Source organism: Oncorhynchus gorbuscha, unplaced genomic scaffold (genome assembly GCF_021184085.1).
Source record: "Oncorhynchus gorbuscha isolate QuinsamMale2020 ecotype Even-year unplaced genomic scaffold, OgorEven_v1.0 Un_scaffold_1115, whole genome shotgun sequence".
Classification (NCBI taxonomy): Eukaryota; Metazoa; Chordata; class Actinopteri; order Salmoniformes; family Salmonidae; genus Oncorhynchus; species Oncorhynchus gorbuscha.
In genome coordinates this window covers 1-52,284 of record NW_025745990.1, presented here as the reverse complement: position 1 = coordinate 52,284, position 52,284 = coordinate 1, and the positions used below count along the sequence as shown (strand labels likewise).

At 46.7% G+C, this 52,284-nt stretch overlaps 1 protein-coding gene across 2 annotated transcripts; it reads right to left on the bottom strand.

Moving 5' to 3' along the window:
- Positions 1-482: 482 nt before the first annotated feature.
- LOC124021440 (regulator of G-protein signaling 9-like) lies at positions 483-33,562 on the bottom strand. Of its 2 annotated transcripts, none has more exons than XM_046336629.1 (17): positions 33,364-33,562; positions 32,357-32,453; positions 27,961-28,011; positions 27,597-27,703; positions 24,040-24,091; positions 20,929-20,987; positions 19,864-19,940; positions 18,559-18,640; positions 15,162-15,224; positions 8,606-8,635; positions 5,765-5,826; positions 5,353-5,466; positions 4,234-4,349; positions 3,159-3,246; positions 2,365-2,503; positions 1,731-1,813; positions 483-885 (listed from the first exon to the last, which is right to left on the bottom strand). In XM_046336629.1, the coding sequence occupies exons 1-17, from the start codon at positions 33,427-33,429 to the stop codon at positions 726-728; spliced, it is 1,446 nt and encodes a 481-aa protein (XP_046192585.1). In that variant the 5' UTR covers positions 33,430-33,562; the 3' UTR covers positions 483-725. The 2 variants fall into 2 exon arrangements, with proteins under 2 accessions (XP_046192585.1, XP_046192586.1); XM_046336630.1 differs by having other exon boundaries at positions 19,864-19,937.
- Positions 33,563-52,284: the final 18,722 nt, after the last annotated feature.

Here is a 52,284-nt window from a genome sequence, read left to right as displayed (position 1 = left end):
AGTCCCTGTTCTCTGTGTGTTGTGTAGTAGTATGTTGTGTAGTAGTGTGTTGTGTAGCAGAGGGCCCCTACAGACAGTCTCTGTTCTCTGTGTGTTGTGTAGTAGTGTGTTGTGTAGTAGAGGGCCCCGACAGACAGTCCCTGTTCTCTGTGTGTTGTGTAGTAGTATGTTGTGTAGCAGAGGGCCCCTACAGACAGTCCCTGTTCTCTGTGTGTTGTGTAGTAGTATGTTGTGTAGTAGTGTGTTGTGTAGCAGAGGGCCCCTACAGACAGTCTCTGTTCTCTGTGTGTTGTGTAGTAGTGTGTTGTGTAGTAGAGGGCCCCGACAGACAGTCCCTGTTCTCTGTGTGTTGTGTAGTAGTGTGTTGTGTAGCAGAGGGCCCCTACAGACAGTCCCTGTTCTCTGTCCATCTGAACTGAAGTAGATTTTAATCATCAGCAGATTCATTCTCAGTTCAGTAAATGGCCTTAACACAACACAGGTACTCGACAGACAGTAGTTTATTTCCCTCATTCAACCAATCCGTACTGGCTTGACATCAGTGGTCGAGGACATAAATGATTCTATAAAATACCAATATCTCCATTAAAACAGTAGCTAATAAGTCCAATATTTAGGACATAAAGTACTCCTATGTAACACCATCTCCATGGAAACCAAATATATATTAGATGAACAACCGCATGTATATTAAACTCCATTTCCCATGATGCCCTGGGCTCTCTCTACTTCCTGTCCAGCTTGTTGGTGGCCACCATGGCTTTGACGTCAATGGGCCTGGCAGCAACAGCTGCTGCTGCCTTCTCCTCCTCCTCCTGCTGCCACTGCAGGATGGGGCTGATGCCTGGGTTACGATTCCTCACATTGGCCTCCAACTGGGCATCACTGGAGAGGAGGGAGAGGGAAGAGAAAGAGAAGGGGTGAGAGAGAGACAGAGAGGGGAGAGAGAGACAGAGGGGGGGGAAGAGAGACAGAGAGGGGGAAGAGAGAGAGAGGGGGAAGAGAGAGACCGAGAGGGGGAAGAGAGAGACAGAGGGGGAAGAGAGAGACAGAGGGGAGAGAGAGAGAGACACAGAGGGGAGAGAGAGAGACACAGAGGGGAGAGAGAGAGACACAGAGGGGAGAGAGAGAGACAGGGGGAAGAGAGAGACAGGGGGAAGAGAGAGACAGAGGGGGAAGAGAGAGACAGGGGGAAGAGAGAGACAGAGGGGGAAGAGAGAGACAGAGGGGGAAGAGAGAGACAGAGGGGGAAGAGAGAGACAGAGGGGGAAGAGAGAGACAGAGGGGGAAGAGAGAGACAGAGGGGGAGAGAGAGACAGAGGGGGAGAGAGAGACAGAGGGGGGAGAGAGAGACAGAGGGGGAGAGGAGACAGAGGGGGAGAGAGAGACAGAGGGGGGAGAGAGAGACAGAGGGGGAAGAGAGAGACAGGGAAGGGGAAGGGGTGGTGAGAGAGGAGGAAGGAGAGGGGGAGAAAAGAGGTGAGTAGATGATCAGACTCATATTGCACATCAAGACCACTGCTGTTGTTTAATTTCCATGATCCCCCCCAAGACCAGCTGACTGTCTCTTGTAAAAGGAGAGTGATGCAACAACAACACATGACACCAGCTCTATAAACTGGAGACGGCTTGGTGGAGACGGCTTGGTGGAGACGGCTTGGTAGACAGGTGAATGTTTCAGTCCAATAAACAATGATATGGTGGAGGTGCAGAATATCCTGCAGTCTTACGTGAAGACGTGGGGCGCCGGGACCAGAGCCCTCTTCTGCATGTCTTTATGGACCGGAGACTTCAGGTACCGGTAGAACGTATCCTGGGACAGAGACAGAGGAGGGGACATTATAAAACATGTCTTTATGGACCAGAGACTTGAGGTACCGGTAGAAGGTATCCTGGGACAGAGACAGAGGAGGGGACATTATAAAACATGTCTTTATGGACCGGTAGAAGGTATCCTGGGACAGAGACCGAGGAGGGGACATTATAAAACATGTCTTTATGGACCGGTAGAAGGTATCCTGGGACAGAGACAGAGGAGGGGACATTGTAAAACATGTCTTTATGGACCGGTAGAACGTATCCTGGGACAGAGGAGGGGACGTTATAAAACCCTGTAGTTTTAATGTATTTTATCTGCAGAACCTCTGCAAGATATTTCCTTTGGAACCCGGCACACAAATACTTCTTAGTTACAAACTTTAGAGACAATTCCTCATTCTGACGGTCTGAAACGGACGTGCGTCACGACACATAACTTCATATTATCCTGCTCGGTGTACTGTGTGTTTAGTTGTGTTACAGAGGAACTGGTGTGACGAATAAGCCTGACCCCTCTGTTAGGGGGGACTAACTCTACACACACACCTTCTTCATGAGCAGGAAGATGTGTGTCTGGGCAGCGTCCAGCACGTAGCGGTGAGGAACAACCAGACCCTTCACTGTCAGCCCCATGGTACGACCATCGATGTTGATCCATCGAGGAGCTCCAGGCTTCAGGAAGGTGCTACACACACACACACACACACACACACACACACACACACACACACACACACACACACACACACACACACACACACACACACACACACACACACACACACACACACACACACACACACACACACACACACACACACACAGACACACAGAGACAGACACACGCACAGAGGCACACAGAGGCACACAGAGGCACACAGAGGCACACAGAGGCACACAGAGGCACACAGAGGCACACAGAGGCACACAGAGGCACACAGAGGCACACAGAGGCACCCGCACACACATAGACACCCGCACACACATAGACACCCGCACACACATAGACACCCGCACACACATAGACACCCGCACACACATAGACACACACACACACAGAGGTTAAGGTTCTCTCTGTCACACACACTGAGGTTAAGGTTCTCTCTGTCACACACACAGGTTAAGGTTCTCTCTGTCTCACACACTGAGGTTAAGGTTCTCTCTGTCTCACACACTGAGGTTAAGGTTCTCTCTGTCACACACACAGGTTAAGGTTCTCTCTGTCTCACACACAGAGGTTAAGGTTCTCTCTGTCTCACACACAGAGGTTAAGGTTCTCTCTGTCTCACACACAGAGGTTAAGGTTCTCTCTGTCTCACACATTCTCCAGTGTAACTCACTTGAAGATGAACTGGGATTTCTCTGGTATGGCAGACGCTGCTCCCCACCTCATCTCCTCAGCTGCCTCGTAGAACGCCATGTTCTCCGCTGCACGCACACACATAGATAGATACACACACACGCACATAGATACACACACACATAGATACACACACACACACACACACACACATAGATACACACGCACATAGATACACACACACATAGATACACGCACACACGCACACATAGATACACACACACACACACACCACACACACACACACACACACACACACACACACACACACACACACACACACACACACACACACACACACACACACACACACACACACACACACACACACACACACACACACACACACACACACACACACACACACACACACACACACACACACACACACACTTGAGCTGCATAGCATGCAAGGTAAACCGTAGGCTCCCTATTCCCTAGTGCACTACATAGGGTGCTTCCTAAATGAAATGGCTCCCTATTCCCTAGTGCACTACATAGGGTTCCATTTGGGATGAACCTTTCCTCCCTTGCGTCCTCTGTTGGAGGAGCTATTAATGCTTTGAGGAGGCAAGGAAATAGGACACAAGGAATCAAGGAAAAACAAATTGAGGAAACTGCGTTTAAAAAAATAAATATTGAAGCTTTATTTAACAAGGCAAGTCAGTTAAGAACACATTCTTATTTACAATGACGGCCAAACCCTAACCCGGCCAAACCCTAACCCTTTCAAACCCTAACCCTTTCAAACCCTAACCCTTTCAAACCCTAACCCTTTCAAACCCTAACCCTTTCAAACCCTAACCCTTTCAAACCCTAACCCGGCCAAACCCTACCCCCGCCAAACCCTACCCCGGCCAAACGCCCTAACCCGGCCAAACCCTGGGCCAATTGTGCGCCGCCCAACTCCCGATCACGGCCGGTAGTGATACAGCCCAGGATTGGACCAGGGTCTGTAGCGCCGCCTTTCGCACTGAGATGCAGTGCCTTAGACCGCTCTGCCACTCGGGAGCGATTTGACCTCTGACCTCATTAGGGCTTGTGTGTGTACTGACCACTGTGCTCCTTCTTGAGGAAGAGCTTGAAGTCGACTCTGCCTCGTGGGTCACTGATCAGCTCCCAGAAGCTCAAGACCCAACGCTCCACACTCAACTTAGTGGGGATGTCCACACTGATGAAGAGGGGGGCAGAGAGAGGGGAGAGGGGGCCGAGAGAGAGAGGGGGGCCGAGAGAGGGGGGAGAGGGGGAGGAGAGAGCGAGAGGGGAGGAGAGAGAAAGAGAGAGGAGGGAGAGGGGAGGATAGACAGAGAGGGGAGGAGAGAGAGAGAGGGGAGGTGAGGAGAGAGAAAGAGAAAGAGAGAGGGAGGAGAGGGTGAGAGAGAGGGGGGAGAAAGAGAGGGGGGAGAGAGAGAGAGAGGAGGTGAGGAGAGAGAAAGAGAGAGGGGAGGAGAGGGAGAGGTGGGGGAGGTGAGGAGAGAGAGAAAGAGAGAGGGGAGGAGAGGGAGAGGTGAGAGAGGGGGAGAAAGATAGGGGGAGGAGAGGGAGAGGTGAGAGAGGGGGAGAAAGAGAGGGGGAGGAGAGAGAGAGAGGGGGAGGAGAGAGAGGGGGGGGAGGAGAGAGAGAAAGAGAGGGGAGGAGAGGGAGAGGTGAGAGAGGGGGAGAAAGAGAGGGGGAGGGAGAGAGAGAGAGGGGGAGGGAGAGAGAGGGGGGGAGAAAGAGAGAGGGGAGGAGAGGGAGAGGTGAGAGAGGGGGAGAAAGAGAGAGGAGAGGGAGAGGTGAGAGAGGGGGGGGGAGAAAGAGAGGGGGAGAGGTGAGAGGGGGAGAGAAAGAGAGGGGAGGTGAGGAGAGAGAAAGAGAGAGGGGGAGGAGAGGGAGAGGTGAGAGAGGGGGAGAGAGGGGGAGGAGAGAGAGAGGGGGAGAGAAAGAGAGGGGGGGGGAGAGAGGGGGAGGAGAGAGAGAGGGGGAGAGAAAGAGAGGGGGAGGAGAGAGAGAGGGGGAGAGAAAGAGAGGGGGAGGAGAGAGAGGGGGGAGAGAGAGAGGGGGAGAGAGAGAGAGGGGGGAGAGATTCTAATTAAATCATCATGATCTTCAATCAAGACTTTGATCAGTAGAATCGTGTATTTCTACTGATCCGGAACAAAACTGTGCACCTGAGTTCAGTTGCCAGAAATTACCTTCTTGAGTTGAGTTGCCAGAACTCATCACTGTCCGTTATCCAGGGGTTGCTGGGGACAGGGGTTGTCAGGAACGGGTCGTGATTGTGGTGGGTTGTCACAAACTTGACAAAGCTGAGGAGAACAGAGGGGACATAAACGTTGTGAATCTTCATCATACGTTGTCATCCCAAAAATAATCATATATACAATATACAATAAAATAACTTCTCTCGTTATATTGTAACGTTGGGGTTTATTTTGGACGGGTTTTACATTTCTGAACATGTTGCTGGTCTCAGTCAGTCAGTCAATCAGTCAGTCAATCAATCAATCAATCAATCAATCAGTCAATCAATTCATCAAATGACCACACACAAACACAACCTATCAATCAATCAATGAATGTGTGAAGGACTTGAGAAGGACTTACGCTGTGAGGGACACAGACGATTTGACAGCTGACCTCATTAGGGCTTGTGTAAGGAAAATGTTCTGGGGAGCAGGAGAGAGGAGAGGATAGAGGGGGATAAATAAGGAGGAGGAGGAGAGGATAGAGGGGGATAAATAAGGAGGAGGAGAGGATAGAGGGGGATAAATAAGGAGGGTGAGGAGAGGATAGAGGGGGATAAATAAGGAGGGGGAGGAGAGGATAGAGGGGGATAAATAAGGAGAAGGAGAGAGGAGAGGATAGAGGGGGATAAATAAGGGGGGGGAGAGGACAGAGGGGGATAAATAAAGGGGAGGAGAGAGGAGAGGATAGAGGGGGATAAATAAGGGGGAGAGGATAGAGGGGGTAAATAAGGAGGAGGAGAGGAGAGGATAGAGGGGGATAAATAAGGAGGAGGAGAGGATAGAGGGGGATTAAGGAGGAGGGAGAGGATAGAGGGGGATAAACAAGGAGGAGGAGAGGATAGAGGGGGATAAATAAGGGGGAGAGAGGAGAGGATAGAGGGGGATAAATCAGGAGGATAGGAGAGGATAGAGGGGGATAAATAAGGAGGAGGAGAGGATAGAGGGGGATAAATAAGGAGGAGGAGAGGATAGAGGGGGATAAATAAGGAGGAGGAGAGGATAGAGGGGGATAAATAAGGAGGAGAGGATAGAGGGGGATAAATAAGGAGGAGGAGAGGAGAGGATAGAGGGGGATAAATAAGGAGGAGGAGAGGATAGAGGGGGATAAATAAGGAGGAGGAGAGGATAGAGGGGATAAATAAGGAGGAGAGGATAGAGGGGGATAAATAAGGAGGAGGAGAGGAGAGGATAGAGGGGGATAAATAAGGAGGAGGAGAGGATAGAGGGGGATAAATAAGGAGGAGAGGAGAGGATAGAGGGGGATAAATAAGGAGGAGAGGAGAGGATAGAGGGGGATAAATAAGGAGGAGGAGGAGAGGAGAGGATAGAGGGGGATAAATAAGGAGGAGGAGGAGGAGAGGATAGAGGGGGATAAATAAGGAGGAGGAGAGGATAGAGGGGGATAAATAAGGAGGAGGAGAGGATAGAGGGGGATAAATAAGGGGGACAGGAGAGGATAGAGGGGGATAAATAAGGAGGAGAGGAGAGGATAGAGGGGGATAAATAAGGAGGAGAGGAGAGGATAGAGGGGGATAAATAAGGAGGAGAGGTGGAAATAAGGAGGAGGAGGAGAGGAGAAGAAGGGGAGAAATGAGAGAAGGAAAGAGGAGAGAAGAGAGGAAGGGGAGAGGAGGAAGGATAGGAAGGGGAGAGGAGAGGAAGGGGAGAGGAGGAAGGATAGGAAGGGGAGAGGAGAGGAAGGGGAGAGGAGGAAGGATAGGAAAAGGAGAGGAAGGGGAGAGGAGGAAGGATAGGAAGGGGAGAGGAGAGGAAGGGGAGAGGAGGAAGGATAGGAAGGGGAGAGGAGAGGAAGGGGAGAGGAGGAAGGATAGGAAGGGGAGAGGAGAGGAAGGGGAGGGAGGAAGGATAGGAAGGGGAGAGGAGAGGAAGGGGAGAGGAGGAAGGATAGGAAGGGGAGAGGAGGAAGGATAGGAAGGGGAGAGGAGGAAGGATAGGAAGGGGAGAGGAGAGGAAGGGGAGAGGAGGAAGGATAGGAAGGGGAGAGGAGGAAGGATAGGAAGGAGGAGAGGAAGGGGAGAGGAGGAAGGATAGGAAGGGGAGAGGAGAGGAAGGGGAGAGGAGGAAGGATAGGAAGGGGATAGGAGAGGAAGGGGAGAGGAGGAAGGATAGGAAGGGGGAGAGGAGAGGAAGGGGAGAGGAGGAAGGAGAGGAAGGGGAGAGGAGGAAGGATAGGAAGGGGAGAGGAGGAAGGATAGGAAGGGGAGAGGAGGAAGGATAGGAAGGGGAGAGGAGAGGAAGGGGAGAGGAGGAAGGATAGGAAGGGGAGAGGAGGAAGGATAGGAAGGGAGAGGAGGAAGGATAGGAAGGGGAGAGGAGAGGAAGGGGAGAGGAGGAAGGATAGGAAGGGGAGAGGAGGAAGGATAGGAAGGGGAGAGGAGAGGAAGGGGAGAGGAGGAAGGATAGGAAGGGGAGAGGAGAGGAAGGGGAGAGGAGGAAGGATAGGAAGGGGAGAGGAGAGGAAGGGGAGAGGAGGAAGGATAGGAAGGGGAGAGGAGAGGAAGGGGAGAGGAGGAAGGATAGGGGGAGAGGAGAGGAAGGGGAGAGGAGGAAGGATAGGAAGGGGAGAGGAGGAAGGATAGGAAGGGGAGAGGAGAGGAAGGGGAGAGGATAGGAAGGGGAGAGGAGGAAGGATAGGAAGGGGAGAGGAGAGGAAGGGGAGAGGAGAGGAAGGGGAGGGAGGAAGGATAGGAAGGGGAGAGGATAGGAAGGGGAGAGGAGGAAGGATAGGAAGGGGAGAGGAGAGGAAGGGGAGAGGATAGGAAGGGGAGAGGAGAGGAAGGGGAGAGGAGGAAGGATAGGAAGGGGAGAGGATAGGAAGGGGAGAGGAGGAAGGATAGGAAGGGGAGAGGAGGAAGGATAGGAAGGGGAGAGGACAGGAAGGGGAGAGGAGGAAGGATAGGAAGGGGAGAGGACAGGAAGGGGAGAGGAGGAAGGATAGGAAGGGGAGAGGAGAGGAAGGGGAGAGGAGGAAGGATAGGAAGGGGAGAGGAGGAAGGATAGGAAGGGGAGAGGAGAGGAAGGGGAGAGGAGGAAGGATAGGAAGGGGAGAGGAGAGGAAGGGGAGATACATGATATGTCTGTAATTTCTGTACTTAATCTATTTTCTACACCAGCACATAAACGTGAGTGCATTGGGTTATTCAGGTATTCCAGTGCAGAATTATGTCTGATGTCTTACGGTTCTCCTGACCACGTCGAAGGTCAACACCTGAAAACCCAGGGGAGAAGAACAGCGTGTTATTACAGGCAGAGCTCTTCTGTTCCACTGCTATCTAGAGTCACAACTAACGCACTCTCACACACACAATCCCTCTCGAAGGCAGGCTACAGCACTCTCACACACACAATCCCTCTCGAAGGCAGGCTACAGCACTCTCACACACTCAATCCCTCTCGAAGGCAGGCTACAGCACTCTCACACACACAATCCCTCTCGAAGGCAGGCTACAGCACTCTCACAGGCTACAGCACAGTCACAGGCTACACCACAGTCACAGGCTACAGCACAGTCACAGGCTACACCACAGTCACAGGCTACAGCAGTCACAGACTACACCACAGTCACAGGCTACACCACAGTCACAGGCTACAGCAGTCACAGGCTACACCACAGTCACAGGCTACACCACAGTCACAGGCTACACCACAGTCACAGGCTACACCACAGTCACAGGCTACACCACAGTCACAGGCTACAGCACAGTCACAGACAACATACACCACAGTCACAGGCTACACCACAGTCACAACATACACCACAGTCACACTACACCACAGTCACACTACACCACAGTCACAGGCTACAGCAGTCACAGACTACACCACAGTCACAGGCTACACCACAGTCACAGGCTACAGCAGTCACAGACTACACCACAGTCACAGGCTACACCACAGTCACAGGCTACACCACAGTCACAACACATACCACAGTCACAGGCTACACCACAGTCACAGGCTACAGCACAGTCACAGACAACATACACCACAGTCACAGGCTACACCACAGTCACAACATACACCACAGTCACACTACACCACAGTCACACTACACCACAGTCACAGGCTACACCACAGTCACAACATATACCACAGTCACAGACTACACCACAGTCACAGGCTACACCACAGTCACAGGCTACACCACAGTCACAACACATACCACAGTCACAGGCTACACCACAGTCACAGGCTACAGCACAGTCAGACAACATACACCACAGTCACAGGCTACACCACAGTCACAACATATACCACAGTCACAGACTACACCACAGTCACAGGCTACACCACAGTCACAGGCTACACCACAGTCACAACACATACCACAGTCACAGGCTACACCACAGTCACAGGCTACAGCACAGTCACAGACAACATACACCACAGTCACAGACAACATACACCACAGTCACAACATATACCACAGTCACAGACTACACCACAGTCACAGGCTACACCACAGTCACAGGCTACACCACAGTCACAGGCTACACCACAGTCACAGGCTACACCACAGTCACAGGCTACACCACAGTCACAGGCTACACCACAGTCACAACACATACCACAGTCACAGGCTACACCACAGTCACAGGCTACACCACAGTCACAGGCTACACCACAGTCACAGGCTACACCACAGTCACAACATATACCACAGTCACAGACTATACCACAGTCACAGGCTACACCACAGTCACAGGCTACAGCACAGTCACAGGCTACACCACAGTCACAGGCTACAGCACAGTCACAGGCTACACCACAGTCACAGGCTACAGCAGTCACAGACTACACCACAGTCACAGGCTACACCACAGTCACAGGCTACAGCAGTCACAGGCTACACCACAGTCACAGGCTACACCACAGTCACAGGCTACACCACAGTCACAGGCTACACCACAGTCACAGGCTACACCACAGTCACAGGCTACAGCACAGTCACAGACAACATACACCACAGTCACAGGCTACACCACAGTCACAACATACACCACAGTCACACTACACCACAGTCACACTACACCACAGTCACAGGCTACAGCAGTCACAGACTACACCACAGTCACAGGCTACACCACAGTCACAGGCTACAGCAGTCACAGACTACACCACAGTCACAGGCTACACCACAGTCACAGGCTACACCACAGTCACAACACATACCACAGTCACAGGCTACACCACAGTCACAGGCTACAGCACAGTCACAGACAACATACACCACAGTCACAGGCTACACCACAGTCACAACATACACCACAGTCACACTACACCACAGTCACACTACACCACAGTCACAGGCTACACCACAGTCACAACATATACCACAGTCACAGACTACACCACAGTCACAGGCTACACCACAGTCACAGGCTACACCACAGTCACAACACATACCACAGTCACAGGCTACACCACAGTCACAGGCTACAGCACAGTCACAGACAACATACACCACAGTCACAGGCTACACCACAGTCACAACATATACCACAGTCACAGACTACACCACAGTCACAGGCTACACCACAGTCACAGGCTACACCACAGTCACAACACATACCACAGTCACAGGCTACACCACAGTCACAGGCTACAGCACAGTCACAGACAACATACACCACAGTCACAGACAACATACACCACAGTCACAACATATACCACAGTCACAGACTACACCACAGTCACAGGCTACACCACAGTCACAGGCTACACCACAGTCACAGGCTACACCACAGTCACAGGCTACACCACAGTCACAGGCTACACCACAGTCACAGGCTACACCACAGTCACAACACATACCACAGTCACAGGCTACACCACAGTCACAGGCTACACCACAGTCACAGGCTACACCACAGTCACAACATATACCACAGTCACAGACTATACCACAGTCACAGGCTACACCACAGTCACAGGCTACACCACAGTCACAGGCTACACCACAGTCACAGGCTACACCACAGTCACACTACACCACAGTCACACTACACCACAGTCACAACATATACCACAGTCACAGACTACACCACAGTCACAGGCTACACCACAGTCACAGGCTACACCACAGTCACAGGCTACACCACAGTCACAACACATACCACAGTCACAGGCTACACCACAGTCACAGGCTACACCACAGTCACAGGCTACACCACAGTCACAGGCTACACCACAGTCACACTACACCAGTCACACTACACCACAGTCACAACATATACCACAGTCACAGGCTACACCACAGTCACAGGCTACACCACAGTCACAGGCTACACCACAGTCACAGGCTACACCACAGTCACAGGCTACACCACAGTCACAACACATACCACAGTCACAGGCTACACCACAGTCACAGGCTACACCACAGTCACAGGCTACAGCACAGTCACAGACAACATACACCACAGTCACAGGCTACACCACAGTCACAACATATACCACAGTCACAACATATACCACAGTCACAACATATACCACAGTCACACTACACCACAGTCACAGGCTACACCACAGTCACACTACACCACAGTCACAACATACACCACAGTCACAACATACACCACAGTCACACATTACACCACAGTCACACATTACACCACAGTCACAACATACACCACAGTCACAACATACACCACAGTCACAACATACACCACAGTCACAGGCTACACCACGAAGATAAATCTGCATGGTAAGGCAGAAAGTGTGTGTGTGTGTGTGTGTGTGTGTGTGTGTGTGTGTGTGTGTGTGTGTGTGTGTGTGTGTGTGTGTGTGTGTGTGTGTGTGTGTGTGTGTGTGTGTGTGTGTGTGTGTGTGTGTGTGTGTGTGTAAACAATCCTCTCGACAACAGGTGAAGGATGTGATGGAATCTGAAGGAAGAGACAACAGAACAAACAGTCAAATGAAGAGCAGAGAAAGAGAGAAAATACAAAACCCTCCAACCAGAAAAGGCCTGTGGTGTTGAAATCTTTGACTATGTACAGACTCAGTGAGCATAGCCTTGCTATTGAGAAAGGCCGCCGTAGGCAGACATGGCTCTCAAGAGAAGACAGGCTATGTGCTCACTGCCCACAAAATGAGGTGGAAACTGAGCTGCACTTCCTAACCTCCTGCCTAATGTATGACCATATTAGAGAGACATATTTCCCTCAGATTACACAGATCCACAAAGAATTAGAAAACAAATCCAATTTTGATAAACTCCCATATCTACTGGGTGAAATACCACAGTGTGACATCACAGCAGCAAGATTTGTGACCTGTTGCCACGAGAAAAGGTTAACCAGTGAAGAACATTGTAAATACAACCCATATTTATGTTTATTTATTTTCCCTTGTGTACTTTAACAATTTGCACATAATATGCCATTTGAAATGTCTATATTATTTTGGAACTTTTGTGAGTGTAATGTTTACTGTTCATTTTCATTGTTTATTCCACTTCTGTTTATCATCTACTTCACTTGATTTGGCAATGTTAACACGTTTCCCCTGCCAATAAAGCCCCTTGAATATAATTGAGAGAGAGAGAGAGAGAGAAGTAGAGATAGACGAGGGAGAGAGAGAGAAGAGAGAGAGAACTGTAGTCTAGTAGAGAGAGACATTGCTTTGGCAATGTTAACATATGTTTCCCATGCCAATAAAGCCCCTTGAATTGAATTGAGAGAGAGGTTGAAAAAGAGAAGTAGAGAGAGAGAGAGAGAACTGTAGTCTAGTAGAGAGAACTGTAGTCTAGTAGAGAGAACTGTAGTCTAGTAGAGAGAACTGTAGTCTAGTAGAGAGAACTGTAGTCTAGTAGAGAGAACTGTAGTCTAGTAGAGAGAACTGTAGTCTAGTAGAGAGAACTGTAGTCTAGTAGAGAACTGTAGTCTAGTAGAGAGAACTGTAGTCTAGTAGAGAGAACTGTAGTCTAGTCGAGAGAACTGTAGTCTAGTCGAGAGAACTGTAGTCTAGTCGAGAGAACTGTAGTCTAGTCGAGAGAACTGTAGTCTAGTCGAGAGAACTGTAGTCTAGTAGAGAGAACTGTAGTCTAGTAGAGAGAACTGTAGTCTAGTCGAGAGAACTGTAGTCTAGTCGAGAGAACTGTAGTCTAGTCGAGAGAACTGTAGTCTAGTCGAGAGAACTGTAGTCTAGTAGAGAGAACTGTAGTCTAGTAGAGAGAACTGTAGTCTAGTAGAGAGAACTGTAGTCTAGTCGAGAGAACTGTAGTCTAGTCGAGAGAACTGTAGTCTATTAGAGAGAACTGTAGTCTAGTAGAGAGAACTGTAGTCTAATCGAGAGAACTGTAGTCTAATCGAGAGAACTGTAGTCTAGTAGAGAGAACTGTAGTCTAGTAGAGAGAACTGTAGTCTAGTAGAGAGAACTGTAGTCTAGTAGCCTCCCTGCTAATCCTCAGTAATGTTCTTAGAGCTCTGAGAAGCAGGTGGTTTTCACTCTCTCTCTCTCTCTCTCTCTCTCTCACTCTCCACTCTCCACTCTCCACTCTCCACTCTCCACTCTCCCACATCTCTTCATCTCAGACTGGTGGGGTGATGACGTATGAGGTGGCAGGTAGCCTATCGGTTAAGAGTGTTGGGCCAGTAACAGAAAGGTTTCTGGTTCAAATCCCGAGTCAACTAGGGGGAAAATCTGCCCTTGAGCAAGGCACTTAACCCTAATCGTGCCTGTAAGTCTCTCTGGATAAGAACATCTGGTAAATTACAAAAATGTCAAATTGAAATATGACAAGGGAAAGAATTTCAGCACATTACATCTAACTTCTGCAACACAGAAGTAGAATCTTGTGTAATTTGGTCAGCAGTGTGAATGTCTGTGTTCATGGTGTTAGAAACTGATGTATCCTCAAACACCCCCACCCCTCCCCCCATCCCCGATCTGCATGGGCACAACCCCCCCCCCCCCCTGTCAATTGTTAAATCCACTTCAATCAGTGTAGATGAAGGGGAGGAGACCTGGTTAAAGGAGGATTTTAAGCCTTGAGACGATAGAGACATGGATTGTGTCTGTGTTGCCATTCAGAGGGTGAATGAGAAGACAACATATTAGTGACTTTGAACGGGGTGTGGTAGTAGGTGCCAGGTGCACCGGTTTGTGACAAGAACTGCAACGCTGCTGGGTTTTTCACCCTCAACAGTTTCCTGTGTGTATCAAGAATGTTCCACCACCCAAAGGACATCCAGCCAACTGGACACAACTGTGGGAAGCATTGGAGTCAACATGGGCCAGCATCCCTGTGGAACGCTTTCAACACCTCGTAGAGTCAACATGGGCCAGCATCCCTGTGGAACGCTTTCAACACCTTGTAGAGTCAACATGGGCCAGCATCCCTGTGGAACGCTTTCAACACCTTGTAGAGTCAACATGGGCCAGCATTCCCTGTGGAACGCTTTCAACACCTTGTAGAGTCAACATGGGCCAGCATCCTTGTGGAACGCTTTCAACACCTTGTAGAGTCAACATGGGCCAGCATCCTTGTGGAACGCTTTCAACACCTTGTAGAGTCAACATGGGCCAGCATCCCTGTGAACCCTTTCAACACCTTGTAGAGTCCATGCCCTGACGAATTGAAGCTGTTCTGAGAGCAAAGGAAGGGGGGCAACTCAATATCAGGAGGTGTCCTTTATGTTTTGTACACTCAGTGTATAATGTACAGGGTGCATTTGGGACCCACTCTGTTTTCCAAGGGAAATGTCTCAGAGAGCACAGTACTCACCTGTTACCTCCTCTGCATTGGGGTCAATGAGGCGGTCCAGACCATAGTCCATGGCACTGTGTGTCCGACGCTGTGGACACAACAAGCACCTGTTTAGTCAGTATGATGTGCTGTAACTCAACATATTATCTGGAGCACAGACCCTGGGTAAGGAACTGGAGCACAGACCCCTGGGTAAGGAACTGGAGCACAGACCCCTGGGTAAGGAACTGGAGCACAGACCCCTGGGTAAGGAACTGGAGCTCAGACCCCTGGGTAAGGAACTGGAGCACAGACCCCTGGGTAAGGAACTGGAGCACAGACCCTGGGTAAGGAACTGGAGCACAGACCCCTGGGTAAGGAACTGGAGCTCAGACCCCTGGGTAAGGAACTGGAGCTCAGACCCCTGGGTAAGGAACTGGATGAGCATAACAATGTTTTCCAAACAGATCTGGCACCAACATCCTCAATCATTGTTCATTTTGAATGAGAACATTGTATTACTTGTATTTAATTGTTTTTTATTTAACCCTTAAGTTGACTGAGAACACATTCTCATTTACAGCAACGTCCTGGGGAATAGTTACAGGGGAGAGGAGGGGGGAAGAATGAACCAATAGGAAGCTACTTGAACATGCTCCTCTAATTAGTCCATTTGGGAAGTTTTTCCTAGTAAACCTTTTGTTGGATTTTCCTCAGTGTTGTCAAGCAGCTCTCCTAGTTTCCTGCTGCAGCGTGGAGGCCTACCTGAACTGAGTAACAGGTTTGATTTTCCTCAGTGTTGTCAAGCAGCCCTCCTAGTTTCCTGCTGCAGCGTGGAGGCCTACCTGAACTGAGTAACAGGTTTGATTTTCCTCAGTGATGTCAAGCAGCCCTCCTAGTTTCCTGCTGCAGCGTGGAGGCCTACCTGAACTGAGTAACAGGTTTGATTTTCCTCAGTGTTGTCAAGCAGCCCTCCTAGTTTCCTGCTGCAGCGTGGAGGCCTACCTGAACTGAGTAACAGGTTTGATTTTCCTCAGTGTTGTCAAGCAGCCCTCTTAGTTTCCTACTGCAGTGTGGAGGCCTACCTGAACTGAGTAACAGGTTTGATTTTTCCCCATGTCCTAAAAACACCTCGTATCACTTTCCCTGTGTTCTATTACATCACACATAGTCCTTGGCGATGTCTCCCCCCCTCCCAAAAAAAGATGTTTCGACCCACGACCCCTGTTAGTTCTCATGTAGTGGTTGACTGACAGCCGTGTGTAATACAGACTGGATCGATCCCAGTAGACCTCTAGTTCTGGATGAGGCTGTAGCTCTGCTGCTGTTGCTGTTCTGTCTGGACCACGGCCTCATGGAGACAGAGAGACACAATAACACTCAACATCTCTATGCAGGAAACTGGTAGTCCACCCAGCAGCCTTTAGTTCAAGTTGAAAGACTGAAAAGAATGAGACTGTTATGTTGAAAGAAAGAACAGGAACCGTTGATGGGGGGAAAAATGACTTTGTTATTGAAACGGAACGTAGTATTGTGTCATTGACAGACGAGAGAAACTTGTTATTATTGGTCATGTAATAACATTACAGATCTCATAGAGGTCTCAGAGGTGTCATAGAGGTGTCATAGAGGTCTCATAGGGATCTCCTAGAGGTCTCATAGGGATCTCCTAGGGATCTCCTAGGGTCTCCTAGAGGTCTCCTAGAGGTCTCCTAGAGGTCTCCTAGAGGTCTCCTAGAGGTCTCCTAGAGATCTCATAGAGGTCTCATAGAGGTCTCATAGAGGTCTCATTCAGGTCTCATTCAGGTATCTCATAGAGGTCTCATAGAGGTCTCATAGAGGTCTCATAGAGGTCTCATTCAGGTCTCATAGGGGTCAATAGAGGTCTCATTCAGGTCTCATTCAGGTCTCCTAGAGGTCAATAGGGGTCAAATTCAGGTCTCAGAGGTCTAATAGAGGTCAATAGAGGTCTCATTCAGGTCCCATAGAGGTCCCATAGAGGTCCCATAGAGGTCTCCTAGAGGTCTCCTAGAGGTCTCCTAGAGGTCTCCTAGAGGTCTCCTAGAGGTCTCATAGAGGTCTCATTCAGGTCTCATAGAGGTCTCAGAGGTCTCATAGAGGTCTCATTCAGGTCAATAGAGGTCAATAGAGGTCAATAGAGGTCAATAGAGGTCTCATAGAGGTCTCATAGAGGTCTCAGTCAGGTCTCATAGAGGTCTCATTCAGGTCTCATTCAGGTCTCATAGAGGTCTCATTCAGGTCTCATTCAGGTCTCATTCAGGTCCATAGAGGTCTTATAGGTCTCATAGGGGTCTCATAGGGGTCTCATAGAGGTGTCAAAGGTCTCACAGAGATCTCACAGAGGTCTCACAGAGGTCTCACAGAGGTCTCACAGAGGTCTCACAGAGGTCTCACAGAGGTCTCACAGGGGTCTCACAGAGGTCTCATAGAAGTCTCATAGAGGTCTCATAGAGGTCTCATAGAGGTCTCATAGAGGTCTCATAGAGGTCTCATAGAGGTCTCATAGAAGTCTCATAGAGGTCTCATAGGTCTAATTCCGGTCTAATTCCGGTCTCATTCAGGTCTCATTCAGGTCTCATTCAGGTCTCATTCAGGTCTCATAGTGGTCTCATTCAGGTCTCATAGGGGTCTCATAGGGGTGAAGTCTCATAGAAGTCTCATAGAAGTCTCATTCAGGTCTCATAGAGGTCTCATAGAGGTCTCATAGAGGTCTCATAGGGGTCTCATAGAGGTCTCATTCAGGTCTCATAGAGGTCTCATAGAGGTCTCATAGAGGTCTCATAGAGGTCTCATAGAGGTCTCATAGAAGTCTCATACAGGTCTCAGAGGTCTCATAGGTCTAATTCTGGTCTCATTCAGGTCTCAGAGGTCTCATTCAGGTCTCATTCAGGTCTCATTCAGGTCTCATTCAGGTATCATAGTGGTCTCATTCAGGTCTCATAGGGGTCTCATAGAGGTCTCTTTCAAGTCTCATTCAGGTCTCATTCAGGTCTCATTCAGGTCTCATAGAGGTCTCATTCAGATCGTATTGAGGTCTACAGACTTAGAGGAGGGAAGATGTGACCTGATATAGTTCCTATGTGATGCGTATTAACACTAGCGGGTGATACAACTATCACTGGAGTATTCTGCGTAGTGTTATGACCGTGAACTTAACTTGTCATTAGTCATGTGGCCGTTTAGCAGAGACGCCCCATTGTAGTCCCTAGTCAAGTGAGTTCCACAGTAAATAACATAAAAGGATACACTTGGCCTCCGAGCTGTTTACTACCACATCAGACTTTACGGAGGGGTCAGAGTCAATTCCATCACGAAACAGAGTCACGGTGAATGGAGAGAGAGCGGGACTAGTCGCTATGGAGCTCATGGGCTGACAGCAACAATATCCTGTCACACAAACACTTTGGTGGGTCTGTACTCACTGGTGGCCTGTGTACTATCCAGTAGGCTCTCTCCTGACAGTCCAACACCACTCTGTCTGGCTTCTTCCTCTCTTTATTAGCCCTGACAGACAGACAGACAGACAGACAGACAGACAGACAGACAGACAGACAGACAGACAGACAGACAGACAGACAGACAGACAGACAGACAGACAGACAGACAGACAGGCAGACAGAGGCAGAGAGGCAGACAGGAGACAGAAACAGACAGACATGGGAGAGACAGGCAGACGGGAGACAGAAACAGACAGACATGGGAGAGACAGGCAGACGGGAGACAGAAACAGACAGACATGGGAGAGACAGGCAGACGGGAGACAGAAACAGACAGACATGGGAGAGACAGGCAGACGGGGAGACAGAAACAGACAGACATGGGAGAGACAGGCAGACGGGAGACAGAAACAGACAGACATGGGAGAGACAGGCAGACGGGAGACAGAAACAGACAGACATGGGAGAGACAGGCAGACGGGAGACAGAAACAGACAGACATGGGAGAGACAGGCAGACGGGAGACAGAAACAGACAGACATGGGAGAGACAGGCAGACGGGAGACAGAAACAGACAGACATGGGAGAGACAGGCAGACGGGAGACAGAAACAGACAGACATGGGAGAGACAGGCAGACGGGAGACAGAAACAGACAGACAGGAGACAGAAACAGGGGAGACAGACAGACAGGAGACAGAAACAGACAGACAGGAGACAGAAACAGGGGAGACAGACAGACAGGAGAGACAGGAGAAAGAAACAGTCAGAACACAGACAGGAGACAGAAACAGTCAGAACACAGACAGGAGACAGAAACAGTCAGAACACAGAGAGGAGAGACAGGAGACAGAAACAGACAGACAGACAGGAGACAGAAACAGTCAGAACACAGACAGGAGAGACAGGAGACAGAAACAGACAGACAGACAGGAGACAGAAACAGTCAGAACACAGACAGGAGAGACAGGAGACAGAAACAGACAGACAGACAGGAGACAGAAACAGTCAGAACACAGACAGGAGAAACAGACAGAGGAAAGGAGGTAGATACCGGAGACAAAGAGAGACAGGTCACTATTGTATTACACCTGGTCTTGGGGACCCACAATGTGTGCAGGCTTTTATTCATCCAAGCACTAACACATCTGATTAAAATAATCACACAGCTCTTGATTAGGTCAATCAGACATGTTAATGCTGGTCTGGATCAAAAGCCTGCACAGTGTGTGGTCCCTACCGACACATAAACAGCGGTCAAATCCAGTCTTCAGACAACAGGGATACATACTTGTACTGCTCTGTAGCCTGCATCACGATGAAATCCCACTTGGGGTTCATCCATTTGTGGAGATTGTCGTAGTGTTGCTGTTGAAAACAACAGATGTTTGGCTAAAATAACTAAAAGTCAAATAGTTAGACGACAAAATCCCCCGACGCTGAAAGAACAGATACATGTGTAAAGAAATATATATCTCCTCAATCCTGCTTAAGAACCCCCAGAAAACAGAATATAACCAACACCAGCCCTTAAACCACCACTATAGCCCTGTGGGTGAGACAGCTACTGTACCTGACATTAACATGTCATTTAGCAGACGCTCTTATCCAGAGATAGCTAGCTGAGACAACAGCACTTCACTGTCATAGTACATGGGATTTATTTAAGATGTGCACCCCACCCGTAGTACCTGCTCATAGGGCTCCAGCATCCCCCCCACCCATAGTACCTGCTCATAGGGCTCCAGCATCCCCATCCCCCCCCAAACCCCACCCCACCCGTAGTACCTGCTCATAGGGCTCCAGCCCCCCCCACCCCACCCGTAGTACCTGCTCATAGGGCTCCAGCACCCCCCCCCACCCCACCCCACCCGTAGTACCTGCTCATAGGGCTCCAGCACCCCCCCACCCCACCCCACCCGTAGTACCTGCTCATAGGGCTCCAGCATCCCCCCACCCGTAGTACCTGCTCATAGGGCTCCAGCATCCCCATCCCCCCAAACCCCACCCCACCCGTAGTACCTGCTCATAGGGCTCCAGCACCCCCCCCACCCCACCCCACCCGTAGTACCTGCTCATAGGGCTCCAGCACCCCCCCCCCCCCCACCCCACCCGTAGTACCTGCTCATAGGGCTCCAGCATCCCCCCACCCGTAGTACCTGCTCATAGGGCTCCAGCACCCCCCCCTCCCCACCGGTAGTACCTGCTCATAGGGCTCCAGCATCCCCCCACCCCACCCATAGTACCTGCTCATAGGGCTCCAGCACCCCCCACCCCACCCGTAGTACCTGCTCATAGGGGCATCCCCCCCCACCCGTAGTACCTGCTCATAGGGCTCCCCCCCCACCCATAGTACCTGCTCATAGGGCTCCAGCATCCCCTTCTTCCGGATGTTTCTCCTGGCCAGGTAGACGGCTTTAGGGAGAGAGAGGGGAAGTATACCACATGTTATGTAACACATCTTTACCTCACATCCTGGTGCAGAAAACTGGGCCAATACATCATCAGCTTGTCTACGTGACTCGGAATGTTATTATGTCACTATCTGAACATGTGACTCGGAATGTTATTATGTCACTATCTGAACATGTGACTCGGAATGTTATTATGTCACTATCTGAACATGTGACTCGGAATGTTATTATGTCACTATCTGAACATGTGACTCGGAATGTTATTATGTCACTATCTGAACATGTGACTCGGAATGTTATTATGTCACTATCTGAACATGTGACTCGGAATGTTATTATGTCACTATCTGAACATGTGACTCGGAATGTTATTATGTCACTATCTGAACATGTGACTCGGAATGTTATTATGTCACTATCTGAACATGTGACTCGGAATGTTATTATGTCACTATCTGAACATGTGACTCGGAATGTTATTATGTCACTATCTGAACATGTGACTCTGAATGTTATTATGTCACTATCTGAACATGTGACTCGGAATGTTATTATGTCACTATCTGAACATGTGACTCGGAATGTTATTATGTCACTATCTGAACATGTGACTCGGAATGTTATTATGTCACTATCTGAACATGTGACTCGGAATGTTATTATGTCACTATCTGAACATGTGACTCGGAATGTTATTGTGTCACTATCTGAACATGTGACTCAGAATGTTATTATGTCACTATCTGAGTGAACATGTGACTCGGAATGTTATTGTGTCACTATCTGAACATGTGACTCAGAATGTTATTATGTCACTATCTGAGTGAACATGTGACTCGGAATGTTATTGTGTCACTATCTGAACATGTGACTCGGAATGTTATTATGTCACTATCTGAACATGTGACTCGGAATGTTATTATGTCACTATCTGAACATGTGACTCAGAATGTTTATTGTGTCACTATCTGAACATGTGACTCGGAATGTTTATTGTGTCACTATCTGAACATGTGACTCAGAATGTTTATTGTGTCACTATCTGAACATGTGACTCAGAATGTTTATTGTGTCACTATCTGAACATGTGACTCGGAATGTTATTATGTCACTATCTGAACATGTGACTCAGAATGTTTATTGTGTCACTATCTGAACATGTGACTCGGAATGTTTATTGTGTCACTATCTGAACATGTGACTCAGAATGTTTATTGTGTCACTATCTGAACATGTGACTCAGAATGTTTATTGTGTCACTATCTGAACATGTGACTCGGAATGTTTATTGTGTCACTATCTGAACATGTGACTCGGAATGTTTATTGTGTCACTATCTGAACATGTGACTCAGAATGTTTGTGTCACTATCTGAACATGTGACTCAGAATGTTTTGTGTCACTATCTGAACATGTGACTCAGAATGTTTATTGTGTCACTATCTGAACATGTGACTCAGAATGTTTATTGTGTCACTATCTGAACATGTGACTCAGAATGTTTATTGTGTCACTATCTGAACATGTGACTCAGAATGTTTGTGTCACTATCTGAACATGTGACTCAGAATGTTTGTGTCACTATCTGAACATGTGACTCAGAATGTTTATTGTGTCACTATCTGAACATGTGACTCGGAATGTTTATTGTGTCACTATCTGAACATGTGACTCAGAATGTTTATTGTGTCACTATCTGAACATGTGACTCAGAATGTTTATTGTGTCACTATCTGAACACAAAAATTATTACTTTTACATTACCGTGTAGTTTACCAATAAAATGGTCGGTCTGACTGAAGTTGACATACTCAGTATTCATATCCCGAAAGAAAGAAGTTATCTCACTACAATAATACATTTTAATAGAAAGTTAGCAAAAAATAGATAAGATGTTGCTACCATGGAAAGGAAAATACCTGTCTATTTGTGGAAAAAAATCACCCTGATCAACTCTTTAGTCATATCCCAGTTTTCCCTGATCAACTCTTTAGTCAGATCCCAGTTTTCCCTGATCAACTCTTTAGTCAGATCCCAGTTTGCCCTGATTAACTCCTTTAGTCATATCCCAGTTTACCCTGATTAACTCCTTTAGTCATATCCCAGTTTACCCTGATTAACTCCTTTAGTCATATCCCAGTTTACCCTGATTAACTCTAGTCAGATCCCAGTTTACCCTGATTAACTCCTTTAGTCATATCCCAGTTTACCCTGATTAACTCCTTTAGTCAGATCCCAGTTTACCCTGATTAACTCCTTTAGTCATATCCCAGTTTGCCCTGATTAACTCTTTAGTCATATCCCAGTTTACCCTGATTAACTCCTTTAGTCTTTATGAGGAGGAGATGCACTGCAGTACTTAATGCAGCTGGTGACCACACCAGATGATGGCTGTTACTTTTGATTTTGACCCCCCCTTTGTTCAGGGACACATTATTCCATTTCTGTTAGTCACATGTCTATGGAACTTGTTCAGTTTATGTCTCAGTTGTTGAATCTTGTTATGTTCATACAAATATTTACACGTTAAGTTTGCTGAAAATATTTTGGTTAGGCAAGGGTGTGACTAGAGTGGGCATACTATGTTCATTTTCTATGTTTTGCATTTCTTTGTTGTTTGGCCGGGTGTGGTTCTCAATCAGAGGCAGCTGTCTATCGTTGTCTCTGATTGAGAACCATACTTAGGTAGCTTTTTCCAACATGGGTTTTGTGGGTAGTTGTTTTGTGTTTTTGTTCATTCTTTTTGTTATTTTGGTTAATCAGTGTTCAGTTCTTTTAATAAAAAGCTGTTATGTCCTCAGACGGGCCACTACAGAAGATAAACCCACCATAGTCTATGTCCTCAGAGGGGCCACTACAGAAGATAAACCCACCATAGTCTATGTCCTCAGAGGGGCCACTACAGAAGATAGACTATGGTGGGTTTATGTCCTCAGAGGGGCCACTACAGAAGATAAACCCACCATAGTCTATGTCCTCAGATGGGCCACTACAGAAGATAAACCCACCATAGTCTATGTCCTCAGAGGGGCCACTACAGAAGATAAACCCACCATAGTCTATGTCCTCAGCGGGCCACTTCTGCACAGGCCAGAAATAAGGGGTCTGCAGAAAGGTTGGGACAGACGGTGACATGAAGATTAGTCATTTGCTCTGCCTCTGACACAGGTAGTTCCAGGGAGATACAGGGAGATAGACACAGGTAGTTACAGGTAGTTACAGGGAGATAGACACAGGTAGTTACAGGGAGATAGACACAGGTAAAGATAGACACAGGTAGTTACAGGGAGATAGACACAGGTAGTTACAGGGAGATAGACACAGGTAAAGATAGACACATGTAGTTACAGGGAGATAGACACAGGTAGTTACAGGGAGATAGACACAGGTAGTTACAGGGAGATAGACACAGGTAGTTACAGGGAGATAGACACAGGTAGTTACAGGGAGATACAGGGAGATAGACAAAGGTAGTTACAGGGAGATAGACACAGGTAGTTACAGGGAGATAGACACAGGTAGTTACAGGGAGATGGACACAGGTAAAGATAGACACATGTAGTTACAGGGAGATAGACACAGGTAGTTACAGGGAGATGGACACAGGTAAAGATAGACACAGGTAGTTACAGGGAGATGGACACAGGTAAAGATAGACACAGGTAGTTACAGGGAGATAGACACAGGTAAAGATAGACACAGGTAGTTACAGGGAGATAGACACAGGTAAAGATAGACACAGGTAGTTACAGGGAGATAGACACAGGGAGATAGACACAGGTAGTTACAGGGGGAGATAGACAAAGGTAGTTACAGGGAGATAGACACAGGTAAAGATAGACACAGGTAGTTACAGGGAGATAGACACAGGTAAAGATAGACACAGGTAGTTACAGGGAGATAGACACAGGTAGTTACAGGGAGATAGACACAGGTAGTTACAGGGATATACAGGTAGATAGACAAAGGTAGTTACAGGGAGATAGACACAGGTAAAGATAGACACAGGTAGTTACAGGGAGATAGACACAGGTAGTTACAGGGAGATAGACACAGGTAAAGATAGACACAGGTAGTTACAGGGAGATAGACACAGGTAGTTACAGGGAGATAGACACAGGTAGTTACAGAGGATATACAGGTAGATAGACAAAGGTAGTTACAGGGAGATAGACACAGGTAAAGATAGACACATGTAGTTACAGGGAGATAGACACAGGTAGTTACAGGGAGATGGACACAGGTAAAGATAGACACTGGTAGTTACAGGGAGATAGACACAGGTAAAGATAGACACAGGTAGTTACAGGGAGATAGACACAGGTAGTTACAGGGAGATAGACACCGGTAGTTACAGGGAGATAGACACAGGTAAAGATAGACACCGGTAGTTACAGGGAGATAGACACAGGTAAAGATAGACACCGGTAGTTACAGGGAGATAGACACAGGTAGTTACAGGGAGATAGACACAGGTAAAGATACATTTACATTACATTTAAGTCATTTAGCAGACGCTCTTATAGACACAGGTAGTTACAGGGAGATAGACACAGGTAAAGATAGACTCAGGTAGTTACAGGGAGATAGACACAGGTAGTTACAGGGAGATAGACTCAGGTAGTTACAGGGAGATAGACACAGGTAGTTACAGGGAGATAGACACAGGTAAAGATAGACACAGGTAGTTACAGGGAGATAGACACATGTAAAGATAGACACCGGTAGTTACAGGGAGATAGACACAGGTAAAGATAGACACAGGTAGTTACAGGGAGATAGACACAGGTAAAGATACATTTACATTACATTTAAGTCATTTAGCAGACGCTCTTATAGACACAGGTAGTTACAGGGAGATAGACTCAGGTAGTTACAGGGAGATAGACACAGGTAAAGATAGACACAGGTAGTTACAGGGAGATAGACACAGGTAAAGATAGACACAGGTAGTTACAGGGAGATAGACACAGGTAGTTACAGGGAGATAGACACAGGTAGTTACAGGGATATACAGGTAGATAGACAAAGGTAGTTACAGGGAGATAGACACAGGTAAAGATAGACACATGTAGTTACAGGGAGATAGACACAGGTAGTTACAGGGAGATGGACACAGGTAAAGATAGACACAGGTAGTTACAGGGAGATAGACACAGGTAAAGATAGACACAGGTAGTTACAGGGAGATAGACACAGGTAAAGATAGACACAGGTAGTTACAGGGAGATAGACACAGGTAGTTACAGGGAGATAGACACAGGTAGTTACAGGGAGATAGACACAGGTAAAGATAGACACCGGTAGTTACAGGGAGATAGACACAGGTAAAGATAGACACCGGTAGTTACAGGGAGATAGACACAGGTAGTTACAGGGAGATAGACACAGGTAAAGATACATTTACATTACATTTAAGTCATTTAGCAGACGCTCTTATAGACACAGGTAGTTACAAGGAGATAGACACAGGTAAAGATAGACTCAGGTAGTTACAGGGAGATAGACACAGGTAAAGATAGACACAGGTAGTTACAGGGAGATAGACACAGGTAGTTACAGGGAGATAGACACAGGTAGTTACAGGGAGATAGACACAGGTAAAGATAGACACAGGTAGTTACAGGGAGATAGACACATGTAAAGATAGACACAGGTAGTTACAGGGAGATAGACACAGGTAAAGATACATTTACATTACATTTAAGTCATTTAGCAGACGCTCTTATAGACACAGGTAGTTACAGGGAGATAGACACAGGTAAAGATAGACTCAGGTAGTTACAGGGAGATAGACACAGGTAGTTACAGGGAGATAGACTCAGGTAGTTACAGGGAGATAGACACAGGTAGTTACAGGGAGATAGACACAGGTAGTTACAGGGAGATAGACACAGGTAAAGATAGACACAGGTAGTTACAGGGAGATAGACACAGGTAAAGATAGACACAGGTAGTTACAGGGAGATAGACACATGTAAAGATAGACACAGGTAGTTACAGGGAGATAGACACAGGTAAAGATAGACACAGGTAGTTACAGGGAGATAGACACAGGTAAAGATAGACACAGGTAGTTACAGGGAGATAGACACAGGTAGTTATAGGGAGATAGACACAGGTAGTTACAGGGAGATAGACACAGGTAGTTACAGGGAAATAGACACAGGTAAAGATAGACACCGGTAGTTACAGGGAGATAGACACAGGTAAAGATAGACACAGGTAGTTACAGGGAGATAGACACAGGTAGTTATAGGGAGATAGACACAGGTAGTTACAGGGAGATAGACACAGGTAAAGATAGACACAGGTATTTACAGGGAGATAGACACAGGTAAAGATAGACACAGGTATTTACAGGAGATAGACACAGGTAGTTACAGGGAGATAGACACAGGTAGTTACAGGGAGATAGACACAGGTAAAGAGACACAGATAGTTACAGGGAGATAGACACAGGTAGTTACAGGGAGATAGACACAGGTAGTTACAGGGAGATAGACACAGGTAGTTACAGGGAGATAGACACAGGTAGTTACAGGGAGATAGACACAGGTATTTACAGGGAGATACAGGGAGATAGACACAGGTAGTTACAGGCAGGTACCTGGAAGCGGTAGAGGGTGCTGTCGGGGACCAGGACCAACTTCCTGTGGTTCTGGAGGGGGTAGATGTACCCGTAGGCCACCAGCATGGTCCCAAACGCCTGGGCCTCTGGTGGAGGGAGGGGAAGAGAAGAGGGGGTGAGAGGAGGGGGAGGAGAGGAAGGGGGAGGAGAGGAGAGAAGGTGAGTTCATATATTATCAAAGCTCTTGGTTATACTTTAGTTTACAGCCTTTAACTACTAGTGACTTGCTTGCATAATAACATGGTAATGAAGTAATAATTACATTAAAAAATATACCTTAATTGTGTTGGATTAATTGATATAATTACCCAGCAGAATCCATTCATAGAATCCAGTTGCTTACCTTCTGTGGTAACCTTCATTTTGGTGACAATCCATGCTAGAATGTCCTGCCCTGTGTGATGGATGACAAGTGAATATTGATCTTCACAGCATGAAATCTGTGAGCTGGCTCTCACAGGACTGGTCTACACACAGACTACCTGTTGAAGGCACTACCTGGCTCTCACAGGCCTGGTCTACACACAGACTACCTGTTGAAGGTACGACCTGGCTCAGACACAGGCCTGGTCTACACACAGACTACCTGTTGAAGGTACGACCTGGCTCAGACACAGGCCTGGTCTACACACAGACTACCTGTTGAAGGTACTACCTGGCTCTCACAGGCCTGGTCTACACACAGACTACCTGTTGAAGGTACGACCTGGCTCAGACACAGGCCTGGTCTACACACAGACTACCTGTTGAAGGTACTACCTGGCTCTCACAGGCCTGGTCTACACAGACTACCGGTTGAAGGTACGACCTGGCTCTCACAGGCCTGGTCTACACACAGACTACCTGTTGAAGGTACTACCTGGCTCTAACAGGCCTGGTCTACACACAGACTACCTGTTGAAGGTACTACCTGGCTCTCACAGGCCTGGTCTACACACAGACTACCTGTTGAAGGTACTACCTGGAGCCTGGTCTACACACAGACACAGGCCTGGCTCTAACAGGCCTGGTCTACACACAGACTACCTGTTGAAGGTACTACCTGGCTCTCACAGGCCTGGTCTACACACAGACTACCTGTTGAAGGTACTACCTGGCTCTCACAGGCCTGGTCTACACACAGACTACCTGTTGAAGGTAGTACCTGGCTCTCACAGGCCTGGTCTACACACAGACTACCTGTTGAAGATAGTACCTGGCTCAGACACTGTTGAAGATAGACACAGTGCAGAATCCATCCACTTGATAACAATGTGCAGGAGTTTATGCCGTATAGCTTAACTTGTGATTAGATTGATCAGTATATATCCAGTGCCTTGCGAAAGTATTCGGCCCCTTGAACTTTGTGACCTTTTGCCACATTTCAGGCTTCAAACATAACGATATAAAACTGTATTGTTTTGTGAAGAATCAACAACAAGTGGGACACAATCATGAAGTGGAACGACATTTATTGGATATTTCAAACTTTTTTAACAAATCAAAAACTGAAAAATTGGGCGTGCAAAATTATTCAGCCCCCTTAAGTTAATATTTTGTAGCGCCACCTTTTGCTGCGATTACAGCTGTAAGTCGCTTGGGGTATGTCTCTATCAGTTTTGCACATCGAGAGACTGAAATTTTTCCCATTCCTCCTTGCAAAACAGCTCGAGCTCAGTGAGGTTGGATGGAGAGCATTTGTGAACAGCAGTTTTCAGTTCTTTCCACAGATCTTCGATTGGATTCAGGTCTGGACTTTGACTTGGCCATTCTAACACCTGGATATGTTTATTTTTGAACCATTCCATTGTAGATTTTGCTTTATGTTTTGGATCATTGTCTTGTTGGAAGACAAATATCCGTCCCAGTCTCAGGTCTTTTGCAGACTCCATCAGGTTTTCTTCCAGAATGGTCCTGTATTTGGCTCCATCCATCTTCCCATCAATTTTAACCATCTTCCCTGTCCCTGCTGAAGAAAAGCAGGCCCAAACCATAATGCTGCCACCACCATGTTTGACAGTGGGGATGATGTGTTCAGGGTGATGAGCTGTGTTGCTTTTACGCCAAACATTACGTTTTGCAATGTTGCCAAAAAGTTCAATTTTGGTTTCATCTGACCAGAGCACATTCCTCCACATGTTTGGTGTGTCTCCCAGGTGGCTTGTGGCAAACTTTAATCAACACATTTTATGGATATCTTTAAGAAATGGCTTTCTTCTTGCCACTCTTCCATTATGCTGCAGTAGTTTGTGTCGGGGCTAGGGTCAGTTTGTTTATCTGGAGTACTTCTCCTGTCCTATTCAGGTGTCCTGTGTGAATCTAAGTGTGCGTTCTCTAATTCTCTCCTTCTCTCTTTCTTTCTCTCTCTCGGAGGACCTGAGCCCTAGGACCATGCCCCAGGACTACCTGACATGATGACTCCTTGCTGTCCCCAGTCCACCTGGCCATGCTGCTGCTCCAGTTTCAACTGGCCTGGGCCCTAGGACCATGTCCCAGGACTACCTGACATGAGGACTCCTTGCTGTCCCCAGTCCACCTGGCCATGCTCCTGCTCCAGTTTCAACTGTTCTGCCTTACTATTATTCAACCATGCTGGTCATTTATGAACATTTGAACATCTTGGCCACGTTCTGTTATAATCTCCACCCGGCACAGCCAGAAGAGGACTGGCCACCCCACATATGCTCTCTCTAATTCTCTCTTTCTTTCTCTCTCTCGGAGGACCTGAGCCCTAGGACCGTGCCCCAGGACTACCTGACATGATGGCTCCTTGCTGTCCCCAGTCCACCTGACTGTGCTGCTGCTCCAGTTTCAACTGTTCTGCCTTATTATTATTTGACCATGCTGGTCATTTATGAACATTTGAACATCTTGGTCATGTTCTGTTATAATCTCTACCCGGCACAGCCAGAAGAGGACTGGCCTCCCACATAGCCCGGTTCCTCTCTAGGTTTCTTCCTAGGTTTTGGCCTTTCTAGGGAGTTTTTCCTAGCCACCGTGCTTTTACACCTGCATTGTTTGCTGTTTGGGGTTTTAGGCTGGGTTTCTGTACAGCACTTTGAGATATCAGCTGATGTACGAAGGGCTATATAAATAAATTTGATTTGATTTGAAAGGCCAGATTTGTGCAATATATGACTGATTGTTGTCCTATGGACAGAGTCTCCCACCTCAGCTGTAGATCTCTGCAGTTCATCCAGAGTGATCATGGGCCTCTTGGCTGCATCTCTGATCAGTCTTCTCCTTGTATAAGCTGAAAGTTTAGAGGGACGGCCAGGTCTTGGTAGATTTGCAGTGGTCTGATACTCCTTCCATTTCAATATTATCGCTTGCACAGTGCTCCTTGGGATGTTTAAAGCTTGGGAAATATTTTTGTATCCAAATCCGGCTTTAAACTTCTTCACAACAGTATCTCGGACCTGCCTGGTGTGTTCCTTGTTCTTCATGATGCTCTCTGCGCTTTTAACGGACCTCTGAGACTATCACAGTGCAGGTGCATTTATACGGAGACTTGATTACACACAGGTGGATTGTATTTATCATCATTAGTCATTTAGGTCAACATTGGATCATTCAGAGATCCTCACTGAACTTCTGGAGAGAGTTTGCTGCACTGAAAGTAAAGGGGCTGAATAATTTTGCACGCCCAATTTTTCAGTTTTTGATTTGTTAAAAAGTTTGAAATATCCAATAAATGTCGTTCCACTTCATGATTGTGTCCCACTTGTTGTTGATTCTTCACAAAAAATACAGTTTTATATCTTTGTTAGAAGCCTGAAATGTGGCAAAAGGTCGCAAAGTTCAAGGGGGCCGAATACTTTCGCAAGGCACTGTATCTGTCTGTTTGTCATGAAAAACTACAAATCACAATAACAACCAGCACTGAAGCAGGAAGTACCATGACTGTGATGACAATTTCCTGTCTGTCACATGGTCCTTCCTTCCTTCATCTCAGCCCTCCTGTTCGCCCAAACGGCACCCTATTTCCTATATAGTTTGGACCAGGGGCCATAAGGATACGTAGTGCACTATGTAGGGAATAGGGTGCTATTTGGGATGAACAGGAGGGCTGGAGATGAAGGGAAGGAAGGACCATGTTGCTACATTGTTCCCTCTATAGTGCTCTAGTTTAGACCACACCCATAAGTCTACGCAGTGCACTATGTAGGGAATAGGGTGCTATTTGGGATGAACAGGAGGGCTGGAGATGAAGGGAAAGAAGGACCATGTTGCTACATTATTCCCTCTATAGTGCTCTAGTTTAGACCACGCCCATAAGTCTACACAGTGCACTGTGCCATTTGGGATGTAAGTGTGACCTTTCCCCTCTGGCCCTGGTCTTAGCCAGGGATTAGAGGGCAGTTTGGGAGCACAAAGCCCCCACACAGATCTGATCCAATTGAGAGCTGTCTTATATAACCTTCAGTAGCAAGCCTAGCAGGCGGTCTACAAAACAGTCTGCCGCAGCTCTAGAATCTTAGCTTGTCCAAAAACTACCCACAACTTCCCAGAATTCTTTTTTTTTTTTAAAATAACAACAATGTAGCATTGTTGGGAGGTGTTTCCCTACTGTTTCCCCTACTGGGCAGCGTCGCTACCTAGCTCTCTATTGGCTTCAGTTGAACGTTTGGGTTGTTTCAGCCCTGCTACATGGCTACAGTGGTTATATTTCACTCCACCAGGAAAAGGATCTAGGACAAAACATTGTCATACAGGAGATATGTCTCTCAGTGGGGCGACCATCTGGTGCTGTGACTCACCGTTGATGACGTGTGGAATAATGGTTACATTGAGTTTCTGGTCGGCACCCTTTACCCCACTCTTAGGATCCTGCATCTCAACCACAAACACCTCCACCTGGAACATGTTGGGGGGGGGAGAGACACCCAGACTCAAAATACACTTTGGTTTGTTTCAACGAAATGGAAGAAAACAGTCCTATCAGGTCAAAGGTCATAGTGATGTGTTCTGTATGATACCTCCTGACTTCTGAGATGTGGATGACCTGATTGGCTCAGAGCCATTTCCCCCTGCTGTCCAAGCAGCTAATTGGTTTAGAGCAGGGGTTCTTAAACCTTTTTAGCTTGAGACCCAAATAAGAAATTGACCGTCCTCCTGTGACACAAACGGTCCAACAACGACCCGAATCAAGAAGAAATAGTGGGTGATTATAGATGTATTCTCATAACTCACTACCCACCTCTCCACATTTACCCAGGGCCCACTTTGAGTCCTGACCCACAAGTATAAGAAAGCCTTGTTTAGAGGTTAGATTTAGATTGGATCTCTGAGAGGTTTACAATCTCTTCGCTGTGAACAAAATAAATATACAGTAGCCTACAGGGAATGAAACAATAACGTGAGTCTAGTAGCATCTTTTGATGACGCTATGCAGACTACCACATTGAAAGTCGTGATGACTTCCCAGCTGTTCCATTTCCATTTGTAATTGGATGGGAACAGGATTATGGCCAAATCCACCAAATTAGAACCTCTTGTATAAATAAACAACATTATACAATTAACTTTTACAAACCAATTGATTCGTTTTTTTTAAGAAATGGAAGGGGAAATTGAAACAACAATCTTGGGGCTCCTCGTGAATTTACTGTAAACTATAATAATCTATCAACAAGTAGGCATCACCAGCACACCTCAAATCAATCGACATGATGTGAACTTTTAGTTTATCTAAAGTCTATTACCTTTTTCTCAAAACATGTAAAAGTACTGATAAATGACATAAACGTATTGGTAATTAACCTACATGTTTTAGGCATGCCATCCGTGGTCGGTAGTGCTGACCATAATCTCTCAGCGTCCTAATTGTCATGTTTACGGTCAGTCGATACGCGGACCTAAAGAAGAAAATCCAGGTATGAAATGTTCATGGAAAAAAAAGTGATCACACAGGTATAAAGGTATACCCGGGGCTGGGACCGTAGCCTATTCCGTTGACCGCGCGTCAGAGATTGCGTGAGAGGGGCCAGAAAGCGCGAGGACGGATTTATCGACCAATGACAGCTCGGCTAAACTCTGGTTTAATAACCTGTTACGTGTGACAGTGACACCAACATACGTCACACCATCAAGCAACTATCAATTTGGTGGCATTATGACAGTAAAACCTTGAATTGAAATGTAACAGTAGCTGGATTATCGTTTATTGAAATATAGAACTATATATTTTTTAAATCCAGGTGAAATATTTGTCGCCCCAGAATGTGGTGAAAGAGGAAGGATAAAAACAATCAACTTTTTTTGCGATCAATTCACTGGATGATAAAATAATAATAATTTGTCACATATATATATTTTTTTGTAATTTGATCTCTCATTTAAGCCTATGAATTTCACAGGTAAACTAGGGCTAGTCTACCTTAACCACAGATGGTGCCAAAAACGATACCACAGGTGAAGGTGTCGGACCGACATGACTCCCCGGGTATACACTGCCCTCTACCGCACCCAGGTGGTACTGCTGATAAATGCATGATATTAAATTATGCCGACCTGCATTGCAGTGCATCCTTCTGATGTGTTGTCATGTTGTAACCAGTGTATATCTCATCTCCCGAAGCCTCACCACCTCCACGTTACCACATCCGCAAGGTGGAGTGCAGACGAGAGTGTTCGGAGTGAATCTTGTTGTTGCGTGCCTGTCTTTGTTTGTTGAAATCCATGCTTTTTAATAAAACGTTAATCAAATACACCCACCGACTGTTTATTTTGTTGCTGTTTCTCCAAGATGGCGACTCGTCTTTCTAAGTGAGGCACAATGTGTGTAGGCTATGGTTTGTTACTGTATTAAAGGTATGATTTTTCAATTGTGTTATCAATTATTATTCGCAATTACCTTTTGAACAAATTCCTATATTGAAATAGCCCTAGCCATAAATAACTTGTAGGCTGGTCTAAAACAATGAATTTCAGTTACTCTAGAAATTGCAATGAGTGAGCTTCAAAGTGTAACAAAATATGAGGATATGGGCAATCTAGACCTTTTGTCATCCGCCCAAACGTTTATTCACATTGAGAAAATTATATTACACTGGCCTGGGTTGAACCGGGCAATGTCCTGTCACATCATCGGGCGAAAACTGCGAGGGAGGAGCACCTTTCTCAAATCAAACAGCAATCTGCACCGCTCGGTCATGTTGTCAACAAGGCATCGTCCAAAAACATATACATCTCTTTTCCATACAATAAACATAAGATTTGTCATACTAGTTTTCATTGGGAAGGCAGATAAATCGTTTTTATCAAAAGCAATCACTTTCGCATGTAAAAATACAGGACCCTCCTCATCAATCCACGTGCTTGAAAACGTCACTTTTATATTTTCAGCCGACTTCGCCGTCTTCGGCCAGAGCGGGTTACCTGGCTCAGGCCCGGGAGGCAAGCCCGGTACCAAAACGAATGCAATCACTTTTCACCCGGTTTAAACTCCACACGCCGCGGTAACCAGGCCAGTTAAACGAATCCCTCATTGTGCTCGCCCTGTGCGCGCTCTCACACACACACACACACACACACACTAACGTTATCGTAATCGCGCCCCGCCCCACCCGCCCGCGAGTAAGACTCTCCAGTCGCTAAGCCTCAAACCAACTCTCTCTACTGTATCGATGAAGTTGTTTCAAAGATGGCGGATTTCCTGCCGTCCCGGTCCGTTTTATCTGTATGTTTTCCCAACTGTATCCTCACGAGTAACGAGGCAGAACAATTAAGGAAATCTAAAGAAATAGACAAACGTATTTCGCGGGATAAACCGTACGTGAAACGGTTGGTGAAGATTCTCCTACTCGGAGCGGGTGAAAGCGGCAAGTCCACTTTCCTGAAGCAGATGCGCATCATCCACGGTCAGGACTTCGATCAAAAGGCCAAAGAAGAGTTCAAGGCCACGATTTTTAGTAATGTAATTAAAGGTAAGGTACTTTTTTTAAAGGTTGTTCGTTGTACTTTATATAACGCCACTGGTTAAGTTTTGTTTTGGTTTCCCCGAGGCCTTTGTTGACTTATTTGCTCTGTTCAAGGGTTGATGTCTGAGTGGGAAGTAGCCAGCTAGCTAGCATGCTAACAGTAGCCGTTACTTGGTATGCTAGCTAGCTATGTTGGGAGGACGGGCGCACTCACATCTGTTTTCTTCGCTAGCCTTGTTAGCTAGCTAACACACACACACACACACACACACACACACACACACACACACACACACACACACACACACACACACACACACACACACACACACACACACACACACACACACACACACACACACACACACACACACACACACAGCTAGAAGAAACGCCCATGTTTATTTGAAAGTGTTTCTGTGCAACAGTGGGATTTGAAGAGATGAAGCCACACAGACCCGGGTGGGGGGGTTTCCCCCTTTGAACATGATTCAGTTGTCTGAATATATCTCCTGATATCACGCCTATTGTTTGTCCCATGTCAGTATTATTCAGGGGTTGGAAAATAGTATGACACTTTATCAGCTGTGTTTTTTTTAAATCAGGCAATGTACCCAGCTAGCAGTAAGCTTTGGCTAACTAATGCGCTAGCTAGCTAGCTTTGTTGCTGTAGTTTAACGTATTGATAAACTTATTTGAGTGTTTTTAAAAACATGAATCTTGAACAGTCATAGGGAAATAACTTGGTAGCTAGTTTGACAATCAGAAAGCTTAAAATGGTTTTAATCACAGCGGATATAACTAGATGAAGTATATCCTAACCATCATTGCACATATTTGAGAAAAGTCAGATGCATGACGTTTTCATGTTATGGGAACCAAGCCGTATACGAGGACTCGGATGGGCATCCTTGGGGGTTAAAACGTGGAGACGGATAATAAACTGTTATATGTTTAGGGTGATTACTGAAGGCAAATATGTCATTAGTAACTCCTTGTTCGTTGGTGCAGAGTGTATACTGAACACAAATATAAATGCAACAATAAAATATTTCACAGAGTTAGTTCATAGAATATCATCAGTCAATTGAAATAAATTCATTAGGCCCTAATCTATGGATTTCACGACTGGGAATACAGATTAATCTGTTGGTCACAGATGCCTTAGATAACGTGCCTCAGGAATTCATCACGGTATCTCTGTGCATTCAAATTGCCATCTGTAAAATGCAATTGTGTTCTTTGTCCGGTAGCTTATGCCTGCCCATACCATAACCCCACCACCACCATGGGCATTCTGTTCACAATGCTGACATCAGCACACTGCTCGCCCACACAACGCCATGTATGTGGTCTGCGGTTGTGAGGCAGGGTTGGACATACTGCCCCCCAAAAAAAAAAAAAAATTAAATGACAGAGGCGGCCTATGGTAGAGAAATTAACATTCAATTCTTGGAAAAGAAGACATGCTCACTAACAGGGATGTAAACAAATTTGTGCACAACATTTGAGAGAAATAAGCTTTTTGTGTGTATGGAACATTTCTGGGATCTTTTATTTCAGCTCATGAAACATGGGACCAACACTTTACATGTTGCATGTATATTTTTGTTCAGTGTATAATGTGTGAATATATGTAGCTATAGAAACCAGAGGTGGCTGGTGGGAGAAGCTATAGGAGGACCAGGCTCATTGGAATGGAACAGAGTCAAATCTGTGGTTTCCATGTGTTTGATACCGTTCCATTGATTCCATTCCAGTCATTACAATGAGCCCGTCCTCCTATAGCTCCTCCCACCAGCCTCCTCTGATGGAAATCTCGGAACCAAACGTTTCTTCACACCTGCACTATAAAGGTGTTTACACATGATCAGCACTAAACGGCAGTTGAACCGCAAGAAAATCTGTCTACCGTGTAGAGACGAGCGGCCCCGGTTGTTGTCAGCTTGAATATTGTCATTAAAATGTTGTTTTTGATTGGTTGGCAAGATGAACTCTGTGCATTGGTCGCCATGTGCTACGGCTCTGTGCATTGGTCGACCATGTGCTACGGCTCTGTGCATTGGTCGACCATGTGCTACGGCTCTGTGCATTGGTCGACCATGTGCTACGGCTCTGTGCATTGGTCGACCATGTGCTACGGCTACGGCTCTGTGCATTGGTCGACCATGTGCTACGGCTCTGTGCATTGGTCAACCATGTGCTACGGCTCTGTGCATTGGTCAACCATGTGCTACGGCCGCTCAAGACTTCAGCTAATTTAATCTTCTGGTGCTGAAGCCAGCAGTGCTGCCGCTGCTCACGGGGTCGAGCACCACGAACCTTGCCACTTCCGCTTTGGCACCCTACTCTATGAGACCTTCTGCCGGTTGCCACAACCTGCCTGTAAACGTGGTAACAGCATGCAAGACACGCTTCCACGTGGCCTACCACTGTCGATCACATCATAAAGGCACCGGTTTCAGACCGTTTCCATACAGATATCCACACAGTATGCAATCAGGACCGACGGGCAAGGAACCACGGGTTATGTGGTCCTTCTGTAGCTCAGTTGGTAGAACATGGCGCTTGTAATGCCAGGGTAGTGGGTTCGATCACCGGGACCACCCATACGTAGAATGTATGCACACATGACTGTAAGTCGCTTTGGATAAGCGTCTGCTAAATGGCATTTATTATTATTATTATTATATTATTGATAAACCTTCACTAACAGGATATTCGTATTAAAATTTAAAAATAAATACTTCCTCTTAAAAATGTGGCAGTTGTTTTTTTTGGCCTCGGCATTTTAACCACCTACGTCCTTTATAGGACAACCGGAAACCATGTTGTTTTGAGGAGGCGATAAGATGTGATCGCTCGTATTCCAATTGTTTCTATTCAGCCAGACAGTCTGTCAAACTTGCTAGCTAGATCAATTGGCTACTAGATGAATTGGCTACTAGATGAATTGGCTACTAGATGAATTGGCTACTAGATGAATTGGCTACTAGATGAATTGGCTACTAGATGAATTGGCTACTAGATGAATTGGCTACTAGATGAATTGGCTACTAGATGAATTGGCTACTAGATGAATTGGCTACTAGATGTATTGGCTACTAGATGAATTGGCTACTAGATCGATTGGCCACTAGATCAATTGGCCACTTTGTTTCTTACCTAGCTAGCTATTTGTTATTTTACTGTAAATAACCTTTACTTGTCAGATCCTCCCATGAATGTTTTTAGTTGAAAGTTCAACACCGGTGGATTTCGGTCACGTTTTGGTGGACTGAGGCATTAGGCCGAGCTGTATAAAATCTGAAGAGAGAGAGAACATTAAAGGGGTCACGTTTTGGTGGACTGAGGCATTAGGCCGAGCTGTATAACATCTGAAGAGAGAGAGAACATTAAAGGGGTCACGTTTTGGTGGACTGAGGCATTAGACCGAGCTGTATAAAACCTGAAGAGAGAGAGAACATTAAAGGGGTCACGTTTTGGTGGACTGAGGCATTAGACCGAGCTGTATAAAACCTGGAGAGAGAGAGAACATTAAAGGGGTCACGTTTTGGTGGACTGAGGCATTAGGCCGAGCTGTATAAAACCTGGAGAGAGAGAGAACATTAAAGGGGTCACGTTTTGGTGGACTGAGGCATTAGACCGAGCTGTATAAAACCTGAAGAGAGAGAGAACATTAAAGGGGTCACGTTTTGGTGGACTGAGGCATTAGGCCGAGCTGTATAAAACCTGGAGAGAGAGAGAACATTAAAGGGGTCACGTTTTGGTGGACTGAGGCATTAGACCGAGCTGTATAAAACCTGAAGAGATAGAGAACATTAAAGGGGTCACGTTTTGGTGGACTGAGGCATTAGACCGAGCTGTATAAAACCTGAAGAGAGAGAGAACATGAAAGGGATGTTTCTGCCTCAAACTTGCGTGGTCATACCAGGTCAGGTCGTCGTGACAACCCAGCCCTGCACACACAAGTCAATGATATTACCAGAGATGTACAGCAATACTGCAGTCCGATAACTCCTGTTATGCAAACAAACATCTTTTATGGGGGGTGAAACCACTCTGGGTGGTTCCCCTCCCCCCCTAGTTGGCTACTTTGTTCATTACGCAGACTACTTTGGGTACACTGGTTTGTTAGTGTAGCAGTCCTGAGCAAATACATTCATTGTCAACTATACAATTATAGTCATTGTGTTGTTGTTGTTTTTTTGGTCAACTTTTCCTTTGCGAGTCGTTGATCACAATGAAGCTATTTATTTATCTTTAGACCCTTCCATTTAATGTCTTCTTATTTATCTTAGATCTACAGAGAAACTCTTCCATTATAATGTCTTATGTATCTTAGATACAGAGACTAAACTCTTCCATTTAATGTCTTATTTATCTTTAGATCTGTCGTACAAAGACTAAACTCTTCCATTATGTCTTATGTATCTTAGATCTACAGAGACTAAACTCTTCCATTTAATGTCTTATTTATCTTAGATCTGTCGTACAGAGACTCAACTCTTCCATTATAATGTCTTATGTATCTTAGATCTGTCGTACAGAGACTAAACTCTTCCATTTAATGTCTTCTTATTTATCTTTAGATCTGTCGTACAGAGACTAAACTCTTCCATTTAATGTCTTCTTATTTATCTTAGATCTGTCGTACAGAGACTAAACTCTTCCATTTAATGTCTTCTTATTTATCTTAGATCTGTCGTACAGAGACTAAACTCTTCCATTTAATGTCTTCTTATTTATCTTTAGATCTGTCCTACAGAGACTAAACTCTTCCATTTAATTTCTTCTTGACAGGTGCACACGTGTAGACACACCGTTTCTCAGAACTCCTATTAAAGAACCATGTTGAATCATTGTGTTAATTTTAGATGGGAACTTTACTGTTATTTGATCAACAGACATGGAGGATGTCCCCGGTAGCTCTGTGTGGGTGGGTGCAGGGGGTTCCCAGCCTCACACCATGATGTCATATCCTTACTGTGAAATGCATGAATAGGGGGGGGGGATATACACACACACACAGCCTCACACACAGCCTCACACACACTTCACTACACACAGCCTCACATTCACACACAGACAGACAGACACACACACACACACACACACACACAGAGACAGATGGATGATTGGCTGTCGGTGATTGGCTAAGCCCGGGCAGGATCCCCAATGAGGAACGCTGTGTTTTGTCTTCTATGACAGATGAATGGTGGGAGTCCTGAGGTTCGTCCCAAATGGTTCGCCCCTATACACTGCACTAACGTTTTGGCCTGCGCCCTATGGACCCTGGTATAAAGTAGTGCACCATTTAGGGGACGAAGCCCCCTGATGACTCTGCTCTGTTATCTTCAGCGTCCCTCAGACAGGAAATATAGATGTAGCCTATAGACCTGGTGGTGAAAGGCCTGTGTTTAGGGACCTTATCTCATCGGTCTTCTATTTGTAAACAAAGGGCCTTGGCTCATCATGTTATGATTTAAATTCTTTAATCCATCTCGAAGTCTCCTTCTGCTAAATCTCCCTCCATTAAGTCTTCAGTTCTGACCTGATTGGGGTGGGGGGGATTGTTTTAGCTAAATAAATGGTCTGTCCCTGTCTCCTAAATTTTGTTGTACTTATTTACATTCTAGAGGCCTGTTTATCTGGACTGTATTTTATCCCTAAGAAGTGATACGATCTACCCTCCCTTTGTCTCTCTGGAAGAACAGCCTAGTGCATGTCTGGATAGTATAGCCTAAGTCTAGATGTGGTACCTTGTTCCCTAGATAGTGCACTGCTTTTTGACCTGGGCCCATAGGGGGTCTGGTCAGAAGTAGGGCACTATATGGGGAATAGAGTGTCGTGTGAGCCAACAGGCGTTGTGTAGCATTAATGACAGTGACAGATTTCTTTTTGTCCGGCCGACTCGTGAGGAGCTATCAGGGGCCTCGGGTGTTGCACTTCCTCTTGTGATGTCATAGATGGATGGACGGGTGGTGTTGGATCTAGGCTGAACTCTCCCAGCGTGAGTCAACTCTTTCAGTTATTAAACAGAGATGTTAGAACAACTTTATTTTAAAGCCTCTGGGGTCTCAGTGCTGATCTAGGATCAGATACCCCCTCCCCTGTGTTATTCATTGATCTAATAGGCAGAACTGATCCTGCTTTGTGAGTATGTGCTATGAACACCTGTTCAGTCTAGGGCAGGGTTGCCTAACCCTCTTCCTGAGGATCTACTGTCCTGTAGGTTTTCAGTCTAACCCTAATTTAGCATATCTGATTCAGCTAGTTAAGGTATTGTTGAGCAGCTAATTAGTAGAATCAGGTGTGTTTTAAATTAGGGTTGGACTGAACCTACAGGACTGAAAACCCACAGCTCTCCAGGAAGAGGGTTGGACTGAACCTACAGGACTGAAAACCCACAGCTCTCCAGGAAGAGGGTTGGGCTGAAAACCTACAGGACTGAAAACCCACAGCTCTCCAGGAAGAGGGTTGGGCTGAAAACCTACAGGACTGAAAACCCACAGCTCTCCAGGAAGAGGGTTGGGCTGAAAACCCACAGGACGGTAGATCTCATGGAAGAGGGTTGGACTGATAACCCACAGGATGGTAGATTTCCAGGAAGAGGGTTGGACTGAAAACCCACAGGACGGTAGATCTCCAGGAAGAGGGTTGGACTAAACCCACAGGACGGTAGATCTCCAGGAAGAGGGTTGGACTGATAACGCACAGGATGGTAGATCTCCAGGAAGAGGGTTGGACTGATAACCCACAGGACGGTAGATCTCCAGGAAGAGGGTTGGACTGAAAACCCACAGGCCGGTAGATCTCATGGAAGAGAGTTGGGCTGAAAATCCACGGGCCGGTAGATCTAATGGAAGAGAGTTGGACTGAAAACCCACAGATCTCCAGAAAAAGGGTTGGACTGAAAACCCACAGATCTCCAGAAAAAGGGTTGGACTGAAAACCCACAGATCTCCAGAAAAAGGGTTGTACTGAAAACCCACAGGACGGTAGATCTCCAGGAAGAGGGTTGGACTGAACCCACAGGACGGTAGATCTCCAGGAAGAGGGTTGGACTGATAACCCACAGGACGGTAGATCTCCAGGAAGAGGGTTGGACTGAGAAACCACAGGCCGGTAGATCTCCAGGAAGAGGGTTGGGCTGAGAACCCACAGGCCGGTAGATCTCCAGGAAGAGGGTTGGGCTGAGAACCCACAGGCCGGTAGACCTCATGGAAGAGAGTTGGGCTGAAAACCCACAGGCCGGTAGATCTCATGGAAGAGAGTTGGACTGAAAACCCACAGATCTCCAGAAAAAGGGTTGGACTGAAAACCCACAGATCTCCAGAAAAAGGGTTGGACTGAAAACCCACAGATCTCCAGAAAAAGGGTTGGACTGAAAACCCACAGATCTCCAGAAAAAGGGTTGGACTGAAAACCCACAGATCTCCAGGAAGAGGGTTGGACTGAAAACCCACAGATCTCCAGGAAGAGGGTTGGACTGAAAACCCACAGATCTCCAGGAAGAGGGTTGGACTGAAAACCCACAGATCTCCAGGAAGAGGGTTGGACTGAAAACCCACAGGATGGTCGATCTCATGGAAGAGAGTTGGGCAACCCTGGTCTATGGTCTTTGGGTTTGATAGAACAGGTTGGTTTCCAGGAGTCAATCTATGTAGTCCTTTCTGACTAACTGGCTGATGCCTCTGTGTCCCCAATGCCACCCTATTCCTTGCATTGTGCACTATGTTTGAGCAGAGCCCTGTGTGCCAAAGTCTAAGACTTGATGGTTAGTTGTCTAATTGAATTCAATGTCGCAGTTTAGGGCCCAAGGAAAGAGAAGGGTAGGGAATCGGGTTCCATTTGAGACAGTGCTCTGAGCCACAGGGTCTGCTGCCTTGTCTCAGCCCTCTGCTCTGAGCCACAGAGTCTGCTGCTTTGTCTCAGCCCTCTGCTCTGAGCCACAGAGTCTGCTGCCTTGTCTCAGCCCTCTGCTCTGAGCCGCAGAGTCTGCTGCCTTGTCTCAGCCTCTGCTCTGAGCCGCAGAGTCTGCTGCCTTGTCTCAGCCCTCTGCTCTGAGCCGCAGAGTCTGCTGCCTTGTCTCAGCCCTCTGCTCTGAGCCGCAGAGTCTGCTGCCTTGTCTCAGCCCTCTGCTCTGAGCCGCAGAGTCTGCTGCCTTGTCTCAGCCCTCTGCTCTGAGCCGCAGAGTCTGCTGCCTTGTCTCAGCCCTCTGCTCTGAGCCGCAGAGTCTGCTGCCTTGTCTCAGCCCTCTGCTCTGAGCCGCAGAGTCTGCTGCCTTGTCTCAGCCCTCTGCTCTGAGCCGCAGAGTCTGCTGCCTTGTCTCAGCCCTCTGCTCTGAGCCGCAGAGTCTGCTGCCTTGTCTCAGCCCTCTGCTCTGAGCCCCAGAGTCTGCTGCCTTGTCTCAGCCCTCTGCTCTGAGCCGCAGAGTCTGCTGCCTTGTCTCAGCCCTCTGCTCCGATCCACAGAGTCTGCTGCCTTGTCTAAGCCCTCTGCTCTGAGCCGCAGAGTCTGCTGCCTTGTCTCAGCCCTCTGCTCTGAGCCGCAGAGTCTGCTGCCTTGTCTAAGCCCTCTGCTCCGATCCACAGAGTCTGCTGCCTTGTCTCAGCCCTCTGCTCTGAGCCGCAGTCTGCTGCCTTGTCTCAGCCCTCTGCTCTGAGCCGCAGAGTCTGCTGCCTTGTCTCAGCCCTCTGCTCTGAGCCGCAGAGTCTGCTGCCTTGTCTCAGCCCTCTGCTCCGATCCACAGAGTCTGCTGCCTTGTCTCAGCCCTCTGCTCCGATCCACAGTCTGCTGCCTTGTCTCAGCCCTCTGCTCCGATCCACAGTCTGCTGCCTTGTCTCAGCCCTCTGCTCTGATCCACAGAGTCTGCTGCCTTGTCTCAGCCCTCTGCTCTGAGCCGCAGAGTCTGCTGCCATGTCTCAGCTCTCTGCTCTGATCCACAGAGTCTGCTGCCTTGTCTCAGCCCTCTGCTCTGAGCCACAGAGTCTGCTGCCTTGTCTCAGCATGTTGTTTGTATCCTGTTTACCAGCCTCTTAATGACTACTGCGCTAGGAGACTGTATGTGTGTGACGCTGTGCCTGTTCGGCTCTAAGGGACTCCAGAAAGGAAGTGTGATTCCGACTCTTATGGAACATTGGGATTGTTTCTTCACAGCAAACTGGTACGTCGTTCTGTGTCGTGTAGAGAGAGAACAATGTCGGTTGGCATTCTACACAACATTGAATAACTGCTGTGTGCCAGCCAGGAGAAACCCTCTGTGTACCCTGCAGAGCCACTGCTCCTTTACTTCCTCTGCAGCCAAGTGTTCCTGCTGGGTCAGGGCTTGTTCTGGTATGGATGGTGATGGTGGTGGTGACGAAACAGCCGAGGCAGGCGGCGACGATAGAGCCTCGGTGGTGTTTGTTAGCGGCTATCTTTAGAGGTCAAAGGTCATTTGAAAACAATGACTGGAGATTGCATCAACGGAAATACTCAGAATTCCACTGATGTGAAACAGTACAACACACCTCCTGCCCTTAGTGTCAACCGCTCAGGTGATCACTTCCTGTGTGTGTGTGTGGTATATTTTGTGTGTGTGTAACATAGTTTGTGTGTATAATATCATTACTTCAATGATTAGGAAACAGTCTACCAAGAAACCTCAGCCCCTAAACATAAGTAGTGCCTGCCTATTCAGTGTTTTCATGTTGTCAGCTGGCTGTTTCAGGTACCCCGTCTAGCAGAATCTGGGGAGAACACGGTCTGACTTCCAGGGATGGGACTAGAATAGATACATTAGAGTATCCAATTTATTATTTTTGAAGATATTATATATCGGTTCAAATGCTGTTAGTTGCTAGGGAGCGTTTGTCTTCGGTCTTCATTCTCCTCCTATAGCTTGGCCTCCATCTTCTGTTTTTAAATAGAGATCCAATGTTTTTCCAGCACTTTTATTTCCATTACTGATCAGCCTCGTTTTTATTATGTCTCTCTCTCTCGTCCCTCTGCAGCAGACATTTAGTGAGCAGTATGTTCGGATCATCGATAACCTCAATAAAACCGCAGTATAGAATGGCAATGCATATCGTATCATGGTGAGTCGTGATGCATATAGAATCACGATGCATATCGTATCATGGTGAGTCGTGATGCATATAGAATCACGATGCATATCGTATCATGGTTAGTCGTGATGCATATAGAATCACGATGCATATCGTATCATGGTGAGTCGTGATGCATATAGAATCACGATGCATATCGCGTGATCATGGTGAGTCGATGATGCATGCATATCGTATCATGGTGAGTCGTGATGCATATAGAATCATATGAATCATCATGGTGAGTACATATCGTATCGTATCATGGTGAATCGAATGATGCATATCGTATCATGGTGAGTCCTGATGCATATAGAATCACGATGCATATCGCATCATGGTGAGTCTGATGCATATCGTATCATGGTGAGTCCTGATGCATATAGAATCACGATGCATATCGTATCATGGTGAGTCGTGATGCATATAGAATTACGATGCATATCGTATCATGGTGAGTCCTGATGCATATAGAATCACGATGCATATCAGATCATGGTGAGTCCTGATGCATATAGAATCACGATGCATATCGATCATGGTTAGTCGTCCTGATGCATATAGAATCAACGATACATATCGATCATGGTGAGTCGTGATGCATATCGTATCATGGTGAGTCCTGATGCATATAGAATCGCGATACATATCATGGTTATCATGGTGAGTAACATCATGGTTTGATGTATATAGAATCATTATTCATATCGATCATGGTGAGTCCTGATGCATATAGAATCGCGATACATATCAGTATCATGGTGAGTCGTGATTCATATAGAATCGCGATACATATCGATCATGGTGAGTCCTGATGCATATAGAATCGCGATACATATCAGATCATGGTGAGTCGTGATGCATATTGTATCATGGTGAGTCGTGATGCATATTATCATGGTGAGTCGCGATGCATATAGAATCACGATACATATCGTATCGTGGTGAATCGCGATGCATATCGTATCATGGTGAGTCGTGATGCATATTGTATCATGGTGAGTCGTGATGCATATTGTATCATGGTGAGTCGTGATGCATATCGTATCATGGTGAGTCGCGATGCATATTGTATCATGGTGAGTCGTGATGCATATTGTATCGTGGTGAGTCGTGATGCATATTGTATCATGGTGAGTCGTGATGCATATTGTATCATGGTGAGTCGCGATGCATATAGAATCACGATACATATCGTATCATGGTGAGTCCTGATGCATATAGAATCGCAATACATATCGTATCATGGTGAGTCGTGATTCATATAGAATCGCGATACATATCGTATCATGGTGAGTCGTGATGCATATAGAATCGCGATACATATCGCATCATGGTGAGTCCTGATGCATATAGAATCGCGATACATATCGTATCATGGTGAGTCGTGATTCATATAGAATCGCGATACATATCGTATCATGGTGAGTCGTGATGCATATAGAATCGCGATACATATCGTATCGTGGTGAGTCGTGATGCATATTGTATCATGGTGAGTCGTGATGCATATCGTATCATGGTGAGTCGCGATGCATATAGAATCACGATACATATCGTATCGTGGTGAATCGCGATGCATATCGTATCATGGTGAGTCGCGATGCATATTGTATCATGGTGAGTCGTGATGCATATTGTATCGTGGTGAGTCGTGATGCATATTGTATCATGGTGAGTCGCGATGCATATTGTATCGTGGTGAGTCGTGATGCATATTGTATCATGGTGAGTCGTGATGCATATAGAATCACGATACATATCGTATCATGGTGAGTCCTGATGCATATAGAATCGCCATACTATGGTGCCGATACAATATGTATCTTGGTAATATTATATCCAGTCCCCAGCCTGTCCGGCTTCCCATCAACAACAACACAAGCCTTTTGAATAGGTTGATGTTTGACCTCGTCTGAAAGACCTGCTCGTCTTTTACCTATTGGAAGTCTCTTCAGACCCTCATTTGACTGATTGATCCCCAGAGAGCTATTTGATTGGTGCATTTATAATCCCCTTTTAATAATTAGTCATCAATGAACTTGAATGTCCCCGTCATTCTGTCTCTGTAGCTCCTTCTGTCTTTTATGTCTCTCTGTGTGTGTGTGTGTGTGTGTGTGTGTGTGTGTGTGTGTGTGTGTGTGTGTGTGTGTGTGTGTGTGTGTGTGTGTGTGCGCGCTCTCAAAGAAATGACAGTTGAATCTCTGCAGAGAAAGGAACTAAACAGTGATAAGACTGTGGAAGGAGGAAGCTATTATTACCCACAAGCCCCGTGTTCTTCCTCCCAGAGAGGCTTTCTTTTCTGGCCTCCGAAACCCTTAGCTGAGTTTTTATGCATTAATGTTTGATGGCTCATTAGCATCGTGGCTAATCTGTTTCTATGGACGTAGGCTATTGATCGTTAGCATCGGGGCCTAATGCGTGCGATGGATGTTTTGCCATTGATCTATTGATCCTATCCTTCATTATTACATCAACGGCCCAGGCCGTGTGTGAGAGAGAGAGAGCCCCTGGAAAACAGCCCTGTTTAGTGAGAGAGAGAGCACCTGGAAAACAGCCCTGTTTAGTGAGAGAGAGCACCTGGAAAACAGCCCTGTTTAGAGAGAGAGAGAGCCCCTGGAAAACAGCCCTGTTTAGTGAGAGAGAGAGCCCCTGGAAAACAGCCCTGTTTAGTGAGAGAGAGAGCCCCTGGAAAACAGCCCTGTTTAGTGAGAGAGAGAGCCCCTGGAAAACAGCCCTGTTTAGTGAGAGAGAGAGCCCTGGAAAACAGCCCTGTTTAGTGAGAGAGAGAGAGCCCCTGGAAAACAGCCCTGTTTAGTGAGAGAGAGAGAGCCCCTGGAAAACAGCCCTGTTTAGTGAGAGAGAGAGAGCCCCTGGAAAACAGCCCTGTTTAGTGAGAGAGAGAGAAAACAGCCCTGGAAAACAGCCCTGTTTAGTGAGAGAGAGAGCACCTGGAAAACAGCCCTGTTTAGTGAGAGAGAGAGCACCTGGAAAACAGCCCTGTTTAGTGAGAGAGAGAGAGCCCCTGGAAAACAGCCCTGTTTAGTGAGTGAGAGAGCCCTGGAAAACAGCCCTGTTTAGTGAGTGAGAGAGCCCCCTGGAAAACAGCCCTGTTTAGTGAGAGCGAGAGAGAGCCCTGGAAAACAGCCCTGTTTAGTGAGAGAGAGAGAGCCCCTGGAAAACAGCCCTGTTTAGTGAGAGAGAGCCCCTGGAAAACAGCCCTGTTTAGTGAGAGAGAGAGCCCCTGGAAAACAGCCCTGTTTAGTGAGAGAGAGAGAGAGCCCCTGGAAAACAGCCCTGTTTAGTGATGAGAGAGAGAGCCCTGGAAAACAGCCCTGTTTAGTGAGAGAGAGAGCACCTGGAAAACAGCCCTGTTTAGTGAGAGAGAGAGAGAGAGCCCCTGGAAAACAGCCCTGTTTAGTGAGAGAGAGAGCCCCTGGAAAACAGCCCTGTTTAGTGAGAGAGAGAGCCCTGGAAAACAGCCCTGTTTAGTGAGTGAGAGACCTGGAAAACAGCCCTGTTTAGTGAGAGAGTGAGAGAGAGCCCCTGGAAAACAGCCCTGTTTAGTGAGAGAGAGAGAGCCCCTGGAAAAACAGCCCTGTTTAGTGAGAGAGAGAGCCCTGGAAAACAGCCATGTTTAGTGAGCGAGAGCACCTGGAAAACAGCCCTGTTTAGTGAGAGAGAGAGCCCCTGGAAAACAGCCATGTTTAGTGAGCGGAGAGCACCTGGCAAACAGCCCTGTTTAGTGAGTGAGGAGAGGTATAGAGTGAGTCTAAATCTCCATAGTGTCCACATGCAGTACTATACATTCTACCTGGTAGTCAATATCTGGGGCTTTATTAGGTTGTGTCAAAATCATAATAGTTTTATTTATTTTTAAACAACATGTTTAAACTTTTTATTTAACTAGGCAAGTCAGTTCAGAACAAATTCTTAGTTACAATGACGGCCAAACACGGACGACACTGGGCCTCCATATGGGACTCCCATTCACAGCCGGTTGTGATACAGCCTGGAATCAAACCAGGGTGTCTGTAGTTACGCCCTCAAGCACAGAGATGCAGTGCCTTAGAGCGCTGCGCCACTCAGAGAAAAAACAGATTACCGCTGTGTGTTCAGTGGTGATATTCATAACAACACACTCTTTCTTTATGAGTGGGGTTTAACAGCCAACAACCATGTCACCTTTATTTAACCAGGCAAGTCAGTTAAGAACAAATTCTTATTTACAATGACGGGCTTCCCGGGAACAGTGGGTTAACTGCCTCGCTCAGGGGCAGAACGACAGATTTTTACCTTGTCAGCTTGGGATTCGACCCAGCAACCCTCTTGGTTACTGGTAGAACACTCTAACCACTAGGCTACCTGCCGCCCCATCCTCAAATGAATGAGCCAGCCCAAAAGCATTTCCTCCTGCAAATATGCTGCTTATAACTATTTGTTGGTCTGTTATGTCATGGAAATACTGGTCTGTAGCTGGCACCCTAATAATACTACTCCTTATCAGTGGTCTGTAGCTGGCACCCTAATAATACTACTCCTTATCAGTGGTCTGTAGCTGGCACCCTAATAATACTACTCCTTATCAGTGGTCTGTAGCTGGCACCCTAATAATACTACTCCTTATTAGTGGTCTGTAGCTGGCACCCTAATAATACTACTCCTTATCAGTGGTCTGCAGCTGGCAGCCAGTCTAATTATACTACTCCTTATTAGTGGTCTGTAGCTGGCACCCCAATAATACTACTCCTTATCAGTGGTCTGCAGCTGGCAGCCAGTCTAATTATACTACTCCTTATCAGTGGTCTGCAGCTGGCAGCCAGTCTAATTATACTACTCCTTATTAGTGGTCTGTAGCTGGCACCCTAATAATACTACTCCTTATCAGTGGTATGTAGCTGGCAGCCAAATTATACTACTCCTTATTAGTGGTCTGTAGCTGGCAGCCAGTCTAATTATACTACTCCTTATTAGTGGTCTGTAGTTGCCAGCCAGACTAATGGTCTGTATACAACTCCTTATTAGTGGTTTGTACACTCAATAATACTGGCATCAGTGGCCAGTCTAATTATACAACTCCTTTTCAGTGGTCTGTAGCTGGCACCCAGTCTAATAATACAACTCCTTATCAGTGGTCTGTAGCTGGCACCCTAATAATACTACTCCTTATCAGTGGTCTGTAGCTGGCACCCTAATAATACTACTCCTTATCAGTGGTCTGTAGCTGGCAGCCAGTCTAATTACTACTCCAAGCTGGCACTTAATAATACTTTTCAGCCACCCCCTCCTCCGTCCACTGGCTTCCAGCTCCTTTTCTGATCGTGCCCTCACACTCCAAACAAGGGCACTGCTCATCCACTTCTGCCCTGGTCTGCCCTAGCCACTAATTAAGTACAGCTATTAGTCCCCTCTCTGTTTATCACAGTGTTAAAACCTCTATGGCTGTAGTAGTAGTCCCTGTACTGTGCTTGTTGTAAATTCATCCAAAATTACACTGGCAGCCTAATTCTCTTATCAGTGCACTACGTTGACCTTATCAGTGGTCTGTATATATATATATATATGGTCTGTAACGCATACTACTCCTTTATTAGTACTATAAAGAGAATAGTGGTCTGTAGTGTAATTTGGATGAACTATTCATACTACTTAAGCCATGGCAGCCATAATATACTACTTATCAGTGCCTTAGTCCTTCTCTGTTTATCACAATAAAACCTCTATATAGTATACTGTGCTTGTTGTTCATCCAAAATTATTTCTTTATATATATACATATACATATGACTCCTTACTGTAGAGTGGTATAACCAGAGAGAGGCTCTGCTCTCTCTCTCTCTGTACTTCTGGCATTTGGAGACGTTACAGAGCCCCATCCTGGTTGGCACCAAACGTTCCATGAAGACAATAACATTCTGTCATAGAACCTTTGGCAACATGGTGGCCGTTTTGAAATTCTAAACCTCAAACCAAGTTTATCAAACTCCATAGAAATAAACTTCAAACTCGAGCACGGTATCTATGGGCCTCCTCCGTAGACCTGCCTTGACTCAGTTTGTCAGGTCTGGGTGACTCTGCTATCCCTTTCAGCCCTGTCTTCTTTGACTTCAACAACACTGACTTTGATTGACTCTTAGTCTCAGCAGGACATGAACTGGTCTGTCTGGTTCCTAGTATCTCCCCAGAGAGAGAGAGAGAGGTCAAGGCCAGGTCAAGGAGGGTAGTCGACCCAGGTTAGACTGTCAGAGCTGTCTGTCTCAGGATGTGTGTGTGTGTGTGTTTGACAGAGAGGAGAAAGGAAGGGGAGGAGGGCCCACCTCACCACAGGAACCACCACCACCTCCATCACCACCAATTGGTGTCACGCACACACATTCTGGTCACCACACCACCTCCATCACCACCAGTTGGTGTCACCACACACTCTGGTCACCACACCACCAGGCAGTGACACTGACACATCCCTGCAGACTTCACGTGGACCAACCCATGTCAACAGAAGCTGGTTTTAAATGTACATGTCTTTAAATGTAACCTTTATTTAACTAGGCAAGTTAAGAACAATTTCTTATTTGCATTGACGGCCTGCCTTGTTCCGGGGCAGAACGACAGATTTTTACCTTGTCAGCTCTGGGATTTGATCCATCAACCTTTTGGTATCTGGCCCAACGCTCG

Bases quoted from the DNA above. Each gene is read 5' to 3' on its own strand.
- LOC124021440 (XM_046336629.1), bottom strand. From the start codon at position 33,429: ATGACAATTAGGACGCTGAGAGATTATGGTCAGCACTACCGACCACGG. The intron at 24,092-27,596 runs GTACCTGCCTGT...ACCTTTCTGCAG, and splicing joins GCACCCTCTACCGCTTCCAG to ACCCCTTATTTCTGGCCTGT. The intron at 5,467-5,764 runs GTAAGTCCTTCT...TGTTCTCCTCAG, and splicing joins TCGTCTGTGTCCCTCACAGC to CTTTGTCAAGTTTGTGACAA.